The sequence below is a fragment of the Rosa chinensis genome, chromosome 2, assembly GCF_002994745.2.
Source record: "Rosa chinensis cultivar Old Blush chromosome 2, RchiOBHm-V2, whole genome shotgun sequence".
NCBI classification, from domain to species: Eukaryota; Viridiplantae; Streptophyta; class Magnoliopsida; order Rosales; family Rosaceae; genus Rosa; species Rosa chinensis.
The window spans coordinates 45,904,813-45,973,387 of NC_037089.1; the positions used below are offsets into that span (position 1 = coordinate 45,904,813).

At 36.8% G+C, this 68,575-nt stretch overlaps 4 protein-coding genes and 1 long non-coding RNA gene across 5 annotated transcripts; 2 read left to right on the forward strand and 3 right to left on the reverse strand.

Annotated features, from left to right (window-relative positions):
- Positions 1-752: 752 nt before the first annotated feature.
- Positions 753-8,557, reverse strand: LOC112187649 (plant cysteine oxidase 4). Its single transcript, XM_024326529.2, has 6 exons — positions 8,439-8,557; positions 7,754-8,086; positions 3,549-3,694; positions 2,969-3,116; positions 1,303-1,506; positions 753-1,175 (listed from the first exon to the last, which is right to left on the reverse strand). Exons 2-6 carry the CDS (start codon positions 7,854-7,856, stop codon positions 1,057-1,059), a joined length of 720 nt encoding a protein of 239 aa, XP_024182297.1. The 5' UTR covers positions 7,857-8,086; positions 8,439-8,557; the 3' UTR covers positions 753-1,056.
- Positions 8,558-22,985: 14,428 nt separating this feature from the next.
- LOC112186255 (multiprotein-bridging factor 1a) lies at positions 22,986-26,387 on the forward strand. Its single transcript, XM_024324612.2, has 4 exons — positions 22,986-23,267; positions 23,933-24,016; positions 25,757-25,839; positions 25,957-26,387. The coding sequence occupies exons 1-4, from the start codon at positions 23,126-23,128 to the stop codon at positions 26,074-26,076; spliced, it is 429 nt and encodes a 142-aa protein (XP_024180380.1). The 5' UTR covers positions 22,986-23,125; the 3' UTR covers positions 26,077-26,387.
- Positions 26,388-27,155: 768 nt separating this feature from the next.
- LOC112186254 (phospholipase A1-IIdelta) lies at positions 27,156-28,830 on the reverse strand. Its single transcript, XM_024324611.2, has one exon. The coding sequence runs from the start codon at positions 28,743-28,745 to the stop codon at positions 27,381-27,383; it is 1,365 nt and encodes a 454-aa protein (XP_024180379.1). The 5' UTR covers positions 28,746-28,830; the 3' UTR covers positions 27,156-27,380.
- A 2,887-nt stretch (positions 28,831-31,717) lies between these two features.
- On the reverse strand, positions 31,718-34,148 carry LOC112189474. Its single transcript, XR_005806830.1, has 3 exons — positions 33,544-34,148; positions 32,831-32,901; positions 31,718-32,026 (listed from the first exon to the last, which is right to left on the reverse strand). It is a non-coding gene; the product is annotated as an uncharacterized LOC112189474 (long non-coding RNA).
- A 22,448-nt stretch (positions 34,149-56,596) lies between these two features.
- LOC112184374 lies at positions 56,597-57,166 on the forward strand. The gene is made up of 2 exons (XM_024322633.1): positions 56,597-56,855; positions 56,955-57,166. Exons 1-2 carry the CDS (start codon positions 56,597-56,599, stop codon positions 57,164-57,166), a joined length of 471 nt encoding a protein of 156 aa, XP_024178401.1.
- The last annotated feature ends 11,409 nt before the right edge of the window (positions 57,167-68,575 follow it).

A 68,575-nucleotide genomic window follows, 5' to 3' on the forward strand; every position in this document is an offset into this window, starting at 1 on the left:
TATTGATTCACGGTTGCTCAATTCATCGTTTTCAAATAGTTTTGTTTATGCAATATGAGTAATTTGAGGATACATTTACTTCATTCTCCAAATGCATGTAATTTTGTAACATTTGTTTTGAGTTTTTGGGAATGCTCTTCACTGAGCTCCTTGCAGTATATGCTGGCAAGGCATATGAAGGCAGGGTAAATGGTATTCCATGGTCTTTCATGTCTAGTCTTAAGCTTGCACAGTTGTCATCGAAAGGACCAAAATATCAAATATCATGAAAATATCAAGAGTTCGGAAAACAGAAATTTCGATAAAAATATCAACAAGGTATCAAATATGCTGGTGAGCTATGACCTGTTGATAAATTATAATTTCAATATTGTAAAGGTCATAGGTTCGATTCTCACTGGCATATGTAAGGTTGAGGTGAGCTAAGGGTTAGAAAAAATAATAATAATAATAATAAAAACCAAGGTATCGAATATATACAAATACTATAATTGTGAATGATCAACTAAAAATGCACTAACAACCAAAATGTCAGAAAGATAACAAAATTAAAATTAGTGATTATAAAAAAAAATATTACAAGAAAATATTGAAGATATTATCACTATTTTAGTCTTTGTTCAATGTGATAAGATTATACAAATTGTAGGTCATTTTCAACGGACTTCTTTCCTATTCACTGCCAAAAACCTAGACCAAGAAACTAAATCTTTCAAATCAATTAAATCGACTTGGTAGAAGAGGGAAGAAAATACAACAAAGGCTAGAAGGGTCACATATTTATTGACAAAAATTAGACAATCCCAACAAAAATGTAAATTTTCCTCGAGTCTTTCCCCTAAACTTTCAGCGACTACTTTACTAGTTTCAATGTGAGGTCAGCGAATCAGGCCACAACGGTATAATATTATGTACAAGCCCAATGCCGAATTACATAGCCAAAAATTAATTATTGCCATGGCTTCAACAACTCATTTGCCACAGTTCCCCCCTCAATGTTTCCTATCGTGAGAAGCAAATTTAACTAAAATCGTATAGACAACCAAACGAGAATTCTCAAGTTCGAATAACAGGACCCCTGTAGAGCCCTCTCCGAATCACAAAGTTGTCGGGAGGTTGAAACTCTTCTAACCAAGTCACTTGAGGAGCTGTGACTCCATCATACTCAACATCACCTTCATTTCAAACAAAGCCAAGAAAATGAAACAGTTAAGCAATCCTACCAGTTAAATGATCCAAACTTTAGAAAACAATGGAATTTCCACAACTGTGATAATCAAGAAGATAGATAAAGTTCATTACCAGGCAGATCTTTTCTTGAGGACTTCCGGAAATAAGTGCAGTGTCGACCATCTTCAGACGAATAAGGTGGAGCTAGAATGTCAAATATGGCACAGGGAGTTATAGCTTTGAAACTATGGATGTTGCCTCCACTTGTGGGATAGAGAACTGTTGCCGGGCAAGGAGCGGTCATCTCATCATCTCTGACCAGTTTCGCCGGTCTTGCTGCAAAAATCAAAAAGTACAAATGTAGTAAAAAGGAGGGGCATGGAATGGGATGTGGGGGAAACACATTCATCATGCCAATGGTTGCCTATTTAAACAGCAAACAAGAATTTTTCTTTTTTGCCTGACAAAATTTTGTTGAAATAACAAGAAAAAGTACACAATCAATGGAAGAGGACAAGGTGTCCACATAAAAAACAAACCTAGTTTCTAACAATCTTATAAAGCCTAAATCACAATACCGAAGTATCCCCTCTAATTAACAGCTGCCTCTTAATCAATCTGTACATATTGCATCTACAGGTATTTCAGGACAGTCTGAAGAAAGACCAACAAGGGGTTAGAAAGATGGGTCAAGCCCATGGTTTGCTCTGATGCAGTCTGGGGTTCGAATCCCCCTTAATATTGTAGGGTTCAGCAGGAGGCCCCAATTTCGATCCCTGGGTCCACAAAAGGAAGCAGCTTTCAGGGCTTGTACTCCCCCAACCCAACAATTCAAGAACCCAAAGTTATGCCATATATCTCCTATCCCCCAAAGAAATAAGGGCAGTACGATAAACCAGAAACCATGTTATGAGACTGATGCAAGCCCTGTTACCACAGAAACAGCATAGCAGCAGCAATCAACCAGTCTAGGATACCCAACTGTTGAGGGCTTCCAAAAAATGCTCCGAACCACATTTAAGGCATAAACCGCCAGAAGCAAAACATGGACATCACATGTTTTCTGACCCGACTTGATGAAAATAATGACATGTCTCAAGTAAGATGCAAACAGTATTCCTAAGTGACAAGAACAATCATCCACGCATGCCTCAACTAGAATACCACCAAGCAAAGAGGGAATGTGTCTATTCTGTCCTCTTCTACTGCCAAATGCCCTTATATAGGAACACCCAAAAAAAAAAAAAGGATTCATAGCCTCTAGGCTCAAACATCATTTGGAAACACTTTAACTACTGTGTGGAATTCGAATGAACCATTAAGTATGCAAGTCTTCTTCGTAAAAAGAAAAAGAGCCCCACTTTATGGATAACAAGACCTGAAACAAAGAAGGAATGAAGCTGATGATGTGTTCCCAAGCTGTCTTTTTAATTGGTTGTTACAATGGCATATATTTTTCTCTTATTTGTATTCATGATTAAGTCATGGCAAAGCTTGACTTCATTATCTCCATTCAGATGTCAATATATTAATATCAACACATGAACAAAAATTAAACGTGCCAAAAGAATTTCAGAAAGAGAAACTATAAAATATATAATAACCTAAAAGGACAAATGACTTGGGATTTGGGGAAACATATATCTATAAGCAATTTCCTAACCTAGAAAACGAATCTCTTTCTGCATAGAGATGCGAACATTCACAGACCAAATTACGCATAACTTTTTGGAGCATGCAGCAAGACCAACGTAATAACACTAATGAAGTAGATGGGAGATACTGTGAAGACACATACCTTCTGATGGATCGGCAGACCCGGGTAAATCAAGCCAGTCATATGAATTAACACGCAAAGTACCATATATAAGCTTGCTCAACACAGTCATTCCTGGATGATTATGAAGAGGTATGATAGAGGAAGGCGGCATGCAAAAGATTCCCATCTACAAGAAATAATAACAATTCATGAAAACCTGTAAATCAGTTCACATATTTCAACTTCTAGTTTTTCTCACATATTTCAATTTACAATTTTAAGTGAATATTGACAGTGCAGGACTTATGTATGGGAAGATCAAGTCGTAGAAGTCAGAACACACTCCATTTGGAGGAGATTCAGTAAAATATGAATTTAAATTCACAATAAACATTACATTTTAAGAACTATTAAAGTACTAAATACAATTATGTGAAGTTATAAGAGTTAATGTAATACTACTATTAAAGTAAGCATTTTTTTTTCCACACAAATATGAAAACAACCTTTTTTGTGCCTATTTCAAGAAACTATCAAACACTGTAACTGTATAAGTCCCCAGATTTGAACCCAAAAGAATTTTTAATCAATAACAGGTTACTTGGATCCCTGAACTCACAGAGAAACTATCGCATTCATGTAAATGCAAGTATTTGATTGGTGGCAGTGACTGATGATCCACATTACGCTCAAGCATAGCACCTGACCAGTTGCGTACCACTTGTGCCTCTTGTTCTAGACCTACATCTGCAGGCTTAATTTTCTCTGAAAATGTAATTAACATAACATCAGAGTGCAACACAAAAACACGTCATATGAGATTACACAAGGACTTAATTTGCAACCAAAAGAAAAAAAAAATTACAGAAGGGTGTAAACCCTAGAACTAAAGGCAATGAGCATGTCTGTACCAAAAAAAAAAAAAGGATTGAATGTGTAGAGGTAATAACAGTGTAAATGCAAGTTCTTAAAATTACAAATTGGCCCCCATAAAACACAACATGTGTTTATTATGAACAGACACAAGTCAAATTGTCAAAGTTTCAGGGCCGTAATATACAACTGATGCATAGTAATGGTAAAACAAGAAGCTAGAAACAAAAAAGCTAGAAGCTAGAAACAAAAAAGCTGGCCATGCTTGCAAAGAAGCTTGTGACAAGCTTAAAGATGAATCTCATAAATAAGCTTTGGTACCTACATGTCTAGGATATTAAATTAATCTACTCTAAGGGAATGAAGGATGGCCATAAACAAAGTATGACAGCCTGTAAAGAATCTTGGGACAAGCTTAAAGATGAATCTCATGAATAAGCTTTGTACCTAATTGTCTAAATACTAATATACACACACTAGGGGAATGGAAAGTCTCTTCATTCTATTGTTTACTCTTACCAAGGGAATCAAAAACATGTCAGTCCCATATAGGCCCGACGTAAATTGGTTTTGATGCCATGTACTATACTATGTAGTACACCACGAAAAAGAAAAATAGAAAATATATATACCATGTACTATAGTATTATATGGCCATTCTACTGATCATAATGGTTTGTCTTATAAGCATTTAGCATTAGAGGAAAAAAAAAAAAAAAAAAAAAAAAACAAGAAGAAGAAGATGATTGTCATCAGTCACAAGGGAAAGGGATTTGAAGATACTATGTAGTACCAACGGCAGTAACTTTCCCACACAGGGTTTTGGCACCTACAAAACGTTCCAAATTACAATAGTGGGCTAGTAAAATGGCTGGGGACCTTTCAGGCCCAAAATAAAACCTGGCCAAGACCAAACCTGAAAAGCTGCACAACCAAGCCCAACCTGAAAGCCGACCAAATGCAGCCATCGGCCATCTGCCCTTAAAAAGCATAGTCAGTATTCCTAGTTGTTTTTGTAAAACAATTACTTAGTGTGTTTGCAGGGCTGCAAGACAACTCGTGAATTATTTATGAAAATCACTGAGCCAGGAGCCAAGCTCAAGCCTTCAACTTGACTATAAAAATGAGAAGACTTGGCTCAGCTTGTTTGCAAATAACTAATTCTTCTGAAGTAAAAAACCTAGACTTCCCCTCATCCCTCTCTACATTCTGCATTTAAGTAGTCAAACCATCAATTGAGGAAAAAATAAAAATTGAAGCTAGTGATTAAAAAACATGGGTTAACAACTAAACAGTCCTAAATATGTCAAAAGAGTCGCAAGGAAAGAGGTACTTTGCTGTCGTAACATTCCCTAATACACACGTTGTTACCTATACCACCAACCAAACTTCGTCAAACTCTCAACGAGGCATGTTAGCATTCTAATGATCTAGAACCTCACACTAATGATCTCTTCATGGTAGCAAGAGCATGGCACTTTTGAGAGTTTGTCTTTAAGCATGAGTAGTGGAAAACACCAGATAAGGGTTTAAGGTACAAGGTTCAGGTGGAATTACAAATGTCTAACCATTGGTGAGGCATAACGGCACGACATATGACAGTAAGATAGACAGATATGAAGGCAGAATTCTGTTAATCAGTAACTAATAGGCAGGCTAGTCTTTTATCCATATAGATGAAATCAAGAAAAGGACCACATTGATCTCACAAAAGCGCATAAAAGAATTTGAATGCTACAAAAAAATTTCGTACTCTAGCAATAGTTCCATTGTCTTATCTAACTATAGCTTCAAGCTAGTATTGAAAGGACATAAAACATATATATAAAAATACAAGGAAATGTGGAAAAGGACTTATAGTGGCAATTAACATTGGCACCAAGGAAGTAAATGGAAATAAGATCAGCTCAAGGAGATGATTAGTACAGACTTCCAAGAATTGTTGTTTCACTACTTTATGTAAACAGCAAGCACTTAATTGTCTGACAGCAGAAACAGTTCTTTAAAAACCAGATCAAACTAATGAAAAATTATTTTTCAGTCAATGAAGCCATCAATTAACAGACATGTGATAAGAGAAGGTTTCTCATATGTGTGAACATATCTCAGATGGTTTTTCTAAGGTCACACAAAATCAACTTTAATTATATTTTATACATGTTCAGCAAATATTCAGTTGTTTTAAGGCTCACTATTAAATGCAGGCCCTCGGTTTACTACATAGCTCAGTTTGCATTAAAACAAACTGCATGAGCAGCTCCTTCCTGTTTATGACTTAGTGGGGAGCAGTTCAACTAATGGAGAATCGGTACTATTCTTTCCAACATTGTCGTAGAAACACTAGTATATTTAATATTGTTTAACTAATACATTTCACTTCAAGAGACAGTTTCACTATCAAACGTTCCAACTAGCAATGGAACATAATAGTCACCACAGAAAATTGAGCAACAGAAGGCACAAATCTTAAACATGCTTGGTTTGATATATCAGGAAATAACTAAATCTTCTGAAGTAAAACCAACCTTCCCTGAAAGAGAAAGAAGTAAAAGACTCTTCTGTGTGTGTGTGTGAACAGCTAACATGGAAAGCAAAGTGGGGAATCCAATAGTTGTGAAATCTTCTGCATCTGAGCATTAAAACCATTAAAGAAAAATTATTGAAACTAGTGATTAAGAAACGTGGGGTATATAACTAAATACCAGTCTTAAATACGTTAAGAGTCAAAAAGGAAAGAGGTAACTTTGTTGTCGTTAACATTTCCTAATTCACATGTTGTTACATATACCACCAACCATTCTTGGTCAAACTCCCAACGAGGCACATTAGTGTTCTAATGGTCTAGAACCTCACACTAATAAACCAAGGACTGCAATTAACAATCAACTTATGTGCCTTATGAACACCTTATGAGTACTTGTTTTTAAGCATGAGTAGTGGAGAACTCCAAATAAGGGTTTAGGGTTTACGCTTTAGATGGACGTACATATGTCTAACATTGGTTAGGCATAATGGCACGACCATATGACAGTAAGCTTAACAGATATGAGGTCAGACGTTTGTCAATTCAGTAATTAATAGGCAGGCTAGTCTTAAGACAAAAGATGAATTCGGGCAAGGAACCACATTGATCTCACATGAAGGAATTTGGATGCTACAAAAACTTTGTGCTACGCTAGCAATAGTTCCCTTATCTTACCTAAATGATTACAGCTTCAAGCTAGTACTGCAAAAGGACATAAAACATATACATGAAAATGCACGGAGGAAATATGGAAAAAGTCTTTTATTGGTAATTATTATCGGTACCAAGGAAGTCAACAAAAGCAAGATCAGCTTGAGTAACAAAAATTACAGACTTCTAAGACTTGTTGTTTCACAAATAAATGTAAACAATAAAGTTCTTAAATATCTGACAGCAGAAATGGTTCTTTAAAAACCAGATCAAACTAATGAATTTTAATTTTCCAGACAATGAAGGTCACACATAATTTAACAGAAATGTCATAAGAGAAGGGTTCTAGTATGTGTGAACATTTATCAGATGGTTTTTCTAAGGCCACACAAGAGCAACTTTTATTAGAATTTCTAGATGTTCAGAAAATATTCAGTTCTTTAAAAGATCATTGTTCATTGCAGTCCTCGGTTTATCAGATAGCTCAGTCTGCATGAAAACAAACTGTAAGGGCAACTCCTTCCTGTTTATGACTTAGTAGGCAGCAGCTGAACTCAGGGAGAGTAGGCACCATTCTTTCCAACATTGTCATGGACAAACTGGTTCATTTACTTCTTCAAAGATACAATTCACTTTAAAACACAATTCACTCTCTAATGTTCCAACTAGAACTCGCAAATGATTTTCATAGTAGAAAACTAAGCAACAGAAGGCAAACACAACTTAAACATGCTCAGTTAAACATATCAGGAAATAAAAGGAGCATTTCTTCATACCTAGTTTAGTGCGAACTTTTTCGAGGGCTTCTTCGGAAAGAGGTCCATTGGGCGAAAGAGATGATTTGCACAGATTATAGAGTCTCTGAATATAATATGGCATGATGCAAAGACGGTACCAACTTAACTGAATGGACCAGAGCCCTAAAGTCAGTAAGCCGATAACGTCTTCGCAACAAAAATATCGACCGCAATGCCAATCCAAAAGAGTGGCAAGCCTTATTATTGCCTTCTATACAGCATGTCAAACCTCTTTCTTTGCAAAGCAGAGGAACAACAATGAAGCTGCATGGCACTTATTTGTTCCCTCTCGCCAATCTCATCTGTGAGCACCTACTCAACAAAGAACCAATATGAAGCCGCCGTCAAATTAATGGAATAAGGCAAATATGAACTATATTTTTCAACCAGCTAACCAGTTCTTGTTTTCCATGAATTCCAATCAACCCAATGGAAAGGTAAAGCAAAATATATTCAAAACTTCATACATCGAACATATTCAACATGTAAGACCCATTTCAGGGTTGAATTAGAGCAAATAAGATGAATATTAATCGCGTGAAATCAAGGAATTATATGTAAAAACCAAAAGATGTAAAGAAATTTCAATCCGCGTTGGATCAAAGATGAAGAAGCCATAAATGAGATCCAGTAAGCAACGGAGAGAGAGAGAGAGAGAGAGTACCTGGGTTGAGAGCCATGAAGGGTTAGGTGGAAAACGAAGCGGGAGGTAGGCGATGAAGTGAGAAATCGGTAGCAAAATAAGAAGAGGAACAAACTCAAAGGAAGATCTTCGTCTACGTCATTACCTTTTATGGTCAGGTTTTTTTTTTTTTTGGGTAATTTACCACCCAACACTTAGCCTCCATATTCACCAAAATACCCCTCCTGTTTTTTCCTATTGTTATGTTAATATAGCGTTGCTTATCGCCTCCATTCAGGTTTTTTTAACATTATGGATCGGGAGTTTTCAGTCTTTTTGTTTATACACCGAATCTTTGGATCCAATTACAAACATCGAGGAACGTTTTGACTTGGTTGAAGTATAATGCTGAGTCAATACACAGTCATTCAATGTATAGGAGTAGACTAATTTGATACAAAAGTAAAGTAGAGTCTCAAACTAAACTAGTACCAATGTATAGAGTCATTCAACTTCTGAATGAAACTAATTTAGTTGATGTATCAATATTGATGTATGGTAGACTAACTCCAAGGACAACTTATAAAATAGGGACTACTATGAACTTTTTCTTTTTGGAGGGCGGGGGAAGATTCTCATCAAATGAGCATTCAAAAGTACAATACCTAGGATATATATACACATCATACTCCTTTCTGTTTCGATCAATTTTAATCTCATTAGATTTTGGTACTTGGCAAGATTTTAGAAGAGACAACAATAAATAGAGATGTTGTGCGTCATATTTATCGTTTATTGGTGAACATTTAAAGAGAAGTGTGGTAAATACTATATATATATAGTATATATATATATATATATATATATAGTGTGACTGTCCACATAAATAATGTAAACTCTAACTCCTGTATAAAATTATCTAATGAGAATAAAACAGGCTTCTACTTCCCTTGTATATTCTCTATATTTTCTCCATATGTCTCTTTTGTTTATAACACTATGAAATTAATATAAATTTCTAAAGTGAGAAAAATAGGGTTTTTGACCACTTACCCTAATTTTAGGGACTTTTTTCCTCCTTATTCTACCCACTTATTATTATTTTTCCACTTACCCATAAAGACTCCAATAAGGTCTTCTCTAATATCCAATTAAGTTTTCTTTTTGTTTGTTGTTTATTTTTAAGACTTTTTTGCCCTCACCCCTTTATTACACACACACACACACACACACACACATATATATATATAATAAAGCTAAGAGGGCTTTACTGTTCATCTTGGGGAAACTTTCAAACTTCCCATTTTGCCCTTGATATTGCCCATGATTTACAGAGAAACATAAAGGAGAGCATGCAGACTATAGAGAGAGAGAGAGCGCAGACAAACATCTAGCTTCTGCGAATAGAGAGAAAAGAGGATTGAGTTTGATTTGTTTGGTTTTGCAGGTAAGACTTGATTTCAATTTCGATTTATGAATTCATGGAAGAATAATCAACTAAATTAGACTTGGAGCGAGACGGGAAGTTTTTTTTTTTTTTGGAAGGAGAAGGGAAGTTGATTATGCAGAATTGGGGATTTGAGAGTTGGCTGGGTGAATCCGGGTCAGGAATAACAAGCGCGAAGACAGTTTACTCAACAAGCGAAGAGAGGTCTTGACTTAGTGCCAGCAAGAATTTCTCGATGGATTGTCCAATCCTGTGGTTATGGAGAAAATAGTATATGTTGCTTTTGATTTCTTGCTCTATCTGTCTTAATTTGTGAATTTTTTCCTCTTGGTATAGTATTTTAGCCATTTTGGGATTGTGGGTTGTTGTTTTAGCGTTTGATTTGGTTATAGGATTTAATTTTCGTGACTGGCTTTCGATTCCAAAGGTGACTGCTTCAGAGTCGGAAGATGATGCCGCACTTTCGCACTCGCTTAAGCCTGTGCTGGAAGGCTAGTATATATAGATAGAGAGGTAGATAGATAGAGAGAGAGAGAGAGAGAGAGAGAGAGAGAGAGAGAGAGAGAGAGAGAGAGAGAGAGAGAGAGAGAGAGAGAGAGAGAGAGAGAGAGAGAGAAGCCAGGAGACTTGGCTGGAGTCCCGTGACCGCGGGACTCTTGTCACCGGAATCCGAACACCAACCGCCAGCTGCCAGACTTCTCTGAAAACCTAACCGAATGTCCCCAAAGAAGTTTCCAGAGATCTCATAGATCACCGGAGAAATTTATTGCCCCCCCCCCCAATAGTCATTTATTGGGGTAATAAAAGTTTATGAAACCTCGTCGGAGGTCTTCGGAGATGTTTATTGCCCCCCAATAAACCTTTAGGTCACCAGAATGGAAACTAATTCCTAAAATTAGACAAATAAAACTCTGATTAAAGAAAAAAAACGAGGAGATTACATCAATTCAAAACATTTATTAATAAACCTTTATTGCCCCTCAATAAATGTTTTATTATGAGACAATAATTTTTTTTTTTCCCTTCTGGAGGTTTTACCAAAAAAAAAAAGCAAACAAACATAGAAGAGACGAGGACTATCAAGATTCAAGTAAACTCTAAACAGAGTGAATAGAAAGCCAAACCGACTTAAGACTCTCAAAATGAACCCAACTCCGTACTTGGAGTCCGAACCCGACTTATCATCATTAGCAGGACCCTCCGCCGTACCCTCAGGCGACAGATCTGCCATCGTCAGACTTGGTGGTCTACTGCTCGACTGGAACATCGCCAGCGACACTGATGGAGTTTCAGACAAAGGAATGCTCAAGGAAGATGGGGTTGCCGCAATCTCGGGAGTCACTGCAATTGGAAGAACCCTAGATGGGCTTGAATTTAGAACGGCGAGGTCTAAGCAAAGCGGTTCTGGCTTGCTATTCAACGCAAGCAACGATGCCAGGATGGGAGACACCGCCGCCGATTGCTTCAGAGTCATCGTCTTGGAATTCAAACAGGAAATGGAAAAAGAGAGAGTACCTACTTGATTGAGTACTAATGATCGAGAACTCGTTAGGAAACCAGAAATGGAAGAGAGAGAGAGAGAGAGAGAGAGAGAGAGAGAGAGAGAGAGAGAGAGAGAGAGAGAGAGAGAGAGAGAGAGAGAGAGAGAGAGAGAGAGAGAGAGAGAGAGAGTACGCTTCGCCAAAAATGAAGCACGGAGATCACGGCGAGCCTTATCTATTTCTTTGAGGTACTCTTTGTCAACGAGGGGCAACCCTATCTAAGCAAGGTTTGCGGCGACTCAGAGTGAAGAGGAAACGATCAGAGAGGGAGAGAGAGAAACTGGATCAGAGGAAGGAGAGAGATAGAGAGTAGCATGATGTAGTTTCTTAATTAGGTTAAGAGAAAAATTGTCATTTCTCTTTAAATTGGGTTAGGTGGGAATAAAAATATGTTGGTTAAGTGAGATAATTTTGGCCAATTTTGATGCTATAGGACAAGGACCCAAAAAAATATTCAAATCATATAAATTTATTTGTAATACCTCTCTCTCTCTCTGAGAGCAGAGAATAAATTCTATTAATCCAAAATATTACAGCAGTGAGCTGACTCCTCAAGAGGTTATAGATACCATAACTCGAACATACATAAACTCTAACCACAAGAATTGCCCTTTCTTTTGGTATACAGACAATCATCATATCTCAGGACTATCGATATATCATCATAACCTACCTCAAGAGGAGCATAACCCCATTCGCATTGTGTGCCAACAAAATTGCTAATACACGTGCAAGGGCAACTCCTCATTACAAATTAAAATAACTAGTATCTGGGAATGATGCAATACCAATGGTACAACCAATAAAAGACTCAAACCCTCCCTCAACAGAGGAGGGACTTATTATAACTAACCAAAATCTGACAAATAAAAACCTAATAGAAAAAGGTTGTGACATCTCGCTTCTCGTTTCCTCTACGTCAACACCAACTTCCAGAAATTTGTCACAGTAAGGTTGGAAATCGCCAAGTCTTGATAACTCCCTTTGAAAAAGTCATGCTTCTAGGCCAATAACATAACCACAACCACCACCTCCAACCTTGAGCAACAGAGAACAACAACCACTTAAGCACAAGCTATAAAAGAGTAGACCTCCTACTAAGCTCCTCCAACCTCATTGACCCCATCTCTATACACTTAGATTCCGACAAGCCTCCTTGCCACCTTTACCTCATATCTAACCCAACCCTTACTCTGTGCAAATCCATAGGGAGAATCACAACTCGCCAACCTAACCTTCACATAATAGTCCACCATGTTAAACTGAAAATACTAAAGATCATACTAAACTGCACAATTAATAAACACAGCAAGTCATGTTCTCAAACATTCAAAACAAAACACATATAACATCAATATATGTAACATATGCCGGATTGTGGCACAGACCAGCTTGTGAGGAAAAAGCCATTGTAGCCAAACAAAATCTTCTGAGATCCTCTCGAGAAAGAAAACTTATCTATGGGGCAAGATATTCTGAAAGCTCGTACTTGGAGAGGTATCAGGGACCTTGTATTTATATTGATCAATCCAATAAAGTCCTTCCCATAAAAGGCATCTTAATTCTATCGAAATTGTATCACTATAAGTTTATCTGATACTAATTGCTTGGTTTCCAAGCCATTTAGATCGCACATAATATTTGTGTGACTCACAACACAAATACAATTAAACAAGGATTATGATTCGTATTTATTCTCTAATTACTTGTTATGTAATTAACAATAAGTTGTCACTCTTAGTATGAATTATATTGATATTCAAATTCTGTCTTACAATCTCCCGCTTGAATATCAACAAAATTCACTATGACAAGAATATCATTTTTGACCAGATATAGTAACCATCTGAAGTGTGCACAAGAGAACAAATTAATTCTAAAAATCTAATCAAATCTCAATCAGCATATAACCTTGAAGAAGAACTGCAGAAAAATTCAACCTTAGAAAAGTTGAACACTCTGCAATCACACCCTTCTCAATCATACACCACAAGAGACACAAAAAGTATCACTTAATACATATAATGCTGCTGAAATGAATATGCTGTTATTGCAATATATATGATCCTCTTAAACGGCTCAATGTGCAAGAACCTCATTAACTTGTCATTCAAATAACAACTCATGAATATTTGATTCAACATGACTAATTCCCAAAATATATGCATAATTATGAATGTCATAGAATCAAACAATATCAATCAAAATATACTACAGTAACACAAATGATCAAAGTAAATGAATAGAATTTTACAGATTGGAAAGAGTCTAAAAAGAAAGTTACATTAAAAAAGTTATCAGAAAAGAATTATACTGAAGAATATAAACTCAAAAGAAACAAACTGTAATCTGGAACAAAATGGCTCCCACTCAATCCTGCACAGCCTCCCACTAAAAATATGCATCCAAGGTAGGAAGTATGCCAATATTTTTGGCATGAGCCTGAAAAGCTACCACCGTCAGAGGCTTAGTAAAAGGATCAGTCAACTGCTTTAATGTATGAATTTTAACAATTTCAAGCTCCTTGTGTTTGACCCTCTCTCTAACACTAAGTACTTTAAATCAATATGCTTAGAATTTGTCGACCTCTTATTGTTCTTAGTGAAATAAACCGCAGCTGATTGTCACAGTGCACTTTCAAGGGTCTAGAGATTATAGAATCTACTAACTTAGTTTGCTGCAGAAAACTTTTCAACCATAAGCCTTGACAAGTTGCTTCGTAGATTGCTATGTATTCTGCCATCATGGTAGAAGTTGTCGTCTGAGTTTGCTTCACACTTTTCCAAGCTATTACACCTCCAGCAAGCATAAATACATATCCAAAAGTTGATTTCCCAGAATCAGAACATTGTCCTGCAAAATCGGCATCTGAGTAACCTACCACTTCAAGTCCATCCACTTTTCTATAAACCAAACAATAATTTTTGGTCTTTTGTAAGTATCTTAACACTTCCAGCGATCCAGTGCTCATGGCCTGGATTGGATTGAAATCTAGCTAAGATACCTACTACATATGCTAAATCTGGTCGTGTGCACACTTAAGCATACATCAAGTTGCCCACAAGTCTGGAATAAGGTTTGTTTTTCATATCCTCCTTCTCTAGCTCATTCCTAGGACATTGGCTCTTATTCAGCTTATCACTTTTGGACATTGGTGCATGTCCAAGTGAACAACCATGCATATCAAATCTTTTCAGAACTTTTGAAATATAGCTTTGTTGAGAAAGCCCCAAAAGATGTTTGGACCTGTCCCTATGGATTTCTATGCCCAGAACATAAGCTGCTTCCCCCAAATCTTTCTTATCAAAGTTATTTGATAGAAAGATTTTAGTTTCAAGTAGTCAAGACATATATGTACTAGCAAGCAATATGTCATCAACGTAGAGAACAAGGAAAACAAAATGCCTACCTTTTCTTTTCATGTAGACATATTCATCGACCAGATTTTCGGTGATACCAAAAGAGCTTATAACTGAATCAAACTTGAGATACCACTGCCTTGATGCTTGTTTTAAGCCATAAATCGATTTATTCAGTTTACATACTAAGTGTTCATTTCCAGGTTCTATAAATCCTTGAGGCTGCTTCATGTAAATTTCCTTAACCAGATCGCCATTTAGGAAGGCTTTTTTAACATCCATTTGATGTAATTCCATGTCATAATGGGCTACTAGAGCCATTATGATCCTAAAAGCATCTTTCATAGAAACTGGTGAAAAGGTTTCATTAAAGTCTACTCCTTCCTTCTGTGTAAATCCCTTTGCCACAAGTCTGGCCTTATCACTTTTACACATCTTTTGGTCTTAAATACCCATTTATAGCCAATTGCCCTATGGTTTTTGACTGGTTCTACTAGTTCCCATACTTGGTTGTCATACATTGATTAATCTCAGATTTCATTGCCTCATTCCACATCAAGCTCTCATCACTCTCAACTGCTTGTCTATAGCTTGTAGGGTCATTATCATCCCCAAAATCAATCTCTGCTTCCTGTAAATAAACCTCATATTCCTCAGTGTTAATGGCTGATTTTCTAACTCTCTCATATATGCTCAACACTTGGTTTTCATTCTCAACTTCATTTTGAGCTACGGCTGCAACATTTGCATTTTCAGTTTGAGGTTCTATCTCAATATCTACAGGATTTGGTTCTTGAGCAGTTTGGACTTGTTCTGCAATTGTAGGTTGAGATTGTGGAGCTGGTTCAATGGTGACATCTAGACTTAGAGATGAGGTATCAAGTGGCTCAGATTCATCTTCTGCTAATTCTTGGAATTCAAGCTCTAAGTCTTCATATGGATAACTAGGATTAATTTCATCAAGGAACACAGCTCTATTTGTTTCTATGATTATAGTACTGTGGCTAGGACAATAGAACTTATAAGCAAAAGATCTCTCCGGATATCAAACAAAGTAGGCTGAACTGGTTTTTGGATCAAGTTTTCCAGCTTGGGGATTGTAAAGTCTAGCTTCTGCTCTACATCCCCAAACATGTATATGTTGCACACTAGGTTTCTTATTTTTCCACAGTTCATACGGAGTTTTGGAAATAGCTTTGCTTGGTGTTCTGTTTATCAGGTAGTTTGTAGTCTTTAAAGCTTCACCCCAAAGAAATCTAGGTAATCCCGAGGTACACATCATGCTTCTAATCATGTTAAGGAGGGATCTATTTCTTCTTTCTGAAACACCATTGGATTCAGGTGTTCCAGGTGTAGTGTACTGTGCTTGTATGCCAACTTTCTCTAAATAAAGTGTGAATGACCCTTTCTGTTGACATAACTATGTATATTTGCCATAGTACTCACCCCTATGTCAGACCTTACTGTCTTAATTTCCTTTCCCAACTCCTTTTCTACCTCAGTTCTGTAAATGACAAATTTTTCTAAGGCTTGAGATTTTTCTAACAATAAGTAAACATAGAAATATCTGGTTGCATCATCTATAAAAGTGATAAAGTATCTATTTCCACATATTGTCTTGTTTGCAAACGGACCACAAATATCAGTGTGAATAAGCTGTAGAGGTTCTGTATCTCTATTTGAGGTTTTCTTTCTGGACTTAGTCAATTTACCCTTTACACACTCAATACAAGTTTCAAAATCAGTCCAATCAAGTTCAAGAAGTAAGTTTTCCTTTTCCATTCTCCGCAATCTATCTTTTGAAATATGTGCAAGTTTCTTGTGCCAAAGAAAAGTCGAATTTTCACTAAATTTTCTTTTCTTACTTAAGTTGTTTCTTTCATTTTCAATAGATAACACATCATGAGACAGAGAACAATCAAGCATCCAATAATCATTAACAAGAGAAGTTGAAGCAAGATAATCATAAACATGGGAGATTTTTATTCCTTCAAGGTTGGTGTACATCCACTCCTAACTAAGCAAGCTATTGAAATCAACTTCCTCTTCATAGAGGGAATATAAAAAACGTTTTCCAAAACATAACTAAGACTAGATCCTAAAACAGTTTGATTGTGCCTATCGCCTTCACTGCTACTCCCATGCCATTCCCTACTGAGATGTTCACCTCATTTTTCTTTGGGGCCCCCTTTGTTAGAAAGTCCTGCAAGCAATTAGTAATGTGAATAGGTGAGCCTGTGTCAAGGTCCCAAGAACTAGGAGAATAATCTACTGCGTTGACTTCAATAGAAAATAAAGAAAACTGACACTTACCCTTTTTCACAAGCCAGTCCTTAAACCCCTTACAATTCTTCTTGATATGCCCTTCGTTTTTGAAGAAAAAGCACTTAAAACTTCCAGATTTCTTACCCTTTCCACCAAATTTCTTGGGGCCAAGTTTCACTGCTTTGGTCCCACTAGCTCCCTCACTTGCATCTACTGTATTAGACCCTGAAGCCTTGTTCTTACCCTTCCAGTTTGGTTTATTGACTAAATTCACATAAATAGACTTGTCTCTCTTAAGCAGTTCCTCTTCTTGTACACAGATTGAAATTAACTCATTTAAGTCCCACTGCTCCTTTTGAGCAAAATAAGTTGTTCTAAAAGGTGCAAAGCTAGCAGGGAGATTTTCAAAACAAAGATGAATAATGAAAGCATCAGGAAAAGCAACATTTAAGTCCCCAAGTCTAGTGGTGGTATAAATGATACCCATAATGTTCTCTTACACTACTGGAAGCTTCATACTTAGTCTTCATCAACTTATCTAACAGTAAGTGGATTTCAGCCTTTTCATTCTCCTTGAACTTAAGGCCGATTGTAGTCATATACTCTAATGCAGTCTCTTGCTCAGCGATACTACCCCTCACACTAGGTGACATGGTCTGTTTCAAAATCAATTTGGTCATTCTATCGGCTCTGTGCCATTCTCTATGCTTGGTGACATCTTGATTAGTACTTTGGTCATCTATAAGGGGCTCAAGTTCTCTTAAACATATGTCAATACCCTGAAAGCCAAGATACAACTCAACCATCTCTTTCTATTTTCTGAAAGTGGAGCAATTCAAAAGTTCAATGTTGGTCAGGGAAAAGCCTGAGTTCAAAGCTGAAAACAACGAAAAACAAAAGTTTTTAGTTTTAGGGCTAAATATTGGTTACTACCCTGTGGTTTAGGTCCAAAATCAATTCAGTCCCTGGACTTCTAATTTCATCAAAAACAGCCATGTACTTTCAATTTTGATCTAATAGGTACAATTCGTTAATATTCTGTTATGGGTTCAACTTATAGGTGGATTATTTGATGAAAAACTTTTTATTTGATAGATTTCTAATAGTGAGACTCACTCCTAAATTGACTATGCATGCCACCTCAACACCACATCATAAAACATAGGCCATATATGTTCCACGTCAACAAGTTAAATAACTCAATTATCGGAAGACTAACATATTGTACCTATTCGATCAAATTTGAAACTGCATGGGTGTTTTTGATGAAATTAGAAGTCCACGGACTGAATTGATTTTGGACCTAAACCACAGGGTAGTAACCAGTATTTAGCCCTTAGTTTTATGTCAAAATTGGAAAATTTTTGTTTGAATAAAATAAGCACACATATACAACATTATAGTGCATCAAGAATCAAACAAAACAAGAAATAAAACATCCATCACAGAAAACACAAAAATTCCCCAAAAGCACATTTAATGAAACACTTTACCTATTGGCAAAAAGATGATTCATTATACTAAAGATTAACTTAATTGTAATACTAAAACCTTTAGAAACTAAGGCATCACTAAATGTTCAACACATGTTAGCAAGAAGAAACATTCAGATCACTAAATTTAGCTCCTAGGATTTCATATTACACTGTTTTAATTTCAAGAATACAAAAGTCGATCCTTCTATTGAAGATACAGTTACATTCCATAAATCAAAAACACAAGGTTTGGTTCAGTAGCTAGATGATTTACAAAACAATATTATGACGAATTGATGTTACAATATATATTAGAATAAAATTTTGCAATCTAGAACCAAATTGTTGTTTCATAATGTTTTTGATATAAAACACAACAAGTCTTTATCAGAAAATTAATGAACAAGATATATGAATACTGATTGGGAGTTATCTTGTCACTTAACTTCCATTGAATTATAACCATATATACATGTATAATTGACATGAGAATGAATTACAGCAACGTAAAGCACCAAGAGCATCAATTAATCATTAGATAATAAAATTCCATTCAAAATCACAATAGTCAGAAAACTCATGATCCAGCAATTCAACATTAAATTTCATCCGGTTACCATCTACTCAAGCCTAGGTGCATGCCGGGAATGCAATTTAGGGTTCTGATGCATAATTATCAACATTTATACATCAAATTTCTAGTTTTGAAACAAAATCGTACTCGCACTACAGAAGAAGTTAATTGAAACAAATATATATGTCTTAAGGTTCGAGATACATACTAGTCTCATATCTTGAAGCAATTTAAAGTACAAGCATCACGAACAGTAGAATTGATAATTTCCTTACAAAAACCCTGAACCCCAAAATCCCAAATCTAGAAATTAAGGAGGAATCTTTTGGGCTTAATAGTCAATATCAGGTTTGGCTCATAATAAAAGAAAAGTAGGCCGCATTAGAAAAAGGTTTGGCCCAGTTTCCAAAGCCTTTGGTTTTAGCAGGATGAACAAAAAGAATATTGCAAGGAAAACTAGTTCACATAATTCTTAATCTGGTTTATTATCATACAATCCCTACGCTCTGATACCAATTGTTAAACTGAAAATACTAAAGATGATACTAAACTGCACAATTAATAAATACAACAAGTCATGTTCTCGAACATTCAAAACAAAACACATATAACATCAATATATGTAACATATGCCGGATTGTGGCACAGACCAGCTTGTGAGGAAAAAGCCATTGCAGCCAAACAAAAACTTCTGAGATCCTCTCGAGAAAGCAAGCTTATCTATGGGGCAAGATATTCTGAAAGCTCGTACTTGGAGAGGTCTTAGGGACCTTGTATTTATATTGATCAGTCCGATAAAGTCCTTCCCATAAAAGGATTCTTAATTCTATCAAAACTGTATCACTATAAGTTTATCCGATACTAATTGCTTGGTTTCCAAGCCATTTAGATCTCCCATCATATTTGTGTGACTCACAACACAAATACAATTAAACAAGGATTAGGATTCATATTTGTTCTCTAATTACTTGTTCTGTAATTAACAATAAGTTGTCACTCTTAATATGAATTATATTGATATTCAAATTCTGTCTTACACACCAATTGTTGGGTGATTTCTGATTATATCTAGAGTGATTATATAATCCTCTGCCCACAACGAGCTGCCAAGCTTTAGCGAGACACCACCACCATTATTTACAACAGCACTGAAACATCTGACTGTAAATCTCCAAACATAACACCACTCACTCCCACCCAACATTGTGCATGTCTTGTGGCACCCATCGCATGACGATGAGGTTGGAATTCACCGTTGATGAAGCCGGAGGGGGGGGGGGGGTCGTTGGACGAGCCATGGTACAATCATTCTGTTTTTCAAACCCTAGGTCTTCTCTTTTGAGAATATGAACTAATACCTTCTTCTCTCACATATTAAACAATGAGTTGGAGTTTTTAGGAAGGACTTCCTTATTTTTATTCACATACTCATTTGTATTAGTACAAACTGTGGAAGTCATATATCGGTATCATTTGCCTTCTTCCATACTTTTTTCAATTAAGTAACTATGTCATTAATAAAAAAATTTAGGCGCATTAAATATGTTCATTCACGGTGATTCACCCCACTTGGGAACTATCGCATTTACCTTTACAAACTGGTTTATTTCAAGAATTGTACTTTTTTTTTTTTATGTTAGATTATATATACATTCAATTGTATTAGCCTAGTGGAAGGTTTTGACAAAACTTAAGATCATCGTTTAATTGGAATACATGGTGAATAAAATATCTTTTAGAGTGTGTTTGGATGACAGAAAAAATTATGGAATTTAATTGAAAGTGAGGATTTCATAATTCATAAAAGTTAATTCCCTCGTTTGGCATTATCAGAATGAAAATTTTAAATTTATCTGTGGAAAAAAAAAAACGAAGGAATTCATTATTTAAATTCCCCACTTCAAATTCCTTTGCAGTATTCAATTTTCATTTCCAAAATAAGGCTTTTTTCTATTTTATTTTTTATTTGTTTTAAACTTTTTTAATGTATTACACATTTCAAATCCTAAATAGATAAAACCAAACAATAGAAATTACAATTACTGGAATTTTAGATTGATGGAGTTAAAAATTCCATCATTTATAAATTCCTACGGATTTCATAATTTTCTCATCCAAACGCACCATTATTCAACTAACTTACCCCATTAAGTTTTTTTAATTCCCCCTTATCCAAAACGCTCTAAGAAAGTTTTCCCTAATATTTCATTAATTTTTTTAAGACTATTTTACCCTCACCCTTTTGTTACTTAAAGAGAGAGAGAGAAACCATAATAGACTTCACAGGAGTCTTGTCATCGGTCGTCGGATTTCGGTCATTGGTCGCCGGATTTCGGCCAACTTTATCTGAAATCCGGTCACCAGTCACAGGATTCCAATCACCGACCGCTGCCCACCGGACTTTTCTGAAAACCTCGCCGGAGGTCCTCAAAAAGGTCGTTGAAGATTTCATCGGTCGCAGGAAAGGTTTATTGCTACCAATAGACGTCTATTGCCCCCCAATAAACCTCTCTTGGCCCCCAATTTTGGTCGTCGGAAAGGAACTAATCTCCCTAAATTTAAACAAATAAAACTTTAATTAAAGAAAAAAAAAATGAGGAGATTACATCAATTCAAAATGTCTATTGCCCTCCAATAGACATCTATTGTCCCCTAATAAAACTTTTGATTGCGAGAATGAAAACTAATCTCCGTAAATTTAGACAAATAAAAGTTTGATTAAAGAAAAAAAATTACATCAATTCAAAATATCTATTGCCCCTTAATAGACCTTTATTACTTCTTATTCTTTTCTATATAATATTATTGGTCAACAATAATGTTGAATGAGTACTATATTAGCTAAAAGAATACCCGAACAGGTGCAATTCCTTGACAAAAAAACCAGAACAACAATACCTTTCAAAAAAAAAAAAAAAAACCAACAAATGCAGCAACCGGAGCAACGATTCCGATTCCTATCCATATCACTACGACGCACTCTTCCTCCAATTCAACTCCTCCGGCGACATCAGCACAAGCAACAACGAAGGCCCAGAAAGTCCATCTGAAGATCAAAGCGATTGCAAAGCCGAAGTTCATAGGGGACTTTCCTCGAACATGTAGCGGGCAGACTTGAAAGCCGCATTGGGGCAGAAACGAAACATTCGACGTCCCTATATCAATCCACATGTAATGCAACCTAACAATTCACACACAAATTCCATTATCAAACAAGCTCGATTTCAAAGAAGGAATAAGCAAAATGAGCAGGGAGAGACGGATAAGCCGAAGTAATTGCCAAACGACGCCGTGTTGCTGCCTTCGGAGGGGAAAAGGAACTGGAACTGATGATGCCGAGGAGAGGCGGCAGCGGCGAGCTTCATCTTCTGGCGCTGGAAGTCGGTGTTGACGAGGAGGTGGTAGTAGTCCATGGAGTTTCTCCGTGGCCACAGACCGAGCCATTTGGCGTCGCCGGTGCTGCGGGAGGCCTTGAGAACCTTGGCTTCATCAGAGAAGCGGTGTATGAGGCGCGACGAGAGTGATCGCCACCGCATTACGGAGGAGGAGGGAGGCGAGTAAGGGAAGGAGAAGGAGGAGAGATCGGTGAGCCGCCATGGCGACTCGGAGTGAAAGAGCTCAGAGTAAGTAAGATCTAGAGAGAGAAAGTAGAGAGAGAGAGAGAGGTAAAGTTGGAGGGGAAGAAAACCGGAATTGAAGAAGACTGACAGAGAGGGAATCGACGTTCTCAGAGAGAGAAGACAGAGTGGCAGGGGTTGGTAAATCTTTAATTGGATTGAGGGTAAAATGATCATTTTCTTGTTAAATTATGTTGCAACAAAAATCTGTTGTTGAGATAAGTAAGATAATTTTTACTCATTTTAGTCTCTCAGGTCGAGAATCATTTTAAAACCCAAAACCGACAATCTATCATACACAAAAAAAACAAAAAAAAAAAATCCGGGAGGGTGAGAGAGCCATCGGTATAAAAGAAGCGAGGCGTGGGTGCGAGACCAAGACCCCTAGACAGTTCAGAAAGCTAGAAAAGAAAACCCCCCAGGACTCGATACCCTCTGCAGATCGCCAGCCATGTCAGGAATCGGACCAATCTCACAGGACTGGGAACCCGTCGTAATCCGGAAGAAGGCACCTAACGCCGCCGCCAAGAAGGACGAGAAAGCCGTCAACGCTGCTCGCCGTGCCGGCGCCGAGATCGAAACCGTCAAGAAAGGTCTTATCTAATCTTCTTCCTCTCTCTTTCTTTTCTTTCTAGGTCTTGATTGATTTATTGTTTTCACTATTTCGGAAGCTAAAAATATGGATGAAATCCTGGAAATTATTATCCGAAAACCTATTTATGTGATTGAAGGAAGTAAACTTTAATATCTGAAACTAGAAGCTTTGGATATGCAATTATAGTCTTTTTTAAGCAACTTGTGGATTATATTTGCGTAACTTAGTCATAATGATTTGTTGAATTCTGAAAAAAGGAATTGTTGTTCCGGCTCGAATGTCTTGTATGTTTTTATTGCATTGTACCCCTATATATGTACATGGTTTGCATTTTTGCCAATGCTTCTCGTTTAATTAGGGCAGAATTTTATCGAAATTATCAGAATTCATCTGTTGTTTAATTCGAGCTTACCCAAGATATTATTCATGCATCCATTGGTACTTATCTTTTTGTTGGAAGGTTAAGGGGTGGGCGTGGTGTCTCAGTTATGTTCTTCCCTTTGTAATTTAATTTTTTGTGATACATGTAGTTGTATTTACCAATTTGATGCAGCTTAGAGTACAGATGAATTCTTCCATAATAGCTCCTTTTATTTTTGTGTGTTGTACTACATAAGTTTTAGAAGTTAACATTCTAAATATTACTTTATGATCCTTATGCAGCTACTGCTGGACTTAACAAGGCTGCCTCCAGCAGCACTTCTCTAAACACAAGGAAGCTTGATGAGGAAACAGAAGTTCTTGCTCGTGAGTTAATCTTTATATCACACTTATGGATACATGAAATTTGTACTTTCCTGTTGATATTGATTTATCCTTGTTGAATGAGCTAAAGAACCTTTTCTGGAGATATTTATCCCACACTGTTTTAGTTTGCACTCATGCAATCGACAATGGAAATAGGTCCGTTGCCAATTATCCAGTTGTTTACCTGTATGTGGGGGCAATGGTAAATTGTAAACTAGAGCTTCTAGGTCCAAACTGGACAAGTTTGGTGTGTCTATGTGTTTCTGTCTTCCCTAGGCCCCTTAATGGCAGGAACCAGTGAGCTGCTCCGCTGGTGCACTGTTTCCTTCTTTAAAATTTTAGCATAGCTTTGGTACATATGATGTTTTTACGCATTGTTCCTTCATCTTTATGTCTTCTTCAATGTTTAGAATCCCAGGTCCAAACTGGACAAGTTTGGTGAGCCTATGTGAATCTATTCTCCCACAACAACTCAATGGTGGGAACCAGTTAGCTGCCCCACTGGTGCACTATTTCCTTCAATAATGTTTTTTGCATACATATGACGTGTTTACGCATCATTCTTTGGTTTTTATTTCTTCTACAATGTTAAGAATCCATTGTGAACTGGAGCTCAGAGGTCTGAGCTGGCAACAGCTGCTCTGCCACTGGGGGTAAGGCTGTCTGCATCTATCCTCACAATGCCTTTAATGGGGAGCCAGTGGCTACCCCATCAGTCCATTTTTTTCGTTTGGCCAGTTTGTTGCATAGTTCATTTCTAATATACAAATATTGTGTTTATGTATTATTTTTCGAGTTTTATTTCCTTTGTATGGTAAAGGTTCCATTCTGAAATGCATGGAGCTCAGATGTCCAGACTGGCAACAACCTCTTTCTACAAGTGGGGATGGTGCAATGTGCATCAGACCTCTCAAGAATGCTCAATGGCAAGAGCCAGTTAGCTGCTCCCGCATTCACTGTTTTCTTCTGCAATTTATCTCTATGCACTTTATAATGTGTTCATCTATTACTCTTTGTGCTTTTTTCTTCTTCTGTTAATGCAAAATATATTTTATGCCCTCCAATAGTTCTTTTCTTCATCTTTCATTCGGGCCAAATGAAGGATCACCCTTTAATTGCAAGAATTGTTTCTGGCCTGTACTGTCCATGAGAGGTACATGAAAAAGAGAAGAGGAGGTGAGGGGGGCTACGGAGAAGAGTACCTAGCATGCAAGCTTCCCTGAATTGCATTATTGCAATTCTGCAATTAAAAAGGGAGAAGGCTGAGGAAGATTACATCTTTAGTAGGCTGAAGAAGATTATGTCTTTTTTAGGTCCTCCTCATATCGTTGTATGCTTACAGAGTGTTCCTCTTTGGTAGTCTATTTGCACAAATAATGTGTTGATATTGATTTTGCCTTTCTCTTGTGTCTTAGTGTGTCTATTTTTAGTTTGTTAGACTGTTTTGATGTGGAAATGTTTTTGATGTAAACAACTGATAGTTGTGCTTCTGTAATTGAGAATGCTGTTCGAAGGAGACTTTTCTTGAGTATGCTTGTTCATGCATCTGACTGAAGATATTGGTCTTTGTAAATTTCTATATGTTAATTTAGGTGTTTTTATGCGCTGTCTGTGTTTGTTTGGATCTGTCCTTGTTTATTTCGTTGCCATTGTTTTATTTTAGATATATGTTGCTTGGGATTTTTTCTATTTGCGGTTTTCTGTTTCTATGTGCTTAGTTTCATCTATTCCTGATTGTAGATGAGCGTGTTCCAAGTGAGCTGAAGAAAGCTATTATGCAAGCTCGTATGGATAAGAAGCTTACTCAGGCTCAGCTTGCACAAGTAAATCTCACTCTCCTCTCTCTCTTTCTCTCTCTCTCTCTCTATATATATATATAATAATAATAATAATAATAATAGTTATAGTTATAGTTAATGACCATCTGGAGTTATTTGCAGATTATCAATGAGAAGCCTCAAGTGATCCAAGAGTATGAATCTGGGAAAGCTATTCCAAACCAACAGGTAATTGGCAAGTTAGAGAGAGCTCTGGGAGCTAAACTGCGTGGAAAGAAATAAAGAAGCCTGGAAACAGACGGAGGATGCTTGGCTATTAAGTTTGAACTAATCATGTTTTGCACTGCTATCTTTAGTTTAAGTTTGAACTAATTTGCTGCACCTCCACCTGTATTTATCTTCCAAAAGGATGTGTGTTTGGTCCAGGAAGTACCTGTGTTTTTAAGAATATTTATGAAATGACCAATATGCAAACAATTTCTGCTAGATCTGTCTTGCCTTGCCTTGCTCTGTGTACTTGCGTGCTTGTACTCTCGTATGTGTAATCATTTGGTGCAAAAGATTTGATATTCAGTGGTGAAATTGGTGTCGCATTATAAATTTGAAAGTCTCTAGAGGTTGAGATTTGAAATTCTCAAGAATAAACAAGGTAATTATTGTATCCTTTTTTTAGTGGTAAAAAGAATAGTCTCCTTGAGGCCACAATTGCCATAGTTACTTTGAAGTTAATACATTCAAGTGTGTATTTAGGGAAGATATTCTCTTTAAGCTCATAGCCACATGAACCATGGTGGTTCAGAGCATTTTCTCTACTCCCAATGACAAGCTAACTGATTGATAACCAAGTCACAGACTCACAGTTCATAGGTTAAGAGCATTCTCTCCTTTTTTTATGAAATAATGTGGATGTCAATTTATTAAAAAGTAAAAAATAGATAATATTAAAAAGTAAAAAAATAGGTAATATTACACAGTGACTACTTATATTTGGGTAATAAGATTGTGCCATGACAAAAAAATCTTGGTGTAATCTAACAAAACGTTACTATGATATTTTTTTATCGCATAGCTTGTACTCTGTAGCTTTTCATTAATTTTTTCTTGTAAAGAGGGTCTAACAAGTAAATTGACACAATCACATAATTCCTCTTAACAAATTTACAGTATGAATCACTTTACCATGTTTGGTTGGTGGAAAGGAAATGAATCATTTTCCTTTCCATTGGGAAAGTAATTCCTGAGGGGGAGGGGAGGAACCAATTTCCTCCACTTTTTCCTTTCATTTGAGAACCAACTTCTTTTCCTTAGCTGTCCCAAACGCAGGAAAGGAAACACTTTCCTTTTCCAATACTCAGATTCTGGGAAACAAACATGGCCTTAGTCTATTATTGGTAAGCACATGGATTTGTGGATAAACAAAGTAGAAAAACTACAAATGCACAATCACAAGCAGCCAAACAATCGAAATCACAAGAGATGGCGATAGTCTACTGGCTGTTCTTGCTGGCCATCATTGATTAGCTTATCAACACATTTTCAATACATATACCGCAACATTGACTGGCCTACCCCGTCATCACTGCCGGTCAATATTCCGGGACCGGTTGGTCCTCATCCGCCGGCGGAGCCAGAACCCATTCTCCATTTTCATCCCGCACCATCCCTTTGTTCTTCTCAACCCACCACAACGCCGGCACCGAACACTCCGTCTTGAGAAAATCACACGACTTGTTCACCAAAGCCACACTCCTCTTTACCTTGAGCTCGAACTCACCCTTCTCTCCGTTCCACCCCGCCACTATATGCAGCATCGCCTGCAAGTTGTGCCAGTCCCCAGCGTCCTTCGAGTCCTTCAAATACGGCGACTTCCTCGTGTCGATCAACACTTCAGTCCCTATATAACGATACCCCAGAACCCGTCCCGGGTAGTGTGGAATCAAATCGATCTTGTTCCTTATGTGCATAATCTTCAGATTCGGGTGCTGGCCTATCCTGGTCTTGAAGGCCTTGTTCCCGACTTGCGGACACCCGAAGACGAAAGCCGCCACCGGAATATCCGAGATTCCGTTCTCCACCAAGTCAAAACCGCTGACTACTGCCAGGCTCGCACCGAGACTGTGCCCGGTCAGCGCTATGCTCAGCTTCTCACCTTTGTACTTCTCCCTCAGCTCGTTGATTTTGGTCAGCAGCTGAACTCTGGCGCTGGATTTGGTGAAGGCCGATTTCGGGTCGTCGGAGATGTACATGGACAGCCAGCCTCTCATGACTTTGGGAACCTTAGCATTTTCATCATCTTCTTCCTCGTCACTGCTACTAGTGCCACCATCACCATCACCACTACTGTGTTTGAGCTCATTGTTTACTGTGTTCGGTTTGAGCAGCGGCGCCGCGGATTCAAGCTCGGCGCCCAGCACATTAACCCACTCGTAGTTACGGGTGGTGCCGCGCCAGGCGACGTAGATTTCGCGGCGGCCGATGGACTTGCTGTAGTCGTCGGTGGTGACGGCGATGTAGCCGATCCAGTTGGACTCGCGGTCCCATGACTCGCGGGACAAGGAGTGGAGGAGGAAGCCCTCCGGGACGCTGACGAGTGCGGTGGCGTAGAGGAAGGAGGCGATTTCGTAGTTGGCGGCGTCTTGGAGCATCACTTTGTCGAAGAAGGAGGCTTTGCCGTAGCGGCTGGACCCGGCGTACTTGGAGTTGGCGTCGTTGTTGAAGGCGTCGTAGGTCCCCTGGCAGAAGTCGCCGCACCGGAGGATCAGGGTTCGGAGGTGAAGGTCCAGCGGGTCCAGGAGGCCGGCCCAGTTGTTCTCGCCGAGGAGAGCTGACCATGCTGGCCCTGGTTCAGTAGTGGAATCAGTGCTTTGGGTCTGGGTTGTGGTATCCATGGCTGGTTTTGGTTCAGAGACTGAAAGCTGTGTTTTGTGTGCTTTGGATTGGTGGCCACCCATTACGATCGTTTGTTTTTTTTGTAAGGCTCGGACCTGTGTGCGTTATTGTTGTCCTGAAGCTCCTGAAAGTTATGTATTAATTAATGGGAGGGGGGGAGAGGGGGAAGAGAATGGTATTGACTTTTTTTTTAGGGATTGACCCAAGAAAAGAAAGACTGGCATGGGAGGGATAAGGAATGGTTGGTGGTCAGCAATTGTTGTTGTTCTACTTCTACGTGCGCATGGAAATTTAAGGAAATTTATCTGGCGGCAGTGTACCATGGTTTCAAGTTGTTTCATAGGAAAATGCAGGAGAAGGAATCATTTTTGGTTAGAAGTAATTAGAATTTGATTGGTGGGGGTTACGAAAAAGATAATAATAATTAATGAAACAAGTACGTGTGAACGTAAGCGCTTGCTAATGACGAGAGGCACTACTGATAACAGAGCCGATGACTGCATAAGAACGATTTCTATGACTAGTTTATTTAGGTCAACGCGGTTCACCTATTTTCATTGAAATGAAAACCTTATTCAGACCAAAGAAAAATGAAGGAGGGAAACCTTCTAATCAATCTCGTGAATCATACTTGATTAGTAAGTTTGTTAGGGAATATACTCTTTAGTAATTAGTACATATTGGAATCAAAGTCAAATGTTTTTTTGAACGGGCAACAAGCAACCAGCTAATTAGGAATGTTTTTATGAGAAGAACAATTTCACTGTTTTTAGGTGATAACGATGTTTGAATTTAAGTTATAAATTTTTATTTCAGTGTCATAATTTGGTCTTTCCAGAATCAACTCGAATATTTCGGAGGGCTTGTGTTGAACTAATATGCGACCTTTCAGCCTTAATCTTCGAGGAAGTCCAGCAACATTATCTAAAATTTTCTTATCCTGTTTAAAAATTTACCTTAAAGTAATTTTAGCTAGACACTTTTTAAAATTTGCTCCAACAAATACAACTTAAAATTAAGCTATATTTGAATATTATTTATTTCTGATTGGTTCATAAAGAAAAAATTATTAAACCACCTGGTGTGTTGAGATTGATCAAATGGCCTAGTATGAAACCCTCATGTCTAGCGTGTAAGTTCCAACTCCCACCAATTTTTAGTCAGTAGATTTGAGGGGTTTTCAGGTTTGTGTGCCTGTGGCAGATGATTAGTCTGACTTTATTGGGATACTCTCGTGGGCCTCGATCTAAATACTGATTGAGTGGGTGTGTTAATAATTCGCTAACGTCACCGATCTGGATTGCTACCTCACCCTCAATCATAAAAAAAAGAAGAAGAAGACTTCAGTTATTAATTGCATTTCAAACATAAAAGAAAATAGTTGATGTAAAGTTGACAATTTTTATGACCTCTGTTCTCTCTCTCTCTCTCCCTCTTTTTTTTTTTTTTTGAAAAGAGGGCTGGTGCAGCTGCCCACAAGCCTTGATTAATGAAACCATAGAATACAGGGGGGGGGAGAGACATAGAGCCTGAACCCCAACTTACAAAAAGTAATGTATTCTAACAAGCATCAGTTAGCAAAGAGTGCATCATTGGCTACTCTATTTGCTTTGACAAAGCGGTGACATAACGGAAAGATAACTCTATGAAGGAGAAATATCATCATAACAAATAGCACAGCTTTCCTACTATGTTGCCGCACAGAATCATATCTGGCGGCACTTCGTTTCATCCTGCCACTAAGAGGCTGCTTCCATTTTAAAACAGATAGCCGTTTCACTAGGCCAGACAAGACACACTGAGTGTGCAAACCGGGACAAAGCCCACTATCGCCTACCATACTTTGATGGGGTCTTATTAGAGACAACAAACTAACTAACAATAAAGTAAAAAAAAACATAAAGAAATAACAGCAGCCCAGATTGGGCCCAAAGCCTGAACCCAGGCCCAAGATCTGTCCAAGCGGGAAAGGAGACCACGCGCCCAGGAATAGGGAATGAAATAGGGGATTTGTTGAAGTTGGTATTTGCGAAAAAAAACCTTAAATTTTTGGTAGAAGTAATATTAAGGGATCTTGGACGTGCTCTTATACAAACATACTAAAAAAAGAAAAACACTTATCAAAACGGGATCATCTACAGTACATTAATGTACTGATACATCAAGTAGACTAGGTTCAATACAGAAGTAGACTAGCTTAGTACATGGGTAGACATGCATGGAGTTAGTCTACCATTGTACTGAGCTAGTCTACATCTGTATTGAACCTAGTCTACTTGATGTATCGGTACATTAATGTACTGAAGTATTTTCCTATCAAAATCATCAAATTTATAAGAGTTTTTGTCCATTTACCCCATTTTTAGAGATTTTTTTCCCACTTACCCCATTAAGTATTTTTAATTTCCTCTTACCCAAAATACTCTAAGGAGGTATTCCCTAATACCCCATTAAGATTTTTTTTGTTTTTTATTTTTTTAAAAATATCATTTTACCCTCACCCGTTTATTACTTAGAGAGAGAGAGAGAGAGAGAGAGAGAGAGAAACCATACGAGACTTCACCAGAGCTCGGTCACCGGTCGCAGGAATCCGGCCATTGGATTTCGATTACCGGCCGCCGGAATCTGACCAACTATCGCCGGAAAGGTTTGTTGCCCCAATAGACGTCTATTGCTCCCCATTGCCCCCCAATAGAAGTGTATTGCCCCCAATAGTCTATTGCCCCCCAATAGAGGAGTAATAAACCTCTATTGCTCCCCAATAGAGGGGCAATAAACCTCTATTGCCCCCTAATAGACGCCAATAGACTTCTATTGCCCTCCTATAAAACTTTTGATAGCTGGGATGAGAACTAATTTTCCTAAAATTAGACAAATAAAACTTTGATTAAAGAAAAAAATGAAGAGATTATATCAATTTAAAAACGTCTATTGTCCCCCAACAGACATCTATTGCCCCTCAATAGACCTTTAATAGTCCCTATTTTATAAAAAAACAAAAAAAAGAACTGACAGTGTCACGCCCCGAATTTTGAATAATAAATTCAAATCCGAAACATGAAATAAACAACTTAATCAAATAAACGTTCTGAATTTTTTTCTCAGATATAAACACATCTAGCCTCACTCACTAATACATAAACCAAATCCTCAAGAATTTAATATTACAACACACTCTCACCAAATTTAAATGTAAGCTCAATGAGCATAACAACCTCACAATAAAGCTGTAACTCCAATCCCACTACTCTAAGCAGCCTGATCACCTTCTCGATTCTCCTGACCTGTAGGATTACCCGCTACACAATTTGAATAGTGTACCGGGATTGCAACAACACCAAACCTGGTAAGCCATGACAGCCCGTATGAGTAAACAAGAAGGAAATGTTGATTTTAATTCATATTTCTTTTAACTCAAGTAAACAACCAACAATCTCAACATCTGTAAGGAAACATCAAACCAAAACACGGAAAATCCACAACGAATACATTTCCACAATCCTCTAATCCACAATATCACTACTTTGGTCCATCCCAACTGTTTGGATCCAACTATATCTCGGTTATTATTTAACCGGCGGTCTTCAGACTTTTCCCCTGTCCTCAGAGCACTACATCTCGGTTATTATTTAACCGGCGGTCTTCGGACTTTCCCCTGTCCTCAGAGCACTACATCTCAGTTATTATTTAACCGGCGGTCTTCAGACTTTCCCCCTGTCCTCAGAGCACTACATTTCTACCCTCTAATCAACTCAGAAGGTCAACATGATTATCACACACATTTATCGGTTAACATTAACATAATCATCATGGTAATTTCAAAGACAATATCATATCATAACCAAGTTATCTCAATTCCACACACACCTCAATGTCACACCATTCCATATATATATCCACGTAAATATATATATACGTAATCATCCGCTCAGGGATAATCACTAATACTAACTATAAATCAAGCACAAAAATCGTGAAATTCATTTTGTATAATTAAAATCATTTTACTTACCTATGGACCGTAGTTGATCAAGTCCATATGATTTAAAACAAATATTTATTCCATAATTATTTTCACACAATTACAACAAAATAAAGTAATTAAAAGTACTCGGTTCGTAATATGAACCACGTGAGGTTTACTCACCTCTAATCCCGCTGCGTCTTCACTTTCACAATACACACCAAAACCGCTCACCAAGGAAGACCGTCAATCACCTAATCAACATGATCTTTACTTAGTCAACAACTCATAAACAAATTTAAACGACAATCCAACGGTCGGATCCTCACAGATCGCCCTCAGGATCATCCTCCTAATTTATCACGAAGACCCAACGGTCGGATCTTCCTGAATCGTCCTTATAAACATCTCCACAAAATTTCATGAAAATCCGACGGTCGGATTCTCACGAATCGCCTTCCAAAATACTAATTCACAATTATACGAAGATCCAACGGTCGGATCTTCGCCCGTGTCCACACATGGTCACTGGGACAGTCATACGATCAACATATCAAAACTACAAGTCCATCAGGCGGTCCGATCTTCACAGATCATTAATTGAATAATCGAAATTAATCGAAACCGTACAATTCATAACTAAATCATACGATATCCAAAAATTATGAATAATATATGCAAACGATCGTATCGAAACGTAGAATCTAAAAATGTAAAGAAAACACATTTTTGACCCCCGGAGGTGGCCGGAAAATGGCCGCCGGAGTTTGGACAGAACCGCCGCCGACCACCGCCAATGGTGTCGGGGCCAGGCTGCTCCTCTTCATCTCATCAAGCCCAACTATTTTCCTAACTAGCATGAAGTCTGAAAATGAACGGAAGTGGTCGAAAATTACCTAGAACAGTATGAATGTGGCCGGAAATTTTCCAGAAACCGGTGAAGAATTGCAGAAACCGGCGAGCCACGATTTCGACGTACAAACTTCAATTTCAGGCCTCGATTCCTTCTGGAGAGTTGTTAAGAACATCAGGTGAACCCACTGGTTCAAAAATCAATCAAAACGATGCACTAAAACTCGAGATATCACGATCGAAAGGTTTTGGTGTTCGATCGAAAACCGGCCGAGCTCCGACGAACGTGAAACCGGTCACTCCAGGTGCGATCCTTCTAGGATGATTATCAGCAGGTTGAGGCGAGTTCATGGAGCTAAGGATCGGAAGTTTTGGTGGCCAGAGCTAGGAGAAAACCGGCGTTGACTAAAATCGAACTCAAATCGAAACAAGCTTGCCGCCGCCGCTAGAGGCCGCGCCGCCGTGGAAGGTTTCCACAGACGGCTTCAGAGGAGTGAGGCGAAGCTGATGGACGAAATTTGGTGAAGATTGGTGGCCGGATGGAGGAGAACTTGGCCGGAGAGCGTCGGCCCTGTTTTTCGGCTCGGTTCGGACGCTGGAGAGAGAGAGCAACGTTCAGTTTCCATTACGTTCAGTTTCCAAAAATGGAAACTGAATGATATTTTTGGAAGCTTGCCAAAAAAAGAAGCTTTTATAATAAACTGGAAACTTTTTTAAAAAATCATAATTAATTCATACGAACTCCAATTTTTGTGTTCCGCATATGCACGCGATCGAATCGACGAGCTCTACAACTTTCGTGAAGAAAGTTTTCCCGAATTCTGTACTTATAAAAAGTCGATTTTCGCGTGCCCCTAAATAATAAACGTTTTTCGAAATAAAATCGTTTCGAACTAATTCCACACTTCTCCAAGCTTCGTACATTCTCCCATGACCACGAAATCATTCTAAAATGTCATCGGAAAATAATTTGGATTTTTCGGGGTATTACAGACAGTGAATCGAAAATCAAAGTATTGCAATTACAAAACTCCGAGATTGAACCATAATCACATACACTGTACAATCTTTTCAAATTTACTTACAGCAAATTTCAACAGCAGGTTCACAATTACCACAACTTCTAATCTACACCACAGTAGAGCCAGTAAATAAACTTAACAAAGATCAATTCAATACAATTAGCCATGGGTAAAACAAAACCGATACAAAATCCACTGAAATTGACTGTTCTGGCGTCCAATACTGGACTCTTCGGTGTTTATGTTGGAAAGCACACTTTCATATCAGTCTTGGAAGTCAACCTAATCAAGCTCTGTATGTACGAATCGGACGCTGAGCTCGATCTCGTAGAGCTCTTGGAGGCCATGCTCTCTGTAATTCGAAGCTCTCTCTCTGTAAAGCGACAGAGGGAGGTAGAAGGAGCGAGCACGAAGAACAAGCAAAAGGTAGAGGAAGATCCATAGCTGTTTTTGGAAAACCCGAGGATGCTGCTGCTGAAACTAAGACCACGTAACGACAGCGGCGAGAGGGAGGAGAGAGTGAGATGCAGTCGATGGAGAAAGTAGTCGAGGTTGATTGAGGCGACAACCGACCCCTGTTCGTCAGGGTTTCGGCCACGGCGATTTGAGCCTAGGCGAGGCAGTAGCTGGTGACGACGCCGTGGTGGGCGGCCGGAGTCTAGTAGTAGGTAGAGTTGGCGTTGGAGCTTTGTTGGGTGGGGGGAGAGAGAGAGAGAGAGAGAGAGAGAGAGAGAGAGAGAGAGAGAGAGAGAGAGAGAGAGAGAGAGAGAGAGAGAGAGAGAGAGAGAGAGAGAGAGAGAGAAATCGGAGAGGGATGAGAGAGATCAAGGGGTTTATTAATTTGATTAAGGGCAAAATTGTCATTTTGTTTCAAATTGGGTTACTGGGAAAATAAAAATTTGTTGTTAGGGTAAGTGAGATCATTTTAGTTAATTTGGTGTTTTGAGTCAAGCTTGACCCATAAAGACAAAATTAGAATTTTATTCTCAATCAGTTGCTCTAATTCGTGAGAAGACCTTTTGGTGGTGTTTGTTACATGGGATTGGACTATCTTATTTATTAGAATAATAGCTATCCCATGTTTGGCTGAAACAAGGACTCACTTAAATGAGACTATGCAGTCCTCGAATCTGCCTCCACACCTTCTTATATAGTCTTCCCAAATTTCACCGGACTGTGGAAGGAACGCTCTGTCGTTCTTTACTTCTCGTCACTTACTCGTATCTTTCGCTTCGGTCTCTTTCAACTAGACCAGGTTCACTTTCTCTCTTTACTCGATCATACTCCCTTTCTTGCGTTAATCATTGTTTACTCTTTCCTTCAATCCCCTCTACTTTCTTCTTCTTCTTCTTCTTATTCTTCTTCTATCTCTTTGGTGTTTGGGTAGCTTGATCTGCTAAGATTTTGATCAATTTGTTGTCTAAGTAGCTTGACCTGGTAAGAATTGTGATCAATTTCACGTTTTTACTTTGCTCTTCTATTTTTTTTCTGGGTAAACGAAATGTTTTTTGTTCAAAGGCTAATTACTCACCAGAAATTTGAGTTCTTGCATGCAATTCGATTACCACAAATTCAAGTTGGGTTCCTAGTCAGTGGCAATGAAGACCTCTAATTTAGATTATGAGAAGAAATAAGAAAAGAGAGTCGGAGTACAGAACCATTGAAGCAAGAGCTGGACAAAGAAGACATATTTGTGAATTTGAGTTTGATTTTGATTTTTGCTTTTGGTATTTGAGATTTGATCTAATGTTTGGAAAATTGTTCAAACTAGTTATGGTGTTATGTGATAAAGCCTGGGAGAGAGAGAGAGATTGGGGGATTGGTTGCCTTGCTAAACCATATGTTTTGTTTTAAAAAATTTCAGATAAGTTGAGATCTGTCTCTATGTTTTTTAGATAGTTCATCAAGGCTTGGTTAATCCTTAATCGATCAGTTGGTTCTTTGTTCTTTTTCTACTCCACCAATCATTCTCCTGCTGTTCTTTCCTGTGTTGTTCTTTCTTATTAAGAGTTCTTCTGTTGTAGTCCTACTAAGCACCAAACATGGATCAAGATTAATTTAGCATAAGCCAGGCTTGAGAAGTCTTGGACTCTCATAGAAATTAAGGTGAGGCATGGTAGTCCCATGAAACAAACATGCCCTTTGTTCGTTCAGCATGGACCCCTTGTGAAGCATGTATGTCTCGTATGGTCTTTGGGCCAATGCGGAGCACATGCTAGACTTTGCTGTCTCTGACTTGACGGATATCAATACATAGGTGAAATGATGAGTGCATTCTGGAGCCACGTGTTGTGTACTGAGGCTCTAATACTAGATAGAACCTATCTGCTCATCAAGGCTGTCTTATGGAGAAAGTAATTCTGCTCTGCAGAGCTTGCATGTCTTTTGGGCCTACAAGTAGAAAGGATCTCCTAAGTTGGACTGGAGATGGCTATATGGTAACATTAAAGCTATGTTTGGGATATTTTTTTAGAAAAAATGGCTTCTGCTTATTTCTGAGAATAAGTGGTTGAAAAGCTAAGAGTTGAGTGTTTGATAAACTGGTTTTTTATAAATGTTATCGGTGGCAAAAGCAGTGACAAAATATTTGGTAAACTCAAAACTGGCTTGTGCTTTTTGTCTGTGGAATGACCAATTTAAACATGAAAGATTATTTTGCCCTAATTGTTTGGTAATACAATGTTGTTCAAATGCTCTTGTTATTAATCATATGTTTTGTTACAATTATCCAATATTAATCATATGGTCACCTTGATTTATAAAAATTGAAAGTTAACTAGTCCTGCTTTCTGCTTTGCACTCTTCTCCTATCTATGTTTTGTTACTAACATGATATCTATTGATATATTGTGCTGTAAACATTAACTTGGAAGAAGCAGATCAGCAGTACAAGAACAATCAGCTATACTCAGAGGTATATACGATGCAGTGATAAACAAGCTGAACTGTATGGTTTTCATAATTGATTCCACTGACATAATATGTACCATTGTAAAGATTAAAAATGGCACGATTCTGTTCTCATGAAAGTTCAGCTGGATGATTGATACGTCCAGCTGAACCATTTTTCAAGCGAAAAGGGTATCAAATGTCATGGAGATCTCCAAAAGAGGTAGGAGAGCCACATTATCTCCCTCGGCATCAAAAATTACAAGGGAAAGAGCAATAAAGAGAGAATTAATTTCAGCCTATTCCTTTTTGTGAGTTCATATAGAAATCGAGATGACCAACAAGACCAATTTACAATGTTGATAATGTTATCTTTAAATACACTTTAATTAAGCCAACAATGGTAATTCCATCATACATGCTAACATATCATAAAATTCCTAGAATGTGAAGCAGACATCTCAGTCATCATACAAGTCAATTAAGCTGACCTCTTTACCTAAATAATGTGTTGTATTCAAGGAAGTTTATGAAATATATTGCGCACAATAAGTTGACTTAGAATTCTACCTGTTAGCTTCAACTAGCTAGTAGACAATTATGACTGATTGAGTCATTGACCAGCAACAGAAAGCTTCATTGATAAGGCACTATATATATATATATATATATATATATATAGAGAGAGAGAGAGAGAGAGAGAGATTATCTCTAAGACCATCTCTAACAGAGAGGTCAATTGCCATGTGGAAGCCCAACGTTAATATTTGACAGCCCAAGCCCTTCTCCAACCCGTCTGTTTTTTACACGTGGATTAGACCGAACTCTCTCCTCTGTCAAATTTGACAGCCTCTTCTCTTTCTGTCATTTAATTTTTTATTGTTTCTCACTTTCTCTCGGTTCTCTCCCCCCTTCCATCGTTTTTCTTCCTTCATCTCACCCAGAGCTCCAAACACTTTGCATGTCTTCAAATTTCTTCTCTCTTCTTGAATTATCGGAATATGGATCAAAGATGCTCAAATTCATCTTCAGATGCTGCGAATGAAGAATTTTGGAATCTTGCCAATTCATCATCAAATGAGGAATTGATGAATTTGCAGATTATTGCTATACAAGAGAATGGAAGAAGAAGGCGTCGGGGCTCAGTACCTAGTCGCATATATAAAGATAGACAATGATTGCATGGCCACCAAACACTCTACAACGATTGCTGAAAATCCACATTATGCCAAAAAAGCTATCAGACAACAGAGTTCAGACGACAAAATAGTCATTTTCTGTCGTCTGAGTGTTTCAGACTAAACTCAGACGACACATAAATTAAATGTGTTGTCTGAATACAATGAGAAACCATGCTTGTTTCATTTTGAAGATATGGTTAGACTCAGAAGACACTTAAATGTCGTCTGAAAAGATGAAAATTTTCTTAGCAAAACGTTTAGATTTCCCTCCAACAAGAATAAGTCTATTCCCTCCTAAATGTCCAAACCCTATCGGTGACCAGTGAATGTAAAACTATTCAGACAACAGAGCTAAGAAATTCTGTTGTTTGAATAAGGTGAGTTTGACTTTTTTTATTTGAAGTCTGTTTTGACATAACACAAAACCTAGCAGCTTCGTGTTTTTCAATATTCCCACAAGCATTACCTCTCTGTCTAAACTCTCTTACCAACCAGAAACTCTATACCTCTCAAAAATCGGCCATCTCTCAAATCAAATCTAATTTATGAAACCCAGTCCTCTCTCACCCAGATTTCTCTCCTAATCTCCTTGACGAATCGATGATCGACGGCGGTTGCATGACAGGCATCGATACATCTCTGCTCCCCCATCGCTGACCTCGCCAACTCGATTGGAGACTTGGAGTTCTCCAGACTCGGCAACCTGCAAGAGTGCAAGGCTAGAACCAGCAACCCATCTCCGGTCTCCGATCTGGGCCTCCAGCCTTTCAAGCCCCACTGGCCACCGCCTCCAGTCTTTCAATCCCCACCAGTAACCCATCTCCGTGGCTCCGCCTCCACGTATCTCACCATCTCTCTCTTCCTCTCCGTTTTCTTCTCCTCCTTTGTGAAGGTCGAAGGGTCCTCCGATCCTCCTCTTGATCTGTAAATAATCGATTTCTAATCTTGTATTCTTGTAAATAATCAATTTCCAATTAGTAAATAATCGATTTCCATTTGATCTTGTATTCTTGTTGGTTTTTAACTAAGGTAATGCCATAATGATATAGTTGAAAACTTGAAATGGGTAATGGGTAATGTGTTCGATTTCGGATTTGCATTTGATGTTGATGGTATAATTGCAGACAATCAAAAGGCTCAAAATGATATAATTGCAATTAGGATTTAATGCCGTTTGCAATTAGGATAGGATGCTTGTGTTTTGCTGTGAATCTGATAGCATAATTGATACCAATCTGATAGCATGTTTGTGTTTTAGGCATCCAAATGACCAAATATAAACTCTAGTTGTTCTATTACTGAAACAGGAATTTGATAGCTTCTTTGACTCAGAAGTTGACCAAAAGACTAGATAGTTTTGGTTTTCTGGGTTTCAGAAGTAGTGAAAATGAAGCATGTTTTATATGTTTTTAGTCCAAAATCAAAATGTATGGGTCATTGAATCTGTGGTTTTGTGTTGGTGGGCTCAAATTCTTATGAGATTAGGTTACTGGGTTTTTTGCAGGTGAAGTATTCGCAAGAGCTGGACAACAATACCAAGTGTAAGTAATTTGTAGTTTAACCAATGTGTTTGTTTCGTGGGCTTATTAGTATGAGTTTGAGTGTTTTTGAAAATCTAATGGTTTTTATTGTTTTGCAATGATGAATTAGCCTGCAAAGCTAGAGGCAGCGATCTCCGCGTTCATTTTAAGGTACAAAAGAACTTGATATTCAAAACCAGCCGGTTCAAAAGAAGTTGACCAAAATTCTAGATAGTTTTTACTTCAACTTGTGGATATTTGTAAAAAAAAATTATTATTATTCTTCACCATTACATTTTCTAAAATGATACCCCTTTTTTCCCCTCTCAAATTGATCTTTTCCTGTACATTAATCTCAAGAGGAACAAAATCACCAACCCAAAGTTTATCTTCACTTCTTTTAAGTCTTTCTTTGTAATCTTTTACTTGCATAAAGCAATCATGTAGCTGCAGATAATAAAACAACATGCATTAGCTTTAGGCAATGTTCCAGAAGCACTAGCATTATATATAAATGCAGCACAGACCCTCTTATGTGCCATCTAGGCAGTAGCTTGAGAGAGCCAAAAGACAAAGCATTCTTATTTTTTTGTGCATTCTTACCTCAATTCTATGAATTTAATTTGGACGCTGTCATGTGTTGTTGTTAGTTGTTACTGACCTCTACTTGGAATTATTGATTCAAAGGAGTTCTTAACTTGTACTTGGAATTATTTACTCTCTAGGTTGGAGATTGGGGATTATCAAGAATCAATCACAATACTTTGGTATCTGGTGATGTGCGAGGAAAGCTTCCATGGATGACACCAGAATTGTTGAACGGTAGCAACAGCCGGGTTTCTGAAGAAGGTTAGTAGGACTTTATATATTTTTATATCCTATATTACTGCAAAAGGAAAAAGGCATCATTTTCCAATGAAATTAGCATTCAGCTATTATCTTTGACAAGTTTATATTTTTTCATTTGGAATTTTTATGTGGGAGATTTCATTTGTAATATTGTTTGGAATAATTGAATTGGTATTCTGTCATATTCTTCAATCGTGCTTCTTCTAGTCACTTTGCTATTATCATTCAATTTGGAGAACTTGCTTGTTTACTGACCTATTTCTTTAGCTTCTTTAAATCTTATATCTGTTAGAATGTCAACACATGTTAATGTGTTAGTTGTTTTGCATTGCGACATATCTGAAATATATGTGCAAATGTGCATTCCATTAGTCTGAGTGAGAGGGAGATGGGGCATTGTGGGTTGGGGGTTGAAGGAACCTGTCTATATTAACTTAATCCAAATACCATAAGATATAATATAGGCATGAATTCTTGACCTGAACAAACTTATTAAATTAAACACTTATCAACAAATTCATTATGGATGTCATTAAATGATTTAATTCTTGTATGAGTATGTTCTGGCATCTCTGGCCGCCTAATGCAATTATTAAATGATATTAATATTTCTTTTATCTTTGATAATTACATTGTGTGGCTTATCTAATGTTTTGATACATCTGTACAGGTCGCTGAGATTGTTGCTAACTTCATTGTGAAGGGTCTGGTATTCCAGCAAGGTCGTAGTTCAGGCATATCGTCAGGCAATTACAAGTAAGTTTTTCTTAACATCGTATCTCAATGCATGACTTGTAGCTCTTGTATAGTTTTTTCATTAAATATAGATGATTGAGGATTGATCTTGTACATTTTTCTTTTTTACTTCTATAGTTAGTTTTGAGGGTTTTGGCTCATGTAAGTATGTTTGTAAAGCTTAGAGTTTTATTGAAATGCAATTACTAATGAGTACAATAGTAATTGCATTTCAATTGTTGAAAACAATATTGTTTTTGTGAAATGAAAGTCTTAAAACTTATAGCAAGTTATGTATTGTGTTTGGGATATAGCATGTACAATAGTAATCAGTACTGAGCAGTATAGCATGTATTGTGTTTGGGATATATAAATGTATGTAAGATGTTGTACAAATCTTGATTATTTTACTTTTTCTGTGTAAGATGGATAAATCATGGATGATTGCTGATAGAAGTTCACGCAAGTTTGAGGTAGGAGTAGGACAGTTTCTGAAATTTGCCTCTACTAATGCCAACAACAAAGCAAAAATATGTTGTCCTTGCGTAAAATGCTGCAATACTGATGGATTTTCCATTGAAGTTGTTAAGGACCATATTTTTTTGGAATGTTATTGATAGTAGTTATAAGCATTGGAGGTGGCATGGAGAACCTAGTACAGCTGCCATTTCTGGCAATAGAAGAGGGGAATCTGAAACTGTAGATTGGGATGGGGGTAGTAGGATGGGAGAGAATGATGTAGAAGGAGAGAGTGAGGATGAGGAGATTTCAGAAGACTCAAATGAGTTTCTGAAGTATGTGCAGGATGCCGATAAGCCTTTGTACCCTGGTTGTACCAAGACAACCAAGTTAAATGGTCTGATTCAGACATTCAATCTAAAAGCAAAGCATGGAATGACCGATTCCTGCTATTCTGACATGCTGATAATGATCGGGGGTTTGCTTCCTGAAGGAAATGAGGTTCCTGCATCTTTATATGAGGCAAAAAAATCACTTAGTGCATTAGGTATGGAGTACCATACGATTCATGCTTGTCCAAATGATTGCGTCTTGTATAGACAGCAGCATGCAGATGCTATTATCTGCCCCACTTGTGGTGCTTCAAGGTGGAAATTAGGCAAGGATAAAACTGAAAAAGTAGGGATACCTGCCAAGGTTTTATGGTACTTTTCACCAATCCCGAGGTTCAAACGGTTTTACCAATCGACCATTACAGCTAAGAATCTGACTTGGCATGATTATGGCAAAAAGAAAGATGGAATGATGCAGCATCCAGCTGATTCCTCGACTTGGGATTTAGTTGACAAGAAATGGCTGGAATTTGGTAGTGAACCTAGGAACCTTCGACTAGCCCTCTCATCTGATGGGTTTAATCCTCATATTTCTCTAAGTAGCAGGTACTCTTGCTGGCCTGTTATACTTGTGACATATAATCTTCCGTCATGGCTATGTATGAAGAGGAAGTATGTGATGTTGACGCTGCTGATCTCCGGACCAAAACAACCTGGTAATGATATCGACGTATATCTGCAACCTTTAATAGATGATCTAAAAGTCTTGTGGGATGGGGTTGAGGGAGTATATGATGCCTTCTGAGGGGAATACTTTAAACTAAGAGCTATACTCCTCTGGACCATTAATGATTTTCCCGCTTATGGGAACTTGTCAGGCAGCATTGTGAAAGGATACAATGCTTGTCTGATATGCGTTGATAAGAGTGGACCATATAGGTTGAAGAAAGGTAATAAAATGTCATTCATGAGGTATCATCGATACCTACCTAGACATCATCCCTATCAAAAACAGTGTGCTGCTTTCGACAATACAGTAGAGGAGGAGCTTGCTCTTGTACCATTAACCAGAGAGGAGGTGTTTGCTAGAGTAGAGGGTATGAACTGTGCATTTGGCAAAAAGTGTCGTCCTGCAAAGAGTGTTGAAGACCGAAGCAGGCCTTGTTGGAAGAAGAAGTCAATTTTCTTTGAACTAGAGTATTGGAGATATATTCATGTACGACATAATCTCGATGTAATGCACATTGAGAAGAACTGCTGTGATGCTATCATTGGTACATTGCTAAACATTCCCGGGAAGACAAAGGATGGGGTTGCTACTCGTTTAGACATGGTTGAAATGGGCATTAGGACTGGTTTGAATCCCAAAATTGGTGCCAAAAGAGATAAGTTACCTTTAGCTAGTTGGAATTTGCTGTTAAATGAAAAGAAAATAGTTTGCAACTCTTTTTCCAATATGACAGTGCCTGTGCGGTTTTCATCAAATGTTAGGAGGCTTGTCTCGATGGATGATTTAAGACTTGTTGGTCTTAAATCGCATGATTGTCACACTATCATGCAAATTCTGCTCCCTGTTGCTTTACGATCTGTTCTTGAGAAGCCTGTTAGGTATGCAATCATTCGCTTCTGCCTATTCTTCAAGGCTATATGTGCCAAAGTGATTGATGTTTCCAAGCTACAAAAAATGCAAGCAGACCTAGTTATTACAGTTTGCTTGCTTGAGAGGTACTTCCCACCATCCTTTTTCGACATCATGATTCATTTGATTATGCATCTTGTCAGAGAAGTAGAGCTTTGTGGTCCAGTATTTTTTCGATGGATGTATCCATTTGAGAGATACATGAAAGTGTTCAAAGGATGAGTGAGATGTCGTAGGCACCCTGAAGGGTGCATAGCAGAGTGTTATATTGTCGAAGAGGCTGTTGAATTTTGTGCTGAACGTATGCTTGATGATGTTGGTACTGCTGGAATCCCAGAAAGTAGCAAAGCAGAATTTCAGAATGCATCCAAACCGTTATCAGGTGCTTTCATGATTTCTGTTTATAGAAAAGAAATGCATCAAGCACATCTTTGTGTATTGCAGAATACGGAGGATGCGTTGCCATATTTCCTGTAAGTCATTACTTATTCCTTTTTCCTTTTTTTTTTTTAATAATTATAATGTCAACATTTCCCTTCATTTTTTTTCTATTTCTTGCTAAGTGTTTTGTTTTTCTCCTCCATCCAGTGAACATTTGGAGTTATTAAAGTTGCTTTATCCTAAGTTCTCCAAAAATGAAACGTGGTTGAAGAATAAACAGAATCAAACCTTTTCGAACTGGTTAAAAGAGAGGGCAAGTTCTTCATTGATACATTTGCAACAATAAAATATTATGTTTTGATGGCTATGTAATGTATGTACTGTTTGCAGGTTTCAAATGAACTCATGTTTGCTGACAATAATGTTTCACAAACAATGAGATGGATGGCAGCTGGACCAAAGAATGAAGTGCCAACATTTAGTGGATACCAAGGAGCGTGACAATCTTCGATCTGTTCAAAACAGTGGGGTATTTTTGCTTGCTGATGCAATGCAGATTTCTAATATAAGGGATAAAAACCCTAGAACAGATGATATGCACTTTTATGGTGTGATTAAACATATATGGGAGTTGGACTACTACAAGTTTAGGGTACCTTTATTCTAATGTGATTGGGTAGAGAATGTTAGGGGCATCAAAGTAGACGAACTTGGGTTTACTTTGGTGAATTTGAATAGGATAGGGCACTTAAATGATGCTTTTGTCTTAGCTACGCATGTTAAGAAAATATTTTACATACAAGACCCCCTTGATGTGCAATGGTCAGTGGTAGTAAGGTGTCCAGATAAAGACTACCAAGAGGCTAATGATGATGAGCTACAAGATATTGAAGCGGAACAGCAACCATTTAATGCCACATTACCATCTGTTGAGACTTTTGATGACATAGTTGGCGATGATCACATCAATTATATGCGACCTGGAGATGAAGCCATATGGGTTGAGAATGAAAATAGTCATCATTGCTTATAGGATTAGATAATAGGGTTGTTTCCTTGCACTTTTGTTTGCTTCACCCGTCTTTGTACTGTGTGATTATTGATGAAATATATGAACCTTTTTAATATGTTAGTTGTTTTGTTAGTACTAGGTTCAATTTAGCTGCTAATGTGTTATGTACTTTTGTGTACTGCGATGTGATATTTGTTTTCAACCATTTATTTATACCTATTTCTAACTGTTTACTTGTTTCTTTTAGGTCATGGCTCCCCGGTCTAACAACACAGCCAAAGCTAGAGCTATAGAACTAAGGATGAAGGCATTGCAAATGAAAAGAGGTAAAAAGATTGTGTCAAAACCAACTGTTGAAGAGACTGATGTACCACTCAAATCTACCTTTGCTCAGCAAGATGCAGCCCCTAATAAAGCTGCAACCCCCAAGAAAGCTCAAGCGACATCAAGAAAAACAATGTTCAGACTTGCTCACTCTAACAAATCTGCATCCCCAAAGAGAGTGTATCCAAGCAAGCTGGTAAGTCCAAGAAGGCAGCATATCCACGTAATGTTGGAAAGAGCAAGGCCCCTGATGAAGAGGACAACCTAACCGGTGGACTACAGTTACTTAAGCGAGGGATGGTAATGATGAATCGCATTTCAAGGCGACTTATTCGTGGAAAGAGGGTGAAAGTTGAGTGTAATGCTCAAGGGGAACCAATTGGAAAGCCAGCTAAGGAGATGCAGTCCTATATTGGGGTATTGGCATGTACAAGGATCCCGATATCTATAAAGGATTGGAGAGAAGTGAAATTAGATGAGAAAGACAAAATCTGGGAAAGTATTGAGGTAATTAATCTGACTATATGTTTAATTGTATGATAATGTTGTTATTATAGTTGTGTTAATTGTATTCTACTTATTTTCATTAACAATGAGCAAATATTAAAGAAAGGTTCCCGCTTATGGTTTTGAACATATGCAGGAAGCATTTGTGGTGCCTAAGGAGTGGAAGAAATTGGTTATTACATCAGCTGCCAATAAATGGAGAGAATTCAAGAGCAAGTTGACAAACTGGTACATTATGCCATATTTGGATAACCCTGAACTGTTGGAGTTCCCTCCCGATGATTATCGATCCATTGACCAGCATGACTGGGATAAGTTTGTTGCTGATAGGACTACCACAAAATTTAAGGTTTGGCAACTACTGAATTTTAGTCCAATTATAGATAATGCTTTTCTTATTGTGGACACTTCTGCATACTCATTGAAGGAACTTCGTGAGGCACAAATAAAAAAGCGAAAGGAGAATAAGTACCCTCATCGAATGGCTCGAACAGGATATGCTAATCTTCAGGAAGAACTGGTTAGTATAGCCTTTTCTAGAGTACTTTACTGTATAATTGTTCTTCCTTGGATTTAGGACAGAGTAATGACCATTATACCGTCTATGTTCATATAGTCTGAAACAATACCAATCGAAGAACTTGATCGTGTGACAATGTGGGTAAAGGCACGACAAGACAAGACCGACAACTTCAACCGGCCGGCAGTCAAGAAGACAGTTGAAAAAATTGTAAGTTCAATTACAAGTGTAATTATTTTGTTCTGAATTTTCATAATTAATTTGCATCATTCATGCATCCATTGCTTCTATTTTATGTTTACAGGACAAACTAAGGCAAAAATTGTGTGAAGGTGAAGTGAATTCTTCTGGATCAGATGATATTCTAACATTGGCATTGGGAAACCCCGAGGCCCCTGGCAGGGTACGAGGTGTTGGTGGCTTTGTCAAGCCGGCTGCTTACTTTAATATACCAAAATGCCGAAAGGAATCTATAAAAGACACCTTGAGGGTGAGTGTGAAGAGGATATTAGCTGAAGAGAAAGAAACTATCATTGCCAATGAAAGAGCTAAATGGGAGCTGGAGATGGAACATCACATTGCCAAGGAAAGAGCTGCTTGGGAGGATAAGTTTAAGAAGTTGGAAGAAAAGGTTGCGAGGAAAGAGGTTGACAATGATTCATTGAAAACGTTGACACCGTTGAATGATATTGGTTCTGGACAAGGCAACTGTTCCCGGAAAAATGACAAGGGTATGAAGGTTGGTCAAACTGAGCTTGCTAGAAATGTCAAGAAGAAGTTAATCTTGATTAATGCTGCACAAGTGGATGTTGAAGAGTAGACTGCTATGCCGTTTCTGGATAGTAAATTGAGTAGCAAATTTGCATCAGTTATTGAGGATGATGTTGGGATAGTTGGTAGACCTCTCATCAAGACTAAATTCTGGGAAGTTCCGGTAAACTACATCCTATTACCTTACCTTCCTTCCTTTACTTTCTATTACCCTTATGGTTAGATTGATAGATCATACTTACTGATGCATGCTGATTTCTGAAATCTGATCTATGCAACTGTTTCAAAAATCTCAGGTTATGACCAATACGGTCAAGTTGGAGTCTAAGCTAGCAATAAATTCATTGGATAATGTAGTTGCTCTTGGAACCATCGTTGAAGTTGATATTGAGGCCAACAAACAAACAATCCATGGTGTTCCAATGGGAGAGGAAAATGTGCACGTGTCAGTCACCAAAGCTATTGTTGAAGATGCTTTGCTACCATTTCCTATCAAAGATGAGATTGTCCAAATACGCGATGCGATTCGCACATGCGTTGCTTGGCCTAAAAACTTGATTATACCCCCCACAGTTGAGCAAAAGGTAATTTCATTTGTTCATTAGTACATTTTCAGAAACCCTAAACTATTTTTATCTAATAATGATGCATATTATTGTTTATAAATATATGAAGGAGTAAAGCGTAAAATTGTGAAGAAGAGAAATAGAGACATATATGATGATGATGATGATGATGATGACCTTCAAAACCTGCCAGCCAAGTTGCCTATACCCCTAAAGATGTTGTGCCAATGGGCCAACACATTCTTAAAGGATGAGTTCACCATCCACACCACTTTGGGAGAAGAGCTTTTAGGTCATCCAAAGAAGGTAGCTATCTTTAGGAGGGATGTGTATGCCATGACCAACATGAAGGAGAAATCGAACGGCTCATTAGTGATGTATATGAGGTTTGTAGTGCACATTAAATCTGTTAAATTGTATTAGGTTGTATGGTGGCCATCTTCAATGTTGTAATTGTTGTTAAACTAAATCTGCTGTTTTTGTAGCTACCTCTATCAGGTTTTAAAGAAAACAAAGATGCTGGAAATGATAGCCTTCATAGACCCTGATCACACTGGTGCACTTGCGTGTGGAACTCCAACAGAACGAGCTCGTTCTCTAACTGTTCGGTATGGAAATGGGAAGCCTGGCCAGGTTTTTCTAGTTCCCTATAACTCAGGGTAAGCAATTTTGATTTAGACCTTACCTCCTAATATCTACAGTATAAATGCATGTTATCTTCATTAATTTGGGTATTGAGTTGAACATTTTAATGTTAGTTGTCATTGGATGTTGACGGTTGTGAACCCCGGTGAACAAGTGGTGCACTTCATGGATCCATTAAAGAGGCGACTCATCACCGATGAATGGAAAACTATTGTGGACGAGTAAGCGGCTTCTACATTCAGTTTGGTTCAATGTTAAATTGGTTGTTATACTTGGATTTTGCTAGAATTATTTCTATCTAAATGTTACTTTATAAGTTGTTCAGTTTCTGGCTGATTGTTGTTCTCGTCATGTTGTTTTAGTTCCATCAGAATATACAATGCACAGAAAAATAGGAAAGGCAGAAAAATAGTTCACTGGAAAAATTGTGCGGTACGAGTTGCAAACCAGCTAACTATATGCTAGTTGATTTTACTTCAACAAATGTTCTTTTTATTCCATAGTATCAGCCAAGTATTCAATAATTTTATGATGTTTTAGGGTATTCCGGAGCAATTGGGCGATAAAACTTGTGGACTGTTGATTATGCATTACATGAAAGACATAGCGGAGGACAAAAATCAATATTAATTGTATATATATATATGAGTGCCCTTGTACGTTGAGGGACACGGTCCCTTCCCCTTGTAATCCCTTCAAATCTTTCACCTCTGATTGAGATGATTGAGCTGCAATGTCTGATTGTTTTCCAATAGTCTAATATTTCAACTATATTATTATATTCATCTTGATTTGGTTCTTTGTTTGAAGAAAACTTTAGTGACGATCCATTAAAGCTCTGGATAAAAAGTATAATAATAATAATAATAATAATAATAATAATAATAATAATATTATTATTATTATTATTATTATTATTATTATTATTATTATTATTATTATTATTATCAAAAAACACAAGACATTGCAGCTCAATCATCTCAATCAGAGGTGAAAGATTTCTACAATCCAGGCTTTCCTGGAGAAATTTATAATTCAGTAAATGGGGTATGGAAAGCCCATATTTCAGGAATCAAAAAAGATTTCAGAGTGCAGCTAACCCAGCTGACAACTCAAGTCTCAGATCTAGTAGCACAACTAGACGCTGAGAAGGTAAAAAACTTCAAATTTAAACATGCCAGCCTCCAAGTATTAAAACAAATAAATTGGAGTGAAGATTTTTCACTTGAGAAGATAACCAGTTTTCTCCAGTTGTCAGAACTGTTGGATGACATTATTGATCCAACATTTGAACAGATTAAAAGAATCTGTCTTTTTGAAAAAACAAAAAGTCATCTTCCTGGACATATTTTTTCTGATATTTATAACAAAATCCACGATCATGAGCAGATAATTCAAGATCTGTTTATGGAATATTCAGAATCACTGAATATGAAAGAATAAAAGATATACATATGTTTTAGGAGAATTTAAATTTGTAGGCTATAAACCATATAATCTTTGTTCATTAATAGATACAGGAGCAACAGTCTGTGCATGCAGACCTAATGCTCTACCACAAGAAAAATGGACATTAATGAAACACCCCATTAATGTCTCGGGTATAAAAGGAAAAGATATAAAAATTGAGCATAAAGCTAAAAAAGTAGCAATATGGTTAAATGGTGTTAAATATATAATACCAAAAATTATAGCTTTTCCAGAAATGAATGGAGATGTGATATTAGGTAATAACTTTACGTTTGCCTACTATCCTATTCTTCTTGACATAGGGTACATAGCCCTTAATGTCAACAACATTAAAGGTGAAATACACAAAATTCCTTTCCTACCACAACATAAATATAAATGTCACAAAGGTTTCGCGCCAAGCCAGCGTGGTGACCAACAAGAAGAAATCACCGGACTTAAAAAGGTAGATCATACAAGCCCTACTATTGAAAAAATAGACCATACACAATCTACTGTTGGAAAAATAGACCATACTAAACCTACCAAACTAACTAACTCTACAAACCCTGTAGAAACAAAACTTCACGTGCTTAGTGAAACACACTGGGTATACAAAGTCTTAGAAGAAAACTTTAGTGACGATCCATTAAAGCTCTGGATAAAAAATCCAAGATATTGTGCACTTAAACTTCGAAACCCTGAAGTAATAATACGGGTCAAACCAATAATCTATACCAGACAGGATATCAATGAATTTGATATTCAAATAAAAGAGTTAAAGGAAAAGAATCTCATAGAAGAAACTATAAGCCCACACTCTAGTCCTGCATTTATGGTAAGAAACCATACATAAATTAAAAGAGGAAAAGCACGTATGGTAATCAACTATAAGCGGTTAAATGAGCAATTAGAATTCGATGGATACTTTATCCCTCGAAAAGATGTTCTAATCAATCAAACCAAAGGAGCTAAAATCTTTAGCAAATTTGATTGTAAGTGAGGATTTTGGCAACTAAAACTAACAGAGGAGTCAAAACCATTGACTGCCTTTAGTACTCCATGTGGACACTACCACTGGAATGTTATGCCTTTCGGGTTAAACATTGCCCCTCAGGTATTCCAAAGATGGATGGACAGTGTCTTTAAGGACCTTAAAGATTTCTGTGTTGTCTACATAGACGATATCTTAATTTTCTTTGAAAACAGAGAAGATCATAAAAAACATCTTCAAATTCTGTGTAGTAAATTCCAAAAACATGGGATTATACTATCACCCAAGAAAATTGACATAGAACAAGAATCTATAGATTTTCTTGGAATAACTCTAAATCATTCAGGAATAAAGCTACAAGAGCATATAGTCTCTAAAGTGAGAGACTTTCCTGAAGAGTTAACTGATAAAAAACAATTACAAAGTCTATTAGGAATTTTAAACTATGGAAGAAGTTTTATCAAAGGATTATCTCAAAAAGAGATCCCTTTAATAGAAAACTTAAAGAAAAATAAAGAATTTTGTTGGACAGAAAAAGATAAAAGAATTTTAAGGCAAATTAAACAGGATTTAAACAAAATCCCTGAAGTTTATTTCCCAAAATTAGGAGATAAGCTAATCTTAGAAACAGATGCTTCAGATAACTGTTGGGGATGTGTATTAAAAGCAATTCCTGCAGAAAAATGGGAAGAAAAGAATCCTCCCATATCTGAAAATAAAATAAGAGTTAGGAAACAACCTATTCCCAAGAAACTTCAAAAAGAAGAATTAATATGCGGATATAATTCCGGAAAATTTAAACCAAATGAGATTAAATACATAATCTTTGAAAAGGAGCTCTTAGCCATAAAACTTGCTTTAAAAAGATTTCATATTTATTTGGCCCCTGAGAATTTTATCATCAGAACTGGCAACCAAGCAGTTCGTGACTTTCTTATTAATAAAAGAAATATTTTAGAAGGAAGAAGGTTGAAATGGTATAATCATATTGCAATGTATACTTTTGAGGTAGAACATCTCAAGAGTTCTTATAATTTTCTTGCTGATTATTTAAGCAGGTATGGATAAAGACAAGGAGATTATAGATCCATCTAACACAGGATGGATTACTATTGCTAAAAAGGAACCGGCTCAAAGTTCTTCCAGGCCAACCCAGCCTCAGCAAAGGCCAAAACAGCCTTATTTTCAGAACAAAGCTAAACCAGCTTATAGCTATTATGTTGTCTTTGAAGGATTCCAAACAGGCGTCTTTCACAGTTGGGCAGAATGCTGTGCTGCGATAACCAGATATCGTGGAGCATTTTGGAAAGGTTATACTAATGTTGATATTGCTGCATTAGAATATCAAAAATATATTTCAGTAAAATTAAAATGTCAAGTGCAAAAAACACAAGACATTGCAGCTCAATCATCTCAATCAGAGGTGAAAGATTTCTACAATCCAGGCCTTCCTGGAGAAATTTATAATTCAGTAAATGGGGTATGGAAAGCCCATATTTCAGGAATCAAAAAAGATTTCAGAGTGCAGCTAACCCAGCTGACAACTCAAGTCTCAGATCTAGTAGCACAACTAGACGCTGAGAAGGTAAAAAACTTCAAATTCAAACATGCCAGCCTCCAAGTATTAAAACAAATAAATTGGAGTGAAGATTTTTCACTTGAGAAGATAACCAGTTTTCTCCAATTGTCAGAACTGTTGGATGACATTATTGATCCAACATTTGAACAGATTAAAAGAATCTGTCTTTTTGAAAAAACAAAAAGTCATCTTCCTGGACATATTTTTTCTGATATTTATAAAAAAAATCCACGATCATGAGCAGATAATTCAAGATCTGTTTATGGAATATTCAGAATCACTGAATATGAAAGAATTTAACATCCCAAAACTCAGTTTCATCATAAATCATGATGACTGGGAACTAGCAGCAGTTGAATGGGGAATAATTAACCAGATTATTTTCCAAAGCTTAAATACTGATGAAATTAAAAATTTTCCTCAGTTCATCAAAACAATGGTGTATCACGTAGCCAAAAGCTACCGGCTCTCCAAATATTTAACCTTCAGCATTGTAAGTACAATTGGATGGAGAGAAAGAGAAAAGTTCTTCCAACCATACCAAATATGGTTGTTGACAGAGACAGAGGATCATCAAGTTAACCAAACTATGGTCCCCAATGAAAAAGTTAATAAGGTAATTAGCACCCTAAATTTAGAGCACTACGCAACTAAATGTGGAGCTCAACTAAAGCAAGTTGCAGAAGAGGTCAGACAAAGTAATCTACTTAAACTGACCGATGGAAAAAGAATTTTTGTCACCCATATGGCAAGCAGCTATCAGCCAACTCCTGAACAACAGAAGGAGGCCGAAGACCTGTTGGCTACCATAGCCACAGATGTTACACAATTAGACATCCCAATAATGCTGGCACATGAGATTGAAGAACTAGCATATCTACAGTACCCAGACGAAGCCAATTCCAGCTCAAACCAGAGTTTGGGATTAGATGACGTGGGCTACCACAATCTTGAAAACGCTATGGAAGCATAGTGGGACCCACAGATCCATACCGACAGAAACGACAACCAGATAAAAAGTCTACAGTCGCTTCGAAGGCGGTAGAAGTTTGTAGAAATTGTATAGGTGTCACTTTAACCTAACCAAGGTTCAAGGGCGTAGACACACTAGGGCGAGAAGGGTCATTTGACCATTCTCAGTTTTTTGAAATAGCCCCTGATTGGTTGGAATGTTATAGACTTTCACATAATATTATATTTAATTATGTTATTTGACCCTTCTGACAGAGAAGACAAAACAATGGTCGAAACAGTTTTGGTCATTAATTTACCAATTATCCACAGCTTGGACAACCGCACAACTTCACCATTCTTTTAATTTCTTACTATATTTTATTCATTGATCAATTAAACAATTGTTATCCGGTATCTGTTTAGATTTTTTTACTTTTTTTTGTTTTTCTCCTAATCATTTTTTATTTTTCCACGCTTGTCTCTCTTTATATGATCAAAGAGTTCATCACGTCTTTTCTAATTTTCAGTAAAGACTTCGACATAACTAGACAGTAAGCTTTTATTTTAACTTGTTAATAACTTCAATTCAATTAAAAGAATTCATTTAACTCTCTGCATAGTTTATAAATTTTTAGAGATTAATAAATTTAATTTATTCTTTCATAAATATCATAGAAAATGATTTGTGAAACCAATTATTTGATGAAAATTTGTTTTTGTTTAATCGTTGAAATTTGAATCCTGACCCTCCTAGTTCATGTTTCTGGCTACGCCACTGCCAAGGTTAGTGACTATCAAGTCACTATATATAGTTAGGGTTGTAACTATAGTTAGGTTATTTTTTGTTAACCATAGTTACTCCTCAATTGTATATATATGAGTGCTCTTGTACGTTGAGGGACACGGTCCCTTCCCCTTGTAATCCCTTCATACTCTTGTAAACATTTCCGCGATATAAATAAATTTTTCTCCCTTTGTGTAAGTGGTAGAATATGAAGACTTGCTCTCTTTTTAATAATTATATATATATATATATATATATATCAACTCCTTCCAATTCTGGTTAATGTTGTGAAACATATCCATTCACATTAACTTGTATTTTTTTTTTATATACTTGCAGTGGGAAAGGAAAGCAAATCACTTCTACACACAAAAAGACATTGATCAGGTCCAGGCCGAGTGGGCTAAATATGTCAGCCAATTTCAACAAAGCTAGTGTGCCGAGAAGATTCTAATTTTGGACATGCATCATCTATAACCCATATTAACTAGTTATGCAGTTGGTCTAAGTATCTATTTTTGGCCTGCAAGTACAGTTTAATTATGATAAGTAGATAGTATGAGATATCAGTGGTTTTTGGGTTACATTTATTGATCATGCCAACTGCTATGTGTTATTGAATTGATGTTTATTAAGTTTAGCTCCATGATAGATGTATGTATATATAGCTGTAGGAACAGATTGATCAAATATTGGTATTTTTGTGAATGGATTTCATATTTGATGAATGCATTGTGTTGTTCCCAGATTTACATGATTATGGCACAACAGGGATACGAGTATGACATCTGGAATATAAAGCAATAACAAAATGATGTTGTTGGACGCGTCAAAGAACAACAGAAACAAGAAAAAATGTGTTCATATTTGGACACTTAAACAACAGAAAATTGTCATCTAAAATAGAAAGTAACAACAGAATGAAATCCAAGTATGTTGTTTTATATGCACTCAAAAAACAGATAATTGTTGTCTTCATGTCAAAACAAAGACAGAGTCGAACAAAATTTGTTGACTAAAAACTAAAACAACCACATAAAATTATAGTTAATGCAGAATAGTATCAACAGATAGAACCAAAATTCTATGGTTACAAACAAAATGAAACAACATTTAACTGTCGCTCAAATTAGCATCAAGCAACAAATAATTGTCTTGTCTGTGCTCTTCAACCTTTAGTTAACTGTTGTAGAGTATAAACCACAACAATAGATAAATGTAACCTTAACAACTTTTAAACCACACTTAATTGTAATTCCAAGTTATATGCCACAACAGATAACTATTACTATAAGTTAATAAAAACCACAGACAACTGTTATTTGTATTCCCTTTAAACGTCATTTAACTGTCATCTGTGACTAAACTCAAACGGTAAATAAATATAGTATTAACTAAGTTCAATGTACACTTATCTGTGACTATAATGCATATAAAACAACATATAAATGTTATCGTAGGCGACTAAAGACGATAGATAATTGTATTCTAAACTGAACAAGAATGACAGTTAACTATTATTGAACTGGAATAAAACAGCACTTAACTGTTATTATAAGTCCATTCAGACCACAGAAATTATAAGGAACTGTTATTTGTTTGTAGTTCACACGACATTTATCTGTCGTTTGAATTCACTAGCCTCATGTCTCGATTTCATCAGACAACAGAAGACCTAACAAATTTCTGTCGTCTGATAAATAAGACGACAGAGGAAATCTGTCGTCTGATGCCCTAAGAGACGGCACCGTACTAGACAACAGAAATTTTTTTAATCAGACGACAGATCTCCTCTGTCGTTTGATTGCTTTTCTGGCATAGTGCCAGTCCATGAAGAAGTTGTATTTCAAAGGAGGTTTCGGATGCATCGACATCTTTTTCTTCGAATTCTAGCTGCGGTGGAAGCTCATGACTCCTATTTTGTTCAAAAAAGAGATTTGGTAGGCCGTCTTGGGTTATTGTCTCTACAAAAGGTTACTGCTGCTATGAGGATGCTTACCTATGGAATTGGGGTAGATGTTATGGATGACTATCTCAGAATTGGTGAAACCACTGCAATTGAGGCTATGAGAAGGTTTGTTCAAGCTGTTATTGAAGTTTTTGGCGCTGAATACTTAAGAATACCAACTTCTGATGATATTTCCAGATTGCTATCGATTGGTGAGAGTCGTGGGTTTCCAGGAATGCTTGGTAGTATCGATTGTATGGATTGGAAGTGGAAGAATTGTCCGGTTGCTTGGAAAGGTATGTTTTCTCGTGGAGATCATCGTGAACCTTCATTGATTCTTGAAGCTGTTGCTTCACAGGATCTTTGGATATGGCATTCTTTTTTTGGATTACCAGGCTCTCACAATGATATTAATGTGTTGGAGCATTCACCTTTATTTGCTGACCTCCGTGAAGGTCGAGCCCCTCCGGTCACTTATGAGATCAATGATCATGAATATACAACGGGATATTATCTAGCAGATGGCATATATCCTTCATGGGCCACTTTTATCAAAACCATTCCTTGTCCACAAGGAGAGAAAGCAAAGATTTTTGCTCAAGCTTAAGAGGGATGTCGGAAAGATGTAGAACGTGCATTTGGAGTGCTTCAAGCTTGTTTTGCAATTGTTCGTGGACCGGCTCGTTGTTGGGATCGTGAAACGCTTCAAAAGATCATGAAAGCATGTGTTATAATTCACAACATGATTATTGAAGATGAACGTCCTGAACGCATTGCACAAGATGATCTTGAAACTCTAGCAAGGCAATATGCTGAACCAGATATGGAAATTGATGATGTTTTGGTTTCACATAATCACACAATAGAGTTTGAGGATTTTATTAGCAACCATTTGCGAATCCGTGACAAGGGAACACATACTATGCTCCAAGTAGATCTAGTTGAGCACATATGGCAACGTCACTTGGCTAGAATCAGTAAGTATATTTTGTTTTTGAGGCAGTTTGTATCAAGTTTCTATTTATTCCTTGTGACAGTTTATTTGAATTTGAATGAAGGCTTAATGTTTGACAATAGAGTTTGCTATTTGTGAGTGAGTTTTGCTATTTTTATGTTTTGCTTTTTGAGGCATTGGTTTCTCATTCACATTTGTTTTATATTGCCATAGATAATTGAGGGTGTCCAGCACATTTGTGAGCCGAAAGACTTTTGCTCGTAGATGAGAACAGAGTTGCTATAGCCTAAAGACTTTTATATTAGTAAGTATATGGAATGTGGTGATCTTTATTTGTTTTGTTGTTTAAGGCAATTAGCATAACAAAACAACGCCTGTGGTATCCAGTGGCATCTAGTTGCAGTTTGTCTCTGTTTATTTCTTTAGTTTGTATCAATAGCTTGGTATTTGTTTACTCTAGTCGATTATGTTTAAATAGGACTTCAACTAATATTAGTAGTAAGGAGTTCATTAGTTGATGTATGTATTTGAGAGCTTTCTGAATCTTACAATTACCATTTGGACCTGCTTTATTCTGTCCCTGCATCACAATTTTTACACATTGCAGAATGAAAAGGAATGCTCAGAGAAAAAAAAAAAAAGTGACTACATTCGCATACACTGCCATGTATATACAGCTCAATTTAAATATGAAGATTGGTTTTGACTTTTAATTGGCTCATGATCATAAATTAGCTGTTAGCATGTAGTAAGCACAAGATTGCAGCTGACTCGGGTGAACCTGTTAGCATGCAGTAAGCACATAGATAATTGGTTCCTTCATTTGTTGTGAGATATGCCAAAATTGTGGTGTACATATATGCATTTGCCTTATAGCCCTGTGGTATCCAATTATGTGAGAGATTGAGGTCAATTCAATCGAGTTTGTATCAAACTGATAGTCCTAGGAAATTGTTCCTGCTGAGGAGAGCTGGCAAAGTTGAAGAAAACTCCTCGAGTGATAGTTGTCAACAGGAGAAAGTTATTGATCAGTCAAAACTACTTGGTTTATTTATTTCTTGGAGACCTGTCATGCTTTTCTTAGTGTGGACTGTTATGTGGTCACTGGTTAGTCTATTTGTTACTTCTATGTGGCTTATCTTTGGGAGATGTTAACAAGGTATCCACGGTATTGTGTATTAAGCAAAATTCCAATCTTCCCCTAGTGAGAAAGACTGGTCTTAATTAGTAATTTTTATCTTATTGTTGAATCATAATTAAATTTGTTTCTAAATTTATGGCTGGATTTTGCAGTATGTACTGTTTCATACTCACAGTACACGATTTGTCTCCAAACATAGATGTCTTATGGTGAGCCCCTTATATTACTTGTATGGGAAACATATTGTAAGTTATACTTTTGAAGGGTGGCATTAGTTTGATCAATAATGTATCTGGTGCAGGTATTTCTTTGCCTCAGAAATTTATTCCTGATTGTATTCCATATGAATATTCTCTTTATGATATTCTAATTGGCCATACATACGGCTGCACCAACGCCCCTCTGCTTTCTTGCTTTTGTCTACATTACAATCTCTTCAATGCTCAAGTCTTATTTGTGGCTGTAAGTTCTCATTGTCTGCAGAATCGTGTACCTTAACCAGTGTTGATACTTAAGTTGTGAGTGTATATTGGCGCACCTTACGTTTTGCAGGGTCTGTGTTATGTTTTCCCTCTTGTGTTTATAATTGTCGAGATGGTATAAATGATTTAGTGCCTAGATAGAATATGGAATATTTATCTTTGCAAGTTGCTACAAAGCTTAACATATGAATTAGGAATGGGAAATCATTTTGCTTGTTTCTTTTGCTGATTGAGTAGTAGAGTTGGTTGATTCAAGTAATGAAGGAAAGTGCATATAGTGAGAAAAGATATGTTATTTAAAGTTTGCTTGCAAGTATTGCTTTTGATAGGCTTTGGGGGATAAGAAGATTGTTTGATTTATTCTATAAAATTTTGAATACCCCTATCAAAGAGGCCTTCAAATAATAATTTGAGAAGGATACTGGTTTACCAACAACACTTGACTTCTAGGCGCATTAAATTTCATGTTCAAATGTATCCAGAAAGCCTACTGTTATGGCATCTCTTCTATTGAAATCTGACCTGCATTTGTCTTTGTTGTAATTGTTCTTATATTGGCCAGATTTTTGTGATTGATCCAAGTTGTGTTTCAGGTCATCTATGATAGAGGTAGCGACATCATAATTGTGAGGCACATTTGTGTTATTTTAAGAACGTACTTTTGTAAAAGCAGTTTTAAGAGATTTGTTCTTATATTTTTTGGTTCCATCTGGGCGATTAGAAGGAAGCACCCATTTAGTCAAATTGCAAATGACCAAAAGGAAAGAAGATTACTACCCTGAAATCTTGAGTGTTGTGTTTACTGAAGCTGCAGGTTAATTTACTGGGTTTGTTATTATTGTCACCTTCTACTTTCTCATGGGTTCTTTCAAACGATATAGTTTGGTAGTCAGTAGCTTATGATGCATAGTTTTTGTTTGCTGAAGTATCAAAAATTCATAATATCTACTTTCTACCACACATTGTCATGTATCCTTACCTGAAGTCATGTACGTTTGGTTGAACTTAGAAATTGATAGCCTATCATTGTTCTTGTTTTTGTCTAGGATCTGTTCAAGGTAACTTCAGGACACAGTCTGTTTGCAATTGTCAATGGAAGGTGTGTCGAAGACCCTAGATCAAAGGCATCGGATTTAACAAGCAATTCACTGTCAGGGCTTGAGATAGCTACAAACCGTGACATTATTGGGATTGCTTTGGACAATCTTGTTGTAAGTTCTAAAATCATATCATGACAAAGCATTTTATGTATTTTCATGAGCTATAATTGTCTTTACTTGCCATTAACTTTTAATTAACAAATAAATATCAAATATTGCAGAGGCTTCACTGTAAACTTGCTTCAAGATCAACCCATGGATTGATGCTGACTTCTCCACTTAGGCATGTTCACAATGCTCATGATAAACTTTACAAAATCACTTATTCAAAGGCTCCTTTGTTACGACCCCAAGAACTTAGGTAATGTACGTTTCTTTTGCCTCCTATGGAAACTGTAAATTTTTTAAGGACTAAAATCTGCTTACTACCCTGTACTTTCAAGGGTTCATCAATTCAATCCCTGTACTTCTAATTTAATCAGAAAAGTCCTTGCACTCTCCAATTTCATCAAATCGATCCAATCCGTCACCATTCCGTCAATTTTCAGGGAAAATTTCCAAACCACCCATCTGTATTCACAACATTGACGCGTCGGCGGGTTGCCTAATGATGGGTAGTTTGGAAATTTTCCCTGTGAGAAGGTACCACGTCAGCATTTTAACAGCGAAAATTGACGGAATAGTGACCTATTGGATCAATTTGATGAAATTGGAGAGTGCAAGGATTTTTCTGATTAAATTAGAAGTGCAAGGACTGAACTGACGAACCCTTAAAAGTACAAGTTAGTAAGCAGAATTTAATCCATTTTTTAATGTCACATGTTAAACAGAATAAATCTCCTCCTTCAATCACTCCCAGGATCTCCTCCATTGATTAGTAATTGTCTAAATAGTTTGTCTATTGGTGATTTACTTTTTCCTAGGATTATGCATCAGTTTTGATTATGTTGTTAATGTAATACTTGTAACTGTAAAATACTCACAGTTATATAATACATAGAATGTAATAGCTTAAATTAATCAAGGAATATCAATTTCTACATCACAATTGTAAAGGCACCAATTTTCATAGTCCTAATTAGTACAAGAATGAATATTCTTGTGTGTTAACATAATGGTGATTTTTGGTAGCTTCTAGACATTATAAAAACAGTAGTTCTCCAAAATTGATTTTTTGAGTTTCTACAAATTTTTAGTTTAGGATGCAGTCACCAAATTTGTTTTCTTGTTTTGAGTTGTTGGTTTTGTAATTAGATGTGTAGGAACATACAACATTGATTTTTATGTTCTTGAGTTAAATGCCTCACTAAGCTGCATTTATTTTTATGTTCTTTTTCTGCAGATGAGTTAAATGCCTCACTAGATGTGCATGGTTTTTGCTCAGTTCGATTGACGTTTACCTAAAGACTGCAATGAGGATTAGACATTCAGCAGTAAAGGTGCATAATAGACTTTGAGTTTATTATCTGCAATGCCTACAAGGTAATAGGATTATTGCTCAGTTTGATAACTCTTTCATCACTTTATTATCTGCAATGCTTGCTCATCACCTACCACAAGTTTTTATCATATATTTATTGATTTTAGTTGGTGTGCATTAAATAGGATTGTTGTGCATTAAATAACTTCTGAATACTCCTTAAAACCTGGATACTTCCTTAAAACCTGGAGTACTCATTAAAACCTGCAGCCACTTGAAACTTCTACAATAACTCAACTTCATGAACTCCTTTCATAACTCTATATATCCAACTTCATTAACTCCTTTCAATAACTCAACTGATACACAGAAGCATTATATAATTGGGGCAGAAGCACTATATAATTCTGGCAGCTTTCTTAGTACATATTGAAATCTTCTTCTATGGATTCTCAGTACTCAGAGGTTCCCAGTTTTTTCACACAAGACTCGGAGCATGTAAATGCTGATGAGGTCTGTCAAGTGGCTAACAAAAGGCCACCAAGAGGTCCTGGCTTCAACGTAGAGGAGGATAAACTTCTTATAAGTGCTTGGTTGAATACTAGTATGGATTCAATACAAGGAAATGATCAAAAGCTGCATACTTTCTGGGGGGAAATTACAGAGTACTATCATCAGTACAAGTCCTTTGACAGTGATTGTTCACAATGGATGTTGACACAACAGTGGGGAAAAATACAAAAGGGAGTGAACAAATTTTTAGGATGTTTTGCAGCTATAAATGAAAGACATGAAAGTGGGAAGATTGAACAAGACAAGGTAAACTCTATTTGATTATCCACTACAACGTCTTGAAAGTAATGCCTCTAAGCACCATGGTATAATATAATTTATTTTATTGAAGCTGTTACTCTCTTCAGATTGCAGATGCAAAGAAAATGTTTGAAGCACAAGAAAAGATTCAGTTCAATCTTGATCATGCTTGGATTTTGTTGAGGCACCAACCAAAGTGGATACAACTAATGCAAGAGTTGGACATCAAGAAAAGGAAGCAAAGATCTAAATCTTCTATAAATAATATCTCATCATCTTCAACTACAAGCACTCACATAGATATAGAAGAAGACATGAACACTTGCTTTCCAATGTCTAGACCACCGGGTAAGAAGGCTGAGAAAAGAAAGCTGAAAGAAACCACTGATCAATTGGTGCAAATACAAAAATTACATCAAGAGAAAAAAGAAAGAGATGAAAAAAACCTAGAAATTATGAAGGAGAAAATTGAAGTTGACAAGGAGAAACTGCGGGTTAGGAAACTTGAGGCTGAGAATAGGAAATTTGAGGCTGAGATGAGAATTATGTCTATGGATACATCTACTATGAATCCTGAGTAGAGGGCATATTATTCCAAACTTTAGATGAAAATTTTGCAAGGTGATACATGAAGTGTGACTCAGTTTATTCCTCCAATGATTTTTGAAGACTAGTTGCTCTTGTGGGGGTCAAGAAAGCCTTCAATTCATTTTAGTTTGTATTAGTTTGTTGCTATATATCAGTTTGTTGTTGGGATCTCGAGTTTGTATCAGTTTGTTGCTGGGATCTCGAGTTTTTATAAGTTTGTTGCTATATATCAGTTTGTATCAGTTTGTTGCTGGGAAGGCGAGTTTGTATCAGTTTGTTGCTATCAAATTCAAGCTGTTTCTGTTTGTTGCTAGTTGACTGCTAGTTTTTTTGCTGTTTCAGTTTCTGTTTCCTATTATGTATTCCCATCTTGATGTATTCTCATAATCTCAATTGCATATCTTTTCTCATAATCTCTTCATGCATCTCTTAAATGGAACCATTCATTGTATGATCTTAGATTACAACTAAAAAAAAGGAAAAACAACAAAAATAGAATATATATTAAAGTCATATTCAAATTTGACATCTCCATTGGAGCTAAAAATTGTCAAAATGTTGCTATATCAAATTTGCCATGTCATATGTCAAATTCAAATCTGACCAAAGCCAAATAACAAAGCCATTGGAGATGCTCTAATTGTTCACTTTCAGGCTTTAGAACATCAATTGAATGTCGCAACTCCTTCACTTTAGCATCAGCTCTAGAAAGTAAGGACTGCATCTAGAAATAAATGATCAGTAAATATCCATAAATGATATGATAACTATGCAGAACAATACTCTATTCTGCATAACCTTTTCCATCTTTTTTAATCCAACCATTAGGGAGGAAGGTCTAACTTTAAAGTTGACAAGAAAGAATATCACAACATCGTTTTTATTGTTTTTCTTATTAGTCATTTTGATAGTTACAGCTTTGTTTAAAAGTATATAAAATAAACTTTCATTTTATTTAGAGATAGCATTCTTTGAGATTATGTCCCAGATCATTTTCTTGTTCTGGTTTTTCCACTAGAATTAAATGTATGAATCTTCAGCTGCACATCTGAAGAACTGTAACAGTTAATTACTACAAGCTAATGAAGAACAAGCCATCGGAACGTTGCTATCTAGTTTTCCCAAACCATGACATCCGAAAAGCAATCAACTCTCTCTTGTATTTCCACACCTTGCACCTCAGAACCTAATCTCACCATACACTCCAGATAAGGCATAATACCCATACCCCATTACCTGAAACTAATCATGAATCTAGATCAAGATATCAAACTATAGTCACACACCTCACTCTTAATAGCAACCCAGAACAACCCAGATCACGATACAGTCAGAAAGCCCAAAATTTTATCGAACCTAAATCAAGATATTGATTTTAGGTTTTCAGGACAGAAAGAAATGGAATCAAACCCCAAGAAATCGAAATCACAAACAAAACTCTTACCGAACTCGAGATGGCCACCAGGGAGAGCAAAGGTGGAGGCGCTGATGGTGCACGATATCGTCTTAAGAGCACCGAGAGAGAGAGAGAGAGAGAGAGAGAGAGAGAGGGGGGGGGGGGAGAAGACAGAAGTTGATCGAGGAAGAAAACAGGCTGGTCGTGTAATTCCTTAAAGTTCATGAGGGTACCCAATGGTATTTTCAAAAATTCATTAAACCATCGCTTTCTGGCTTCTAAAAGCAGACCTAGAGCAGCTTCCGCTTTTACCTCCAAAAAGTTGGTGCTTTGTAAAGAAGCTGGCTGATAGGGACTTTACCAAACACCAAATGGGACTTTGCTTATAAGCACAGGAGGTTAAAAGCTGTACCAAACGCAGCCTAACTCTCCCCATCTTATGTCTAGTTTCTATTTTACATAAACTATATTCTTTTTCTTAAATTAATTTTCTTATATGAATGTGAAAGAGCAGACTTTAATCAGTTTGTCTTAGTTTTGCATATAGTAATATTTATTTATTAAAAATAATAATGATTATGCAAATAATATATGCTTGTGCATGAAAATTTTAAAACAGTACATGAAGTGAAGGTTACTGGAAATTAACGTTCCTCATTTTATACTAATTACATTTTGGTACTTTGACTATAAAATCATACTACATTTAATTACATTACGTTAACTTTTCCGTTACGGAGAAAACAGCAGGCATATTTATAAGGGTAAACTTATCTTTTCAGTGAGGATTGGTGAATCCTGATGGGGTTCGGGGTTGGGGACCTGTTAACCAGCAGCAGCAGAGGGGCTAGCTCAAAGAAGACCTTAGTTGTTCTTGCCGAGGAGAGCTGACCATGCTGGCCCTGGTTCAGTAGTGGAATCAGTACTTTGGGTCTGGGTGGTGGTATCCATGGCTGGTTTTGGTTCAGGGACTGAGAGCTATGTTTTGTTTGCTTTCGAATGGTGACCACCCCTTACGATCGTTTTTCTTTAAAAGGCTTGGTGCTGTGTGTGTTATTGTTGTCTTGAAGCTCTAAAAGTTCTGTATGAATGGGAGGGGGAAGAGAAAGGTATTGACGTTTTTTTAGGGATTGACCAAAGAAAAGAAAGACTCTGGTGGAGATAAGGAATGGTAGGTCAGCGATTAATGTCGTTGCTCTATTTCTACACATGGGAAATAATTTACCAGAATTTCTATTATTCGACATTTCGACATGCACGCATGATTTAATAGTAGGCCTCATCAAAAAGCCCGCGGATCAAGTGGGCCGATGGAGGCCCGCCGGCCCGGAGGGCTTTTAGCCCGGCCCGGCCCGTCAAAAAACCCGTAAAAGCCCGCCTTGGTGGGCCGAGGGCCGGCCCGCCTAAAGCCCTCAAAAACCCGGCCCGGCCCGCCAAAGGCCCGCTAGGCCCGGCCCGTAAAAGCCCGTAAAATATTTTATATATATATATATATATATATTTGTAGTTATGTGTGTGTGTGTTTATAAATATATACACACACACACACATAGATATATATATTTGTGTGTGTTTATATATATATATATGTGTGTGTGTGTGTGTGTGTTTATATATATATGTATATATATTTATATATGTGTGTGTGTTTATATATATGTATATATATATTTATATATGTGTGTGTGTTTATATATATAATATATATATATATATAGATATATATGTGTGTGTGTGTGTGTTTATATATATGTATATATATATTTATATATGTGTGTGTGTTTATATATATGTATATATATATTTATATATGTGTGTGTGTTTATATATATAATATATATATATAGAGATATATATATATATATATATATGTGTGTGTGTGTGTGTGTGTTTATATAGAGGATATATATATATATGTGTGTGTGTGTGTGTGTGTTTGTTTATATATATAATATATATATAGAGATATATATATGTGTGTGTGTGTGTTTATATATATGTATATATATTTATATATGTGTGTGTTTATATATATAATATAATAATATATATAGATATATATATATATATATATGTGTGTGTGTGTGTGTGTGTGTGTGGAAGTTCTTATACTTCTATAATTCTATATAGAATATGTGCATATATATATATTCTACATATCGGTAATCGGTTGACCAATTAGATCGGGTTCAAAACTATGGTGAAATTGACTAAATTTTTAACCACACGCATAATTTATTGTAATAAACTCATCCAACGGTCGGTTTTTCCATTTTCTTTGAATTGATAGGGGTTGCTCTTTGGAGTGTATGATATATAAATATAGGTTTATAAGAGTAACTAAGTTTGACCTAGTTGATCGAATTCGAAACAATAACGAAATTGGCTAGATTTTCTACAATCACCATAAAACATTACAATCTCTCCATCGAGCGGTTGGTTTCTCCGAATTCATTTTCTACTTCATGGTTGCTTTAGAATGAACCTAAACAATTTAAATGCAATGTATAAGTCATACAACTAAAGGAATAAAATTGGTATACACCAATGTGTTTGTAATTAAAATTAATTTTTTTTTATCTTATGTCCACGCACATCCATCGATGGAATATATACAAACGTGATGTGAAAAAATAAGCACGTTTCGCGGTTGCCACGCCATCGGTCAACCAATAAAACATATAAGTGACTACGGTTGACCACTCCGATCGGATTCGAAAATATGGTGAAATTGGTTAAATTTTTTACCACACTCATAATTTATTGTAATAAACTCATCCACCGGTCGGTTTTTTCATTTTATTTGAATTGATAGGGGTTGCTCTTTGGAGTGTATGATATATAAATATAGGTTTATAAGAGTAACTACGTTTGACCTAGTTGATCGAATTCGAAACAATAACGAAATTGGCTAGATTTTCTACAATCACCATAAAACATTACAATCTCTCCATCGAGCGGTTGGTTTCTCCGAATTCATTTTCTACTTCATGGTTGCTTTAGAATGAACCTAAACAATTTAAATGCAATGTATAAGTCATACAACTAAAGGAATAAAATTGGTATACACCAATGTGTTTGTAATTAAAATTAATTTTTTTTATCTTATGTCCACGCACATCCATCGATGGAATATATACAAATGTGATGTGAAAAAATAAGCACGTTTCGCGGTTGCCACGCCATCGGTCAACCAATAAAACATATAAGTGACTACGGTTGACTAATCCGATCGGATTCGAAAATATGGTGAAATTGGCTAAATTTTTTACCACACTCATAATTTATTGTAATAAACTCATCCAATGGTCGGTTTTTTCATTTTCTTTGAATTGATAGGGGTTGCTCTTTGGAGTGTATGATATATAAATATAGGTTTATAAGAGTAACTATGTTTGACCTAGTTGATCGAATTCGAAACAATAACGAAATTGGCTAGATTTTCTACAATCACCATAAAACATTACAATCTCTCCATCGAGCGGTTGGTTTCTCCGAATTCATTTTCTACTTCATGGTTGCTTTAGAATGAACCTAAACAATTTAAATGCAATGTATAAGTCATACAACTAAAGGAATAAAATTGGTATACACCAATGTGTTTGTAATTAAAATTAATTTTTTTTATCTTATGTCCACGCACATCCATCGATGGAATATATACAAACGTGATGTGAAAAAATAAGCACGTTTCGCGGTTGCCACGCCATCGGTCAAACAATAAAACATATAAGTGACTACGGTTGACCAATCCGATCGGATTCTAAAATATGGTGAAATTGGCTAAATTTTTTACCATACTCATAATTTATTGTAATAAACCCATCAAACGGTCGGTTTTTCCATTTTCTTTGAATTGATAGGGGTTGCTCTTTGGAGTGTATGATATATAAATATACGTTTATAAAAATTAGTGTCTTTAAAAATTTATTTATCAATAAATTAGTATCTATATATAAATATAGATTTTTTTTGGTACAATATAGTTATATAGATCTATTATCTTTGGTTGTATTTGATCATTATCCATTGAATTTCCAAAGCTTGATTAAAAAAAAAAACTTGTGTCTTTAAATATTTATTTATAAATAAAGCCCGCAAGGCCCGGCCCAAAAAAGCCC

What these genes read in the sequence shown, in the direction of transcription:
- LOC112186254 (XM_024324611.2), bottom strand. Translation starts at nt 28,745, where the DNA reads ATGGGTGGCCACCAATCCAAAGCACACAAAACACAGCTTTCAGTCTCT.
- LOC112187649 (XM_024326529.2), bottom strand. Translation starts at nt 7,856, where the DNA reads ATGCCATATTATATTCAGAGACTCTATAATCTGTGCAAATCATCTCTT. An exon ending in AAAAGTTCGCACTAAACTAG is followed by an intron (nt 3,695 to 7,753) that starts GTATGAAGAAAT and finishes TTACATTTTCAG; the next exon opens with AGAAAATTAAGCCTGCAGAT. An exon ending in CTCAAGAAAAGATCTGCCTG is followed by an intron (nt 1,176 to 1,302) that starts GTAATGAACTTT and finishes TTTGAAATGAAG; the next exon opens with GTGATGTTGAGTATGATGGA.
- LOC112186255 (XM_024324612.2), top strand. Translation starts at nt 23,126, where the DNA reads ATGTCAGGAATCGGACCAATCTCACAGGACTGGGAACCCGTCGTAATC. An exon ending in GGAAACAGAAGTTCTTGCTC is followed by an intron (nt 24,017 to 25,756) that starts GTGAGTTAATCT and finishes TCCTGATTGTAG; the next exon opens with ATGAGCGTGTTCCAAGTGAG. An exon ending in CTCAGGCTCAGCTTGCACAA is followed by an intron (nt 25,840 to 25,956) that starts GTAAATCTCACT and finishes AGTTATTTGCAG; the next exon opens with ATTATCAATGAGAAGCCTCA.
- LOC112184374 (XM_024322633.1), top strand. Translation starts at nt 56,597, where the DNA reads ATGAGGATGCTTACCTATGGAATTGGGGTAGATGTTATGGATGACTAT. An exon ending in TTGTCCGGTTGCTTGGAAAG is followed by an intron (nt 56,856 to 56,954) that starts GTATGTTTTCTC and finishes TTGGATTACCAG; the next exon opens with GCTCTCACAATGATATTAAT.